A 72,089-nucleotide genomic window follows, 5' to 3' on the forward strand; every position below is an offset into this window, starting at 1 on the left:
TTAACGAGGTTGAATCCTCGGGAAAAATAAGAAATTTATATATTATCGTTTGGGAGAAAACATATAAACCCTAAGAGAGAAAGAAGAATTTTTGGTGTGTTTTTCTAGGTTCCCTACTAGGCTATTTATATACACATAGATAGGGATTAGGGTTCCATAACTTTGCTAATAAGTTCCTAGTTTTTAGGATCAAGAAAGCTAATTAAGAGTTACCTTAACTCTTAATCCTAATCTAACTTGGTGACCGACTAAAAATTGGGATAAAACCAACTTCCTCCACCGACTTCGTTTTGGCGTGAGTTATCCAAAAAACTCAAAATCACCTCACCGACCTATATCCAACAATTCTCCACCTCGGATCATGCATTTATGCATGAGGCCTCCAGCAGGTTCCTAAGAACCTCTACCCCAAAGGGTATCACCATGGGGAAATTAGGGGGAGACCCAAAAAAAAAATATTCTCATTCTCAGGCCCATAATTAATTTTGGATACTGTGACACCCATAATTATTTCCGTGACACCCATACTTATATATGAAATTATTAAAAACTTATGCACGACGGATTATGCATCTGCATGACTGAGTTATGCATCAGGGGTATAATTGACAACTCAACTTGGACATAACATATCTAAAAATCCGCACCTTAGAAATTTACAAATTTTATATGGTTGGAAATCTTTTAAAGAGAGCTGCGCAACGAGTACAAACAACAATATCAAATTTTTGTTTTTCATGAAAAAATCGGAGGTGATCATCGTTTCAGGAATTTTTTTCGAAAACTTGATACATAACCATTATGCAGCCACCAAAAAGGATGCATAACGCATTATGCAGACGCATAACGAATTATGCAACCATTTTCTCGACTGCATAACAAAGTTATGCATCTATAACAAGTCATGTACCCATTTTCGCACCCTTCTTGAGTATAAAAAATTGATGCATAATGCAGTATATATCCATATTTACGGATGCATATCATGTTATGCATCTATTTTCTCGATGCATAAAAGATTGTGCGACAATTTTCTCGATGCATAATACATTATGCAGTCATATTTTCGGATGCATAACAGGTTATGCATCCATTTTCACGACTGCATAACATGTTATGTAGATATTATTGTAGGTGCATGACAAGTTATGCAACCTTATTTTTTGTTGGTTTCAATACTAACAAAAATGTTGTTGTATAACGTGTTATGCAATCATTTTTCGGACTGCATAACACGTTATGCAACAAATTTTGTAGATGTATAATAGGTTATGCAACCATTTTTTCAGCTGCATGATAGATTATGTAGTCACTTTTGTATCTGCAAAACAAATCATGCAATCATTTCTTTAGACACACAACAAAATTTTGAACATATTCACTCCAAACTTCACTTGAAAATCGTAATATTCATATTCCACAACCTAATTCTAGTTGCGATGCTATTCTCTGTTTTTGTGGTATTCGTCTTCATAAAATTACTTCACTATCTTGTCCTTCTGCATTCAATCTTTCTTCGACCACAACAACGAATTCATCAGCTTGTCATCATAATGCTACTAGTACTACTTATGCTATTCCTACTTCTGCTGTTAATAATTTAGAACATAATTTTCTAAATTCTTCTTATGCTGGTTGTACTAGATGTCTCGGTGCTCTTCAAAAGGTATTTACTCGTTTCTGATTTTTCAATCATTTTTTTGTCTAATAATTTTTATAACGTTGAATTACTTTAGCGAAATCGATTGAACTGTTGAAGAACAAGATAATGGGTGACGCTATAAATTGTTTTTAAAAATATAACAGTGGATTTGGTACAAGAATTATTGAGGAAAGTCTACTGTTGAATTGTTTTAAAAAAATCTTCAATGGGTTTGAAGAGGAAAGTCTACTGATCGTAGATTTGTAACCCAAAATCATCTTTTATCAAGATTTTGAAACAGATCGGACTTGTATTGAAGAACAAGCCTTTGTTTTGAATTAGATTTTTCTGAAATTATTGTTCTAAATCTAGTAGATCTGAAAATGAAGAACAAGATAAGAGAGATAGGAAGAAGAAATTCGTTTGCCAGTTGAAGTTGATGGCAGCTGATTTCAGTGCTTGAAAAAATAACAAAACAAAATTTCATAAATTATGGGTGTGAGAATAATTTTTCCCCAAAAATGGGTGCGCGCCTTCAGTTTTCTGTTCGTGGGTTTCTCAGTGGAAAAATCTGGGAGAATGGGTCTCCTTGTAGTTTTCACTATCACCAAACCAGAAAAATGTGGATCAATTTCGAGCAATGACGAAACTTGACCCCAGATACTACTTTCGTTAACATATCAGCTGGATTGTCTTTGGTATCGATCTTCACAAGTAGAATGTTTTCTTCTTCCAGAATTTCTCTAACAAAGTGAAATCGAACATCTATATGTTTGGTTCTGGCATGATGCACTTGATTCTTAGCCAAGTAAATTGCACTAAGACTATCACAATGCACAGACAGTTGTTCCTTCACAACACCCAAGTCATCTAGAAAATCTTGTAACCATATAGCCTCCTTAAATGCTTCAGTCACTGCCATATACTCTGCTTCAGTAGTTGAGAGAGCCATAGTAGACTGCAAAACCGATCTCCAACTAACCGGTGCTCCATCCATGGTAAATACATACCCTGTAGTTGAACGCCTCTTGTCCAAATCACCAGCATAGTCAGAATCCACATAACCAACACACAGCTGATTGTTCCCATCTTCCTTCACAAACTCCAAGTCAACATCAACAGTACCATAAAGATACCTCAAAATCCATTTCACAGCTTGCCAATGTCCTTTACCAGGATTATGCATATAACGGCTGATCATACTTACTGCATGTGAAATATCCGTCCCTGTACATACCATCGCATACATCAAGCTACCAACAGCATGAGCATATGGGACTTGGGCCATATACTCACTCTCTTCTTCAGTAGTGGGAGACATATCAGAACTCAACTTAAAATGAGGACCAAGGGGAGTACTTATAGATTTAGTTCCTTCGCAGATACCAAATTTCTGTAACACTTTCTTCAAGTATGCCTTTTGAGACAAACAAACTTTACCCTTCTCTCTGTCACGTTGAATCTCCATGCCAAGAATCTTCTTAGCTTCTCCCAGATCTTTCATCTCGAACTCAGTTGACAATTTTTGCTTCAAATGATCAATCTCTTTCTTGTTATTCGATGCTATCAGCATATCATCGACATACAAGAGCAAATATATGAAAGACCCATCACGTAGCTTCTTGAAGTATACACAATGGTCATAGTGACTTCTTGTGTATGTGTGGCCAATCATAAACTGATCAAATCGCTTATCCCACTGTCTTGGAGACTGTTTCAGCCCATACAACGATTTCTTCAGCTTGCATACACAATCTTCTCTTCCAACAACTTTGAACCCACTCGGCTGAGTCATATAAATCTCCTCTTTTAGATCACCATGTAAGAACGCCGTCTTCACATCTAGCTGAACTAGGTCTAAATCATACTGTGCTACCAAGGCCAACAAAATTCGGATTGATGAGTGTTTCACAACTGGAGAGAACACCTCATTGTAGTCAATCCCTTCCTTTTGGGCATAACCTTTTGCAACTAACCTTGCCTTGTAGCATACTTGATTCATCTAAGATCCTTCTTTCTTAGCATATACCCATTTGCACCCAATGGCCTTCTTACCGTTCGGAAGCTTCGTAAGAATCCATGTGCCATTTTTGTAAAGAGACTCCATCTCTTTCTGCATAGCAGCTTCCCATTCTTGATGCTCTACACTGTGTATAGCTTCAAAATAGGTATTAGGAATACCTTCTTTAACAACTGGTAATGCATAAGCTATAAAATCATTCATCCAACCAGGTTTCCTGATTGATCTTCTCGGTTTGCTGGTTGCTATGGTCTCAGTGACCGTAGCTTCTGTATCTTCCACTGCTTCATGTTCCTCTTCATAAAAATCGTCACTATCATTTGGAACTTCAGTAGTTACCTCCCTTGTAGACGTCACGCCTTCGGAAGTAGTCGTAACAGATACATACTTAGCTAGAATTAGTGGATTTGCATCAATCTCCACCTGCTGCAAAGGCTCACTAGTATTGGTGCTTCTGTTCTCCACCTGCTGAGAACCCCAAGACTTTACCATAGACGCTTCATCAAATGTAACATCTCTACTCATGACTATCTCCTTCTCTACTGGATTCCAAATTTTGAACCCTTTCACTCCTTTATTCACACCCATAAAGATCTCTTTAACAGCACGGCTATCAAGCTTGTTTCCACTAACATGATACCAAGCAGGGCAACCAAAGATATGAATTGAGTCATAGTCATAAGCTGGTTTACCATACCACTTCTCCATCGGAGTTTTACCTTCTAATGCAACTGATGGCAACCTATTAATGAGGAAGCACACATATGTAACTGCCTCAGCCCAAAACGCTTTACCTAATCCAGCATTATATAACATACATCGTACCTTCTCCAGCAAAGTACGATTCATGCGTTTAGCTACCCCATTTTGTTGCGGTGTCTTCTTAACTGTGAAATGCCTCTGTATTCCCTCATCCTGACATACTTGCAAGAATGATCACTTTTGTACTCTCCACCATTGTCCGAACGTAGTACCTTGATCTTTCTGCCAGTTTGAGTCTCAGTTGCCTTTTTCCACCTCACAAAGACTTCTAGGAATTCATCCTTATGCCTCATGGTGTACACCCATACTCGCCTAGAATAGTCATCAATGAAAGACACGAACCAATGTTTCCCTCCCAATGATTCATTCTTGGAGGGACCCCAAACATCTGAGTGAACATAATCAAGAACTCCACTTGTGTTGTGGATTGCTGTGCCAAAGCTTGTTCTTGTTTTCTTGTCTTTCACACAATGTTCACAAAACTCTAATTTGCAGGCAATAGCACCTTTCAATAAATCTTGACAAATTAAAAAGTGTAACGACTTATCACCTGGATGTGCAAGTCGCATATGCCATAACTTCGTGGTCTCCATCGCTGCAGTCTCGATGTGTTCAGAAATTGACACATCTCCTGTTACTGTACTCCCAGTTAAGTAGTACAAGTTATGATGCCTTGTGCCCTTCATGATTACCAACAATCCAGAGATTATCTTTAGAATGCCATTTTCAGCGACTAACTTGTAGCCCTTAGCTTCCAAAGTTCGAGCGAAATCAGATTCTTCTTCACAGCAGGTACGAACCTTACTTCCTTCAGTTCCCGAACCATACCATCATGCATCTTGATTCGAACACTACCAATCCCGATCACCCTGCAGGTATGATTATTCCCCATACGTACTTCTCCATCAAACTTCTCGAAGCTTGAGAACCAGTCCCGATGAGGACATATGTGATAAGTAGCACCAGAATCTAGTACCCATGTACCGTCAGTTACGATACAAGCTGATGGTGTCACAGTCAGTGAGAAATCCGAAGCTACATCAGAATCATCACTTGCCGTAGCAATGTTCACCTCGGTCTTGTTGTTATCTCCTTCTCTATCTTTACGCTTGGTACAATCCTTAGCCCAATGGCCAAAGTCATGACCCCATGCACATTCATCCTTCTGCAGACGCGCTCTTGACTTTGAACGCCCTTTCACTTTGCCACGATCACCATTCTTATTTCTCTTGTCTGTTGAACGACCTCTTGCAAGAAGCAAGTCACTGTTAGATTCACTTGACAGGTATTCACGGTCCATCTTCCTGTACTCCTCACTGCGCAATGCTGTAGTGACCTCAGTGTATGTCATCTTATCCTTGCCATGCATTAAAGCCTTAATCACGGGTTCATACCTTTCAGGAAGAGAGTTTATCAGACACAAAGCTTGTTCCTCGTCGTTGATCTTCTCATCATAGTTAACTAACTCAGCAAGAAGTTTATTATATGAATCCAGGTGCTCTGTTAGAGTTGCACCTTTCTTCATGTTATAGCGATACAAATTTCTCTTAAGATGTATCCTATTAGCCACGTTCTTCACAAGGTACTCCTTCTCTATCTTTTCCCAGAGATCCTTAGCTGAAGTCTCGTGCTGATAATTAACTCTTACTGATGTTGCTAAACACCCACGAATCGAACCCAGACATAATTTATTCATCTTGTTCCACTGCTTGTCAGACATCTCCGCTGGCCGACCTTCTAGAACTTCGTCTAGGTCAAGATGAACAACAACATCCATTACGTCTGTTCTCCATAAACCAAAGTTATCGGTTCCGGTGAACTTTTCAACCTTCAATTGTGATCTATGAGAATGGAGTATTTCTTCTTTTGTTTCTTTATCTTTACTTGTGGACTCCGAATGTTCTCCTAAAGGATCTATCGGATCAACTGGATCTTTCCCGTCAACCATTATTCACAAACAACCAAATATAGATAAAAAACTAAACTTTGAGATCAGAATTACCTCATACAACTTCAGAAAAAAATACTCCCGCTGCAATATTATGAATACCGAAAATTCCAAGAACCTAACTCGAGCTCTTGATGCCAATTGTTGCGCTAAAACCCCGCGGAAGCGATTTGCACAGCTACACAATGGTACTCCAAATATTGCAAAGAACACAAAGTAAAAAAGAAAAGAGACGAGAATTTAACGAGGTTGAATCCTCGGGAAAAATAAGAGATTTATATATTATCGTTTGGGAGAAAACACATACACCCTAAGAGAGAAAGAAGAATTTTTGGTGTGTTTTTCTAGGTTCTCTACTAGGCTATTTATATACACATAGGTAGGGATTAGGGTTCCATAACTTAGCTAATAAGTTCCTAGTCTTTAGGATCAAGAAAGCTAATTAAGAGTTATTTTAACTCTTAATCCTAATCTAACTTGGTGACCAACTAAAAATTGGGATAAAACCAACTTCCTCCACCGACTTCGTTTTGGCGTGAGTTATCCAAAAAAACTCAAAATCACCTCACCGACCTATATCCAACAGTAACCACCAAAAATAAACTGACCTAGAAAACAGAAACCAGATCAAAGAGATATCACTTTACTTATCAAACTCAGTGAGTGCTGTGTGGGACTCCTGGCCAACCTTCCCAAGCATGTAAATCTTTTTGTTCATCTCAGTCCGGTGGTGGTATCCGTTTTGACCAGCCCTAGCAACTGTGTAGGAAACCCTAGCAGGATGCCAAGCACCAATACAAGCAACCTTACGCAAAGTCAACAAGCCAATTGAATTCCGATTAAATGGTTATCAATGTTAAAAAAATGCATATGATGTGCGTGAATGGCCACAATTAGGTATAGCAACACAAACCATTATCTCCAGTCAATCTTTCCCGAATTGGTAATGGGTGCAGTTGTTGATAATCAAATGACTGGAATGTGCAGCTTTAGACGAAATAAAATACCTGGGTATGAGCCAAGACACGAATCACATTACAATACTTCTTCAGTTTTTCCAATTGAGACTGGATATCTTTCTTCCCTTCGTCAGTTTCATATTTCTTGGAGTACTTGACAAATGCCTTCTTCTTGGACTTGGCAAAATTCTTGTAAAATCGCCTCTTCACTTCCTCGTTAAGATGCTGAGCCCAAACAGTCCCAAGTGAACGCAAGCCACGAAGTGTTTTAATATATCCAACAACTCCAACTCCAACTACGTACAACCATAGGTGGTGTTTCTATGATTGTCACTGCTTCACAGGTCTCCTTCTTATGCAGTTCTGTAAAAATAAAACAACTAGGTAAATACAACTGGAATCAACTTAATTATGAAACACTGAGTTGTTATTATAAAATGAAAAAAAAAAAGAAAAAAAAAACTCACTTGATCCAGGTTTTTCATCCCAGCCTTGTGTCCTAGAAATGCAGTCAATCTAACTGTGGGAAGGACTTCACTACACAAACATCATCAAGTGTGAACTATTGCAAGAACAAATGCATCAAAGCATTAACAAGCATGGAAACTAAATGAAATTGCAAGGTTGACAAGCTACTCTATTCAATTTAAAGAACGCCCTGAACAAAATAAAGTTAGGGAAAACCTTTTCCTCTGTGGCGCGAAGCCCTTTTCCTAGGAAGAAATCCCAACGAACCATGTCTTGGGTGCTCAAACTTTCGGTGAGACATCTGCAGAGCATGTTTATATTAACACAAGGATCTTGTTTCTTAAACTATACGCAAATGTACTTAACCAAGAAATAAGAAATATCATCATCATAGCAAATTGCAAACAATAAAGAATAGATAAAAATTAGAACACTCAAGTAATTGCAAAACATAATGCAAAGGCAGATGAAACCAATATTACGCCTCATATATCATCAATCACAAATCGCATTGTTCTTTTTGATCCATACATTGTCCAGCAAGAATTGAAAAACAGTTCAAATCAAATATAGTTCAGTTGACATACAAGTAGTTGCAAAGGCAGATGAAACCAACATTACGCCTCATATATCACCAATCATAAATCGCATTATTCTTTTTGATCCAAACTACTGCAACATGGTTTTACATTGTCCAGAAAGAATTGATTAACAGTTCAAATCAAATATAGTTCAGTTAAGATACTTCACTTACCAGCTTCAATTTAAGGTTACAAACTAACATGTATACGCTGGTTTACATGGATTACATGTTGTGGAGATTTATAGAGAAATATATATTGGCATCCTCAAGATACATATTATAATGCAAAGAGGTGAAGCTGATCCACACTAGGCTCCGAACAGACACATCAAGTTGTTTTATATCCATTGCTCAGATTGACACACGGTGATTATTTATACAGAAAGGTATTTTCAGTCTTTGAGATTACTTTCCCTGGAAGCAAAAAATATTTCGTTATTTCGTTCTAAATGCCAAAGCCATCATGTAAAATTTACCATAAACCGTCGAAGAAAAACAAACAAACAAAAAATCACTGGAGAGATTTTGATGCAGTTCTAGAAATCAGAACACTAAGCTAGGGAGAATAGAACAAAGATAATTGAATAGAACATAGGATTGATAACAATATAACGCTAGATAATTGAGTCTAGGTTAAAAAAACCATTACTCTTCTATAATCCGCAGATTAAAGCTTACAAAAAAATAACATAATCAAAGTCTGTCTTCTAAAGAAAACCTAATAACTTATTTATACTAAAAAGATAACCCCTATGAAAAGAAACCTAAGATTAAGTACGGAAACAACTAAAAACGTCCCTATTTTGTAGGACATTCCTAGATTAAAACATTCCTCAAGAAGCATAAAATGCTCCTGCATCAATCACCCCATGTTGAAAGAAATCTCAGCTCCGATGAGATGAGATGCTATATGAATTCTGCATATATCTTTGTTGTCACTTCGACCTTCCCACGATCGAAAACAAAGCTAGTTACATCATTAAGGAGCACTACAGCTTCTTCTCCTTGAAGTTTCTTATGCCTTAGATGATCAGTAGCAATATCCATATACTGCACTTTATTCGCGCTTTCCCGCGATCAAACACGAAACCTAAATCTTCATTTCTGACTCCCGTCTTGAGTATGTCAGTCATAAGCATTGATTCCGTCACTGCGTCTTGATACTCAACACAAACTAACCTCTTATACGGGCTAGCCGTTGAATCACCACAAGCAAGAAACAAATTCCTCCTTGGCTTTCCTTGTAAATCCTCAGGCCATCGATTAGCATTTGCTACTCTTGTATAATTCCCATTAATCTTACAACTGGTAGCTCTTATTTCTTGACCCATACTCCTTAAATTATCAGCAGAAGCCTCTCTGTCGTTACTGGCATGAGTATCCCAAGAAAGTGACACAAAATCAGGCACTTGTGGAAGAAAATCATATGTAATGTCAGACAGTTTTCGGTTATTTGGAATGTTTAAGAAACCAAACGAGGTCTGTTCTGTTTTTCCACCATTAAAGAATGCCATAGTTCTTCCTCCTTGAAACTTGTTAGGCCTTACAGATGTATGCAACAAATTACTTTTGTCCACAGTTGCCTTTAGAACAGATAAATGACACAACTTGTAAGTTCTGTTGGTCAGTACACGTTCCTTCACATCTATTACCTTAAGAATAATATCCACCAATGAATTCTTTAAGGTTGCAACCAAATAATCTTAGCCAAACGTTAACCAAAATCTCTAAGAAGAGAGAAACAAGCCATAACCACCATTTGCAATATATCAAGGTTACATCTTTCAGTCCATAAAAATCACTATAGACAGGATATGGTAAAACAAAGCGCTTAATGGTTGTAATGGAATCAGTTACCTGAACCAGCTTTTTAGCTTTGTTTGTGTCTAATTGTTCCTCCATATCGAAAGATTTTTGATTGACATCTGGTGGTGAGCTACTTAGGACTGTGATAGGCACTCCCAAGCTGGTTTGGTTCTCCTTGATTAACATCAGCCTTTCCATCTTTTTACTGCAATCCAGTTTCAAGCATGTACCAAAAATCATCACAAGCAGACTTTTTGAGAGGATTGTTAAATACTGATTAACAATCTTAATAACCCAATTCTGATTAGTAGGCTCCCCCCTTAGATTTACAACTGCAAGATACCATGGATGCGTGCAGTAACTAAGTCCTGATTCTAAATCAAAAACATCACATATCTCCGTTAACTGACTTGTCATCAAACCCCAACAATCCAACATCTCATGGCAGTTCTCACTGTTAACACATTTAACTGAAGGAGACGCATTCTTAAATGCTTCGACTACGTCCAGTATCAAATTTCTGCCAGTAACTGTTGTAAAATTTCTGCCAACGTAAGCGTCTCTTCCCTTGCCAATTATCTGGTCCAAAGATAGTGGTACTGGTTTGACGCCATGTTGCAGATAATACTCGTATGCAACCTCACATAGTTTATTAGTAACGGTGCATCTGAGAATCTCACTTCACGGCTCCAACTCATCACGAGTCTTTGCACACTCTCTTGAGTAACACAAGTTGCTTGCAAGGGAATCTTCAGTCACTGAATCCCTCTCACTGTTAGAGAGAATTCGACCTCGAATTCTACTTTTATAGTTTTCTGCCCAAGCTACCTTATAACATAGTTTTGGAACTTACTATGTTTGGTACATCTTCCATCATCATACTCCTCCCCTTGTTAGAGAAAATTCGCCCACGAATTTTGCTGATATAGTTTTCTCCGCAAACTTCTTTGCTGCTAACCTTTCCCTTGTGATAGTCTGATTTCAATTCAAGATCCTCAACAGTACGTAAAGTTTGTACTGTATATAAAGCTTGAGAACTCAAACTAAAATCATTCACTGTATGTGTAGCTTGATTCTCATAAACTGAGTGAGTTTGGTTAGCAGGAATACTTGCAATTTGCGTATGTTCCTGCGTAAGATGATCAATATAACCTGATTGAAAGAAAACTTCAGCTTCCGCTTCCAGGTAACTGTCTTCCATTATAGAAGGATCAATACCAACAGAAGTAAACAAAACTGTGTCTTCAACTTCTGGACAACAGTCGTACACTGGTGGTAAGTCCCAATCAATAACGACTTCATCTTCACTCTTAGGTCCATCGTATTTCGTCTCTTCACTGACAAGTTCATCATAATGCAGCTCTTCAATGATAAAGTCATCATATTTCAGCTTTTGACTCACGAGTTCATCATATATCGGCCCCCTTGACGTGTCCTCATCACTATTAGCCTCAATGAAGCGAGTTTCTTTCTTGTGAACTCTGTTTGTAATCCGAGCAGCAGTTGCTGATGTGCCGGTTTTCTTTGTGCTCTTACAAAGGTCACGTTGGCGCGACTGGAACTTCTTATGCATCATCACTATGTAATCTGATGGCAGAAATTATTTGCGTAACTTCTGTTTCATGTGATCCCAGGTGTTGATTTTTGCTTTGCCTTGCCTCATACGCTGTTCTTGTAGCCTTTTCCACCACTTTAGTGCTGCACCCTTGAACTTTAACTTGACAAACTTCACTTTACGAGCTTCGGTCATAGGCTGCCATTCGAAATATTTCTCTATGCTGGCCTCCCAATCTAGAAAATCTTCAGCATGCATCTTTTCAGACATATCATCCACTTCAACTTTCACCCGTCTGGTGTTCAAGCCAAAGGTTTTGATTAGTCTGTTTTCTAACCTTCCATGATGTGATTCATGAACAACACGGTTATGAAAACGATTTTCATTAAACGCGTGTTCATCATCCTCTGATCCTCCTTCCGGTGAATACAAAGGGGTATGTTTTGAGAATACTGGATTCTCATGAACAACATAACGACGATCATCGACCTTTGTGTGTTCATCTTCTTCAGAAACTCCTTCCGGTGAATCTAATGGCTTGCGTCGGCTCTCCGGTATTTCCATTCGAGCTTTCGCACGTCCCTGTCGCAACAACTTCTGTCGCAACATGTCCTCAATCAAGGTTCTTGACTCAGTAGAATCTATGTATCTAATACCTCTACCACCACCTCTATCTCTACCTACCATTGTAGAAACTAGGGTTTGCTGGTGTGTTTTGTTTCTAGCGCCAACTGATGCAGTTCTAGAAATCAGAACACTAAGCTAGCGAGAATAGAACAAAGATATTGAATAGAACATAGGATTGATAACAATAGAACGCTAGAAAATCGAGTCTAGGTTAAAAAAACCATTACTCTTCTATAATCCGCAGATTAAAGCTTAACAAAATATCATAATCAAAGTCTGTCTTCTAAAGAAAACCTAATAACTTATTTATACTAAAAAGATAACCCCTACGAAAAGAAACCTAAGATTAAGTACGGAAACAACTAAAAACGTCCCTATTTCGTAGGACATTCCTAGATTAAAACATTCCTCAAGAAGCATAAAATGCTCCTGCATCAGATTTAGTTTAGCTGAACAACACTAAGTTTCACTAAATTCAACACAAGTAATTCATACTGCATCTTCCTTCACTAATACTGTTTCCACTATTATTTACTTCTCTGGTAGTTTTTGTATTAGTGAAATGCCACCACAACTCTGGTAATTTACCATAATAAAATAGACAACGTTCATGAATCATTACTGATAGCATTGTGCAAAGAAAGTTCATGTAACCATTTTGCATGTTGTTCAACTAGTCATTTGCAACATCTATATGTTGTTAGCCCCTTGACTACATCTACCAGCCAAACTAGTATTACATCAGAAGAATTAATGAGGTAACATCTAAGGATGAATAGACCACAGAAAAAAATCATATATCTTAACACTACAACGAAGAAAGTACCTTCAGGCGTGCTCGCTGCTGCATTTGAGAGTGAAGAGGCCACAGATTAATGCCAAGAAGGCGCAAAAGGGAAGAAATGTGACGTAAAGCTGCTATTGACGTGCAGAAAACAATAGTCCGGCCTTGCCCATGAACACTCAAAAGATAATATAGATAGGCATCTTTATCTTCTTCCCTGCATCTGCACAAACAATTTGAACTAGCCCAATTAATTAACAATAAATGACGTTACAAGGTAGAGAAAGCCAAAGTGCATCAAGGTCATATGAAAGATGCTCCAAAATATTGCTAAAAGAGGAGGACATACTCAATAAAAGATTCTTCTAATTTAACCGCCACAACTGCAGCATTTGTGGTTTCTGCACAAACAAATATAACAGTAAGAAAATCAACTAAAAAGCAAAAAAAAAATAATATGCATGGTGTAGGAGGTACAAGCTTCTACAGTATATTAGCTTGGAAGAACTATGGGTCATATCATATGTATAATAATCATAATACAGATATTAATGAATAAAGAGCTATTATTTTGCTCCATGAAGTTTCTATACATGCCTTCATCATTTAGTTAGATAAGTCAGGAATGTTTTAAAAAGTGCGACGACGTACATTGTGTTGTGCCATGTGTCTGTGTATCATGAGCCATGAATAATGACAATAACCAGAGAAAGATGTCTAACAGAATGGCGAGAATTTTCCCTGGGGTCTGTTATTTTTTTCAAAAGAGCTTTGAATATCTGCACCAAGATGCACCAAATCACTGTTTTCTCAAGCACTTAAGACTATAAATATACCTTATTGAGTACCATCTTGAATTCCAAGAGCTCATTATAAGTTTGTCGTAGTTTCTCACTGTTGGCATTCATTTCAATAAGTTCTATTTCATGCTCAGAAAGTCGCATCTAAAACTAAAACAAAATACATTAATCATGGGTACTTTAAACATTTCAACTGTTTTTTTGATATCATCACCAGTTTAATAGATCCTTCATCTATATAATTCAGGGTAAGAGCATTCTTTCGTTTGTTGTTTGTAATGGAGGGTGACATTTGATGTTTATAGGCTTAAATTTGAGTTATTCTTGTTTGGTGGTGGGTGACATTTGTTGTTTATAAGCTTAAATTTCAGTTTGTGTAATTTGTGATGGTGCTTGGCATTTATTGAATTTGCTTTGTGCATTTGAGTTCCTTAACTGGTTCCGTTTATTCATCAGTCCGAGAATTGAGCGGTCCCATGGAGTAATTGGTATGTGTAAAGCCTTAATACTGGCGGTGGTGGTGATGGTTAGTACTGGTGATGGTGTAGTTGCATGTGTGGGGATAGAGGGTTGTGGTGGTGGTAATGGTTAGTACTGCCTTACTGTTGGTGGTTGTGGGTGGTGGTGGTGTGGTAACATGTATTAGCGGGTTGTATGCGCGTTTGCTTCTCTTGTTACATGTGGCTCCGAGCTTGAAACAGAACATGTATTAGCGGGTTGTATGTGCATTTGCTTCTCTTTTTACATAGATGCGTCTTACTTCTAGCTTATATAAACTGGTTCTTTGATCTAGGCATGCAACCTGATATTATCTGTGGGTGCTCATTACGTAATACACGTACACTTACCAGTGGATTATGCTATACACGTAATAAGTGCTAAAGTTTGCAGGACTCGAGGTATCCTACCAAACCTATATCCAACTTGCTTGATCATGATTAGGCGGTTACGTGATAGGAAATATGGCAGCAACTGGGAGCTCGATGGAAATTTTGGTGCCATGTGCCAACGATGTGGGTTTTATCTCAAATGTTCTAATTGAGGTAAGTTGGAACTCCTCCAAAGGCATAACACAAACTAGAATTGCAAATCCATAAACTGAGTATTTATTCCTCCATCCCTGTCCCAATACTATTTATTGTTATGCTCTATTTGGTTTAGGTTAGATACTTCGGTTTCCTTCTTCATGTACGTCGATCGATGAATTTCTATACTAAGTTTGGTTTGTTGCAGAATTTCGATGATGGTAGATGGTAGGAATTAAATGCTGCGGAGCAATAAAGGTCGTTCTGGAGCAGAAGCAATCAAATACATTTCCAGTGTAGATGGTGCACCGTTTACGTCCAAGTTGTGTACAATTATGGTAGTCTGAGAACATCACCTTTTGATTGTTTTTGCGAAGTTTTTTATTTTGTTGTATGAGACTTATTATTCTAAATGTTTGAATCATTTTTGTGAACAACTTGATTTCATGAATGAGAATGTATTTTGGGAAAAAATACTGTGTGAATGAATGTTCAGAAGGTTAAAGGGAAAGGCATCCTGCCAAAGAAACCGAGAAGGTTTATTACCAATTTTTCAAATTTTAGCAACGCTTTAAAGGCGTTACTATTGGGTCACTGCTACCGTTGAAATTTGCCTCTAGGGACGGTTAGAAAAGTATTTGGGATGGATTGTAAAACCGTCCCTACAGCAAGCAGCTGTCCCTAGAAGTATTAGTGACGGCAAGTGCGAAACGTCCCTAAAAGTCAGAATCGTTCCTAGTAGCATTAGTGACGGTGGATCTAGGGACGGTAAGAACACCGTCCCTAATACCTTTTTGGGACGGCTTTAGGCCTTTTGGGACGTTTTCTGACCGTCCCAGGAGGCCTTCTGTTTTGTAGTGATTCCACAAAATCCTAAATTCTCATAAAAGAAAATTTTGAAACTACCTAGATGAAGGATCTGCTAACCTGATGATGTAATATGATTAAACAACAGAAAACATCCATGAGGAATCCATACTTTTATACATTAACATAAGCAGGTCTTCGAAAGCAAAGCTGATAAGTATGAACGCTTGACCTGATCCTTTTGAGACCGTGCTTCACGCCGCCTACGTTTTACAGCTTCATATTGTTCAACTAGATTGATTTGATCTTTTAACTCCTTGTCAAAATCCTTCTTTGGAATCTGTTTCCAAAGATTTGAGGTTGGCGATCTAGCCAAGTAATCAGCAGGGCTGTTTTTAAAGTAGGAAGTCAGTTCGATGCCCATCTTATTCTGAAAAGTATACAAAATCAGATCCCTCAATAATGTCTTGACATCTTGCGTAAAATGTTCTTTCTTACGTGGTTTTTCACTAGTTACACTGGAAAAATGAACAACATATGGTTTGTTGGAGAAAATGCATATGTCAAGTTCTCCATCATGATGAGATTTCTTGCTAATTAAAGACTTGACGAGTTTGGCACCTTTCAACAGCCCTTCCAAGTGAGTTTGAAGCTGGGGTACTTTTCTACTTTTGCTTTTCCCAACATATCCAAACGTGCGGAATCGATAAGGATCTTTCACAAGAATCCCATACCTTGGTAATCTATTCTTCCTAAAATATGCATCAACATAAACTTCGTACCTGATGCGTTTCCTTATTGGAGGCGGCGGACGTAATCCTGATGATGATGAAAAGGGTGCCGTCTCCAACAAATTTAACAACATACATACCTCCTTCCTATCTTGCTCCCACTCCTCCATTGGTAATTGTAAAACTTCTTCTCGAAGATCTTCAATTGCATACGACCACGGAGTATCAGCAGCAACAACTTCATATCCATCTTCAGATTTCTCATCATCACCATAAACTTCTTCACTATTACAAGATTCCTCATCCGTCTCCCCAAAGGGACAAAGAGATGAGAAAGATTTAGCAATTGCCCAAGAAAATTGGGACAAATCCAAATCTTTACTGGCTAAAACATCACATCCTTCTCCTCTTCTATCATCATATTCTTCTTTCTTAGGCTTTTTCTTTTTTTGATCAGCAAAGTAGAAATTTCCATTGATCAAAAAATGGAGTACAAAAGAATTGTACCACCCAAAGCAAGTACAGGGAGAAAAGGAAAAGAAAGAACAAGAGAGGAGATGAAACAAGAAAGATACAGAGAAATCAAACTAAAATAGCTGCACCTAAGGAAATTGAAAGTATGTCGATTTCCAATTCTCAATAACAGTTTCAAAAGAAACCTGCTGAAACTCAGTAAAACATAATGCCCATGTGAAAAACCAGTGTTTTGCTTTAGAAATAACCCCTGGAAGCTCAATTCTCTTCTCCGAGAAGACTCTGGCGTTTCTTTCCAACCAAATTGACCAGGTTACCATAGCAGGTATCATAGCCCACAACCTTTTCTGCGACTTCGTCAAATCTTTGGCATGCCAGGTGCACAACAGAGTCTTCATCGAGAGAGGGAGGACAAAAGAAAATTGAAGTTCACTCCTAAAATGGTTCCACAACCCTTGAGCAAAAACACAGTGAATAAATAAATGATCCATAGTTTCGATTTCACCACAAAACACACAATCACTACCAATTTGCATACCTCTGCGCCTAAGAAAATCCTTCGTTGGAATTTTATTTTGAAGAACACACCAAATTAAAAAAGCAACTTTAGGAGGATATGGCAGTCCCCAAATATGCTTGAAGATCCGGCTATCAAGACATGATATCAAATCTTGATGAACAAACTCATAGAAAGACTTGACAGAAAATTTCTTGTCTTTGTTGAGTTTCCAACTGATTTCATCTTCATCAGACCAAATAAAATTCACCACATTAAGTTTGGCCTTTATAGTCTCCAGTTGAGCTCTCGAAACAGTATCAAGTCTGTTTGGAATTTCAAGATTCCAATTAGCCGGAACAGCAGACCCATTACTAACCACAACAATAAACTTACCTTTGGAGCGAGCTTTGTTGTAGATATTAAGGAATTCAGTCTTCATATCTCTGTCAAACAACCAACAATCTTCCCAAAATCTAACTTTGGACCCTTTGTTGACTTTGAAAGTAATATTCTCTTTTAAAATTGAAGATCTAGCCATAACACCCTTCCATATTGAGACCCCATAGGAACCTTTAGGCTGATTAGAAATAAAAGGCTGCACACTAATGCCATACTTCTCGTTTATAATCTTCCTCCAAAGCATTTCATCCTCTAAAGAAAATCTCCATAACCATTTCACTAATAGAGCATCATTCATATGCCTTAAACTCTTAATACCAAGGCCCCCATTGCTTTTTTTCTTAGTCAATTGAGACCACTTCACTAAACGCGTTTTCTTCTTGCTGTGCTGCCCATCCCACAGAAAATATCTCATTATTTTCTCAATCTTATTAGCCACAGAAACAGGAATTTCAAATAAAGACATGAAGTATATAGGTAAACTAGTCAACACACTTTTGATTAAAGTAATTTTACCTGCCCTAGAAACACTCGATCTATTCCAGTAAGTTAAACGTTGAGTGCATTTATCTATGACTCGATTCCATTTTCTTGTACCTTTATACCTATCACCAAGAGGTAACCCCAGATAACAAGTAGGAAGAGAATCACTAAGACAACCCAAAATAGAAGCAAAGTGACTCATATCATCATTCAAAGCCACACCATACAACTTGATTTTTGCAAAGTTGATTTTAAGACCAGATAACAACTCAAAACCTATCAAAACCATTCTCAAATGTTTTAGCTGATCATCATTGGCATTTAGAAAAAATAAAGAATCGGTTGCGAACTGGAGATGCGTAATAGAAGTCCAATTTTCTTAGACATTAAAACCGTTAATATAACCTTCCTCTTTAGCTTTTAGCATCATTAAGGAAAGAACTTCAGCGACAATAAGAAATAAGAAGGGAGAGAGAGGATCACCTTGACGAATTCCTTTTTTACTAGTGAAGTATCCCTCGGCACTTCCATTGATAAGGACCGAGAACCGAACTCTCTAAACACATATCATAATCTACTTTATCCACTTCTCACCGAAGCCCATCCGCATCATAGCTTATCTCAAAAAATCCCAGCTCACATTGTCGAAAGCTTTTTCGAAATCGACTTTACATAAAAGACCAACTTTCCCAGATTTTATTCTCGAATCGATTAATTCATTGGCGATCAGAACCCCATCTAAAACTTGTCGCTGTTTGAGAAATGCAGATTGTTATTGAGAGATTATCTTAGGCAAAGCTTGTTTTAAACGATCTGCCAAAACCTTAGCAATAATCTTATAAGCCCCATTAACCAAACTTATAGGTCTCAAATCAGAAATTTCTTCAACCGTATCCTTTTTAGGTATTAAAGTTATAAAGTATTCTTGAATCTCCAATCCAAAACACCTGACTCTTGCAATTCATGTATAACTTTCATAAAGTCAAACTTAATAATCTCCCAAACCTTCAGGTAAAACAGAACTTGAAAACCATCTGTCCCTGAGGCTTTAGTTTTCCCCAGGGCTTTAATAGCATTATATACTTCATTCTCGGAAATTGACTGCTCCAGGAATTGCTTCATATCTTCATCGATCTTGATAAATTTCAGGTCACCCATAACTGGTCTGCCAAGAGGTTTATCTTGAAATATCTTCTTAAAGTGATTGACAATTCCTTTTTTGATTTCCTTATCCTCTTGAGTCATTCTACCATCTACTTTGATTTTATTGATGTGGTTTCTTCTTCTGTCGGAGGCAATCTTGTGAAACAACTTAGTGTTCTTATCATTATTTTGAAGAAAATCCACTCTACTTCTAGCCCTCCATTTTTCAGCCACCAAACCAATAATACTACAATAATTTTGCTGAACCAAGACTCTCTTGTCACATTGTTCTTCAGTCAAACCACCATTAGTTTCCTCCTCCATATCCAAATGCATAAACTCTTCTTCCAAATCTTCTAGTTTTCTGTCCACATCCCCAAACTCTATCTTGCTCCAAGTCTTGAGTTTAAACTTTAAAATTTGAATCTTCTTAGCGAAAATAAAGCCTGCTGAACCTGAAAAAGTAAAAGAATTCCACCATAATTGTAATAACTTAAGGAAATCAGGGTAATCAAGCCATAAATCTCACACCGGAAAGGGCATGGTCCTCCTTTAACACCTTCACGAATTGGAGCCACCGGGCAATGGTCGGAACAAGGTATTGGGAGAGCAATTTGAATCACTGCCGGAAACTTCTCTTCCCAATCACTAGAAACGACAATTCTGTCGATTCTGCTTCTAATGTTATTTACTTGATTTTTGTTGTTCCAGGTAAAGGAATCCCCATTAAGTGGTAAATCCACCAAATCATACTTAACAATGAATCTATTGAAGCGTCTCATGCCAGTAGAAATTTCAGTTTCTGAAGTTCTCTCATGCATAAACCTAATTTTATTAAAATCCCCTCCTAACACCCATGGCAATTGCCATAAACTTCTGATCTCTTCTAATTCTCTCCACAAATCTTTTCGATCTAATGGATTTGCAGGACCATAAACCCCAGTGAACATCCAAGTGAAATCGGAGTTAATGAATTTGCATCTCAAGCTAATTGAATGAATACCAATTACCACCTCCTCCACAACTAATTTATCCTCATCCCAAAAACATAAAATACCCCCTGATCTCCCTTCTGAAGGAGCATCAACCCATTTAACACTTCTCTTATCCCAAATTTGTTTAGCTAAAACCTTATTACACTCTTGAATTTTTGTTTCTTTAAGAACTAGAATTGTTGTTTTCCACTGTTTCACCTTCTTCCTAATGACATCTCTTCTATTGATGTTGTTAATACCCCTATATTCCAGTTAACAATGGTGTAATCCATAAAAAAAAAATACTTAAACCCAAGTACAGAACCCCAACAAAAATTACCTTAAAGAGAGGCAGTTGCCCCCTTCTCATATCTGCTTAAATTCCTTGTAATTGTCTCCATCACCATATCATCTATCTCTTCAATTGACCCAACGAAATTAATCCCCAGGCTCGGACCTGCTGCTATAAATTGAAGAACTAGAGATTCGAATTGCGCTCTAATAACTGTTTATATTAATAATTTCACCTCACCCCATTTTTTTCCTTGAAAATTATTGATATTCCTCATAATCAGTTTGTCGGAGCCTGATAAAGAAGTATTCGAAGAAGAATTGATATTTTCCTCTCCCTCAAAATTAACCAAATCAAGATTTTTATTAACCCTTTCGTGAGTGTTGCCTTCCTCCAAATCTATAGCTTGAATAGCAGGGATAGAGACAGCTTTTTCTAGAAAGTCCGACACACCTGCTTCTGAATGAAAGAGTTAAGATATGAGTTTTGGTGAATGACTTCCACACCTGAACTGTGGAGTCGATGTATTATTTATACAATATCTCAAAGATGATGTTACAACAGTTTTTACCTATTCAAAAGTAATGAATGCTATTCTTAAGCTAACTGAAATACCCTAAGACTTATCTGATACTACCCAGTCTTTACTAGACTTATAGTATTCAACCTGGTCAGTTGAGACTTGTCAGCCGGTGAGACTCGTATGATTAACATTCCCCCTCAAGTTGTGTTACGAATGTGCAACTTGCTACGGAATATCTGAAATCTTGGTGTTGGTAGACCCTTGGTAAAAATGTCAGCTATTTGATCCCGTGAACTGATGAACTGCACCTTCAAGTGATTGCTAGCCACCCTTTCCCTTACAAAATGGTAATCTATCTCGATATGCTTCGTGCGAGAATGAAAAACTGGATTAGCTGTAAGGTATGTTGCGCCCAAGTTATCACACCACAGCACTGGGGCAGAGATAGTAATTCCAAGTTCATGAAGCAATGACTCAATCCAAATAATCTCAGAGGTTGCAATGGCAATGCCTCGATATTCTGCCTCAGTGCTAGATTTGCTGACTGTCTTCTGTTTTCTAGCACTCCACGATATCAGATAACCACCGAAGTATATACCATAACCACTAGTGGATCTACGATCATCTAGGCAACCAGACCAATCAGCATCTGAGTAACCATGCAAAGAAAAGTCTCATGCAGGATGTATATGAAGGCCATAATCCACTGTGTTCTTTAGATATCGAAGAATACGTTTCACTTGTTCCCAATGTTCAACATAAGGATTGTGCATATACTGGCACACCCTATTAACAGCTACATAAATGTCTGGCCTCGTGAGATGGAGGTATTGAAGAGCACCAACGATGCTGTGATATAAGGTACAGTCTGCAAATATTTCACTACCTGTCTGCCTTAACTTCAAGCTGGAAGACATTGGACTCGACACTGGTTTTACACCATCTAGTCTAGTGCGTTTGAGAAGATCTGCTATATACTTGCGCTGAGTGAGAATTAGACCACCAGTTTGCCTTATAACTTCTATACCCAGAAATAAATGAAGGTCCCCCATGTCTTTTATCGCAAACTCTCTACCCATTTCTTGAATGAGTCGAGCTACCTGTGAAGAGTCTGACCCTGTGACAATTATGTCATCCACATAAATCAACACATAAGTAACTGATTGTTTGGTTTTGTAGACAAACAAGGATGTGTCTGCAACTGAACCTTTGAAGCCAAGTGTGATTAGATAGTTACTGAGCCTTGAAAACCATGCACGCGGAGCCTGCTTTAGCCCATATAACGACTTATGCAGTTTACACACATGAGTTGGATGATTAGCATCTACATACCCTGCCGGTTGCTTCATATAGACTTCCTCTTCCAGAGTTCCATGGAGGAAAGCGTTTTCAACATCTAGTTGCTTCAATGGCCAGTTGTTTATAACTGGACTAAAGGTTTCTCCATAATCAACCCCTTCCTGTTGATTAAAACCTTTCTCCACCAATCGGGCCTTACGTTTATCAATGGTTCCGTCATAGTTTTGTTTTACTCGATAAACCCACTTGGAGCCAACAACATTCATGCCTGGTTGAAAAGGAACTATCGAATATGTGTCATTTCTGATGAGAGCATTTATTTGATTATCCATAGTTGCACGCCATTCTGGAAGTTTGCATGCTTCTGAGTAACATGTTGGTTCCATGAATTCTGAATCATTGAGGGGATGTTTAGTTGCAGACAAACACATTTTTTGAACAGGCTTGTTAATTCCAGATTTTGCCCTTGTTTGCATAGGATGACTAGAGGATACTACATGAGAAGTATTTACTTCAGAGCTGTCTTGAAGTGGCATACTTGTGACGGAATCAGCAGCAGAGATAGTTTGAGTATTCAGTTGTGATGTAGATGTTGTTGGAGAGGCCTGGGATGGTTCCAATCTTGCCATATCATTGCCTATGCTCGGTAGCAGTTCTGTAGATGGAGATACAACATTCTGTTGTGTAGGGAGATAATGTCGACGCCTAAAAGGAGGAGAGTGTAGAAATGAAGTATCTGAAGGCACATTACCTGGACTGTGCAATGGTACACACTGCTGGTTTGGACTGAATGGAAACGACTGTTCTTCAAACCTTACATGGCGTGTGATATAAATCCTACCAGTCTCTCTATGTAAGCAGATATAACCCTTATGAGAACTACTGTATCCTATAAAGACACATGGGAGTGATCTAGGTTCTAGCTTGTTTGAGTTATAAGATCTGAGGCAAGGATAAGCAAGACAACCAAAAACCTTTAAAAACTTGTAATCTGGTTCTTTATGAAAAGGAGTTCTAGAGGAGTTTTGACTTCACTGGATGATTTAGGCAGACGATTAATTAAGTAACAGGCAGTGACAAACGCATCAGCCCAAAATGATGAGGGCATATGTGCTTGAAATAAAAGTGCTAGGCTAGATTCAGTGACATGGCGAATACGTCTCTCTGCTATTCCATTTTGTGGTGATGTATGAGGACAAGAGAATCGGTGTTGAATACCATATTCATTCAAATACTTTGTGAACTTCTTATACTCTAAGGCATTGTCAGACTGAAAAGTCTTAATCCTATGATCTCTAAGATTTTCAATTTGTTTTCTAAAATTTATAAAAATGGACAGAGCATCAGAACGTTGTACTAAAGAAAACACCCAAGTGAAATGATAATAAACATCCATTAGGAGCATGTAATATCGAAAACCAGACATAGATAGTTTAGGGGAGACCCAGATATCAGAAACAACCAATGACAGTGGTTTATCATAAGATGTAGTGCTGAGAGAAAAGGGAAGTTTTCTGCTCTTACTAACATGACAAGAGTTGCAAAAATTAAACATTTTATTCGAAACTGGAAGTGAAAACCTATTGCAAATGCTAGACACGGTACGTAGCATCGGATGACCCAGACGTTGATGCCATGTCGGCATTGAAGATGCAACATTAGCTTGAGAAGACCCTTGTTTGCTGATTTGTGTAAGGCCTTCAAGAATGTACAGTCCATTCCTATTCAGTCCGCGCAGCAGCAGCTTTCCCGTTGTCTTGTCCTTTACAAAGAAATGAGATGTGTGAAACTCAAAGAAAACACCATTATCTTTGCAGAATTGAAAAACTGATAACAAGTTTGTCTTTATATTGGGTACATGAAAAATGTTATTCAAACAGAATAATCTTGAGTTATGTGTGAAAGATGCATTACCAGTATGTGTGATGTTTAGTGAATTACCATTACCCACATACACTTGTTCTGTGCCTGTATATTCATGAGGGATTGTTAAGTTGTTCATATCTGCTGTTAGATGATTGGTAGCACCAGAATCAGTTACCCATTGGTTGCCATATGATGCTTCAGGAAATGCAATACACGCAGCTTGTGGTTTTGGTTGATTGGTGCTTGGTTTGTAACGGAACCAGCATTTGTCACCAAGGTGACCTTTCTTCTTGCAGATTTGACACTTCTCAGCAGTGTTGTTGCTTTGCAGAGGAGACTGGAAACGATGTTGTGACTGATTTTGTTGATAATGAAAAGGTCGTTGATTTTGATTGTGGTTGTTGTTTTGGGGAGTTTTTCGTCATGATGTAGATGAAGCTGCAATATGTGCAATGGGTTGTTGTATTTCCTCGAGCTGACGTGTGATGCGCATATCAAAGTTGAGAAGATGTGAGTAAAACAGATCCATGCTCAGGTTCTCCATTGTGCTTAAGGTGGAGACAATCGAATCATATGCTTGGTTCAACCCATTACTGATGGATTGCTTCTTTTCATCATCACTGACTGTATATCCGGATGCTGCAAGCTGTGCAAATAGTTCTTTAGCCTCATTTAAAAAGACTCTTAAAGATTTGTTACCTTTGCTTAAGTTGTGTAGCTTCTTTTTGAGATTCATCTGGTGAAACTTTGTCTTTGGAGCATATTCTTCCTCCAATGCATCCCATACCTCCTTAGATGTATTAAGATCACGTACAACCCCAAGACACTCTGGAGTAAGAGTTGAGTTCAGCCATCCAACCAAAAGAGAGTCTTGTTCTTCATATGCAATGAACTCTGGATTTTCAGCATCAGAATCTGGTAGTGTTCTAGGAGGTATAGCTTTTGTACCATCAATAAAGCTAGTTAATCCATGGCCCTTCAGAATTGGTTTAAACTGTGTTTTCCACAGTGGGTAGTTGGTTTCTGTTAGCTTAAGAGTTACCAGATGATGGATCTGTACGTGTCTTAGCTGAGTTGTTGTCGACATATTTGGTGAGTTTTGTTTGTTTTGAAGTGTTTTGGAAGCGTAGCTTGGATCAAGGCTGATACCAAGTTAAGATATGAGTTTTGGTGAATGACTTCCACACCTGAACTGTGGAGTCGATGTATTATTTATACAAGATCTCAAAGATGATGTTACAACAGTTTTTACCTATTCAAAAGTAATGAATGCTATTCTTAAGCTAACTGAAAGACTCTAAGACTTATCTGATACTATGCAGTCTTTCCTAGACTTACAGTATTCAACCTGGTCAGTTGAGACTTGTGAGCCGGTGAGACTCGTATGGTTAACAGAAAGAGAATCAGATTAGCATAATTGGGTAGAGTAGAATTTACCTCCATACTCGGACCTGGTCGAGATGGAATTGTCCCCAGAATACCCGCACCCGCTCCATTATTCAAACCCACTGGGCCTCCGGAATTATACTGCTCCAAAATAGGACCCGATCCACTATTACTTAGTACTATCTTCTCTGCTATTTCCACCCCACTACCAACAGAATTTGAATTTGAATTAACCTCTTTCAAAATAACAACAGAATTTGAATTTGAATTTGAATTTGAGATATCAGCGCTCGAAACAGAAGTAGTCAGGGGCAAGTTGTTGACCCTATCTTTATTCAACGTTGTCCTGATCGAAATTTCTGCACTCTGAGTAGCTTGATGACAGCTCATTCTGATTTCTTTCGCACCTGTCTCCCCTGCCTCGACAGACTTTTCAGTAACAAAATTTGGAATTATTGTTTCTACCACCTTTTCCGGTACCTGAATCCTAATTTTCCCTGCCCTGTATTCACCAGGTTCATCAGCCAATGGAGACACCATGATGGAGAAGGAGTAATCTTCAACTGAACAAGTTTTGTAAACCGTATTGGAGTTGAAATTACGGACTTTAAACAAATCTTTCCAATCTTTAGTATCCTTATGTACTTCAATCAACCCACCAAACATATTACCAATATCCGAAATTAAACTTGAGCTCCAAAAATTGAATGGGACTCCTCTAACCTCCACCCAGGAAGCTTGATCCTGCACTTCTACGTAATTAGGAGAAGGGATAGCGTTAATTGCTGACCACCATGGACACAACCGAATGTTGGATCCTTCAAAAGACCAATATCCACGAGCTATCATCATTTCCTTTCTGCTCGTAGAAGAAGAAAAAAATAAAGCCTTACATTTTTCGAAGGGAAGAATATCAAAATCAAATCTTTTAGCAATTTCTAACCCAATCTTGTCCCATGAATTTACATCATGCGAAGATTCTATGACAATAGCTAAATCCCAAAGCCCTTTTTCTTTGAAACCAATTGAATCTTGATAAATAATATTGCCACCAGCCTTTGGAGTGAAAGCACCGGGAATATCTTCTTTCCCACCACCGAGAAGATTTTCTAGCACCAAAGCTATTTTCTTCCATTTGAATCCATCAAAGTCAGCTGGGAAGAATGAAACTTTTGTTTTGAAGTTATCTCCAGGAACCGATAGTTTCAAGAACTCCCCAAATTTGTTGTTATCTCTTGTAACCATTAACCAATCTCGACCCTTTCCGTGAGACCACGAAGCTCTCCCCATGAAATTTGTAGTGGATTCACGAGAAAGAATAGAATGTAGCCACTTAGCACCGCCTTTTGAGATGATTGCCGATGAATTTTCTTTGAGATTTCTAGAAAAGTCCTTAATTTCAATCCCTGAAAAATTCCTCCTGTTCCATAAGCTAGCACAAAGGATTTGTGTTCACAATCAACTTGAAGCTCCTTTTTATGATTTAAGATACCAAACCCTTTTCTTTCAACTGTCTGCCACCCATCACTATTCTCTAATTTAGAATCTTCATCTCCGTTGCTAGTAGAAATGTCCTGAATGTTATTGCCACAAACAATCTGATTTCCTTGCTTGAGAATCTCAACCCAAGCTGTCTTAAATTGCTCCGCCGTACCTGCACCACCACCACTGCTCTGCTCCGCCTCATGTTGATGACGAAAAGGACCACACGCCGCTCCAGACATTCTCTCTCTCTCTCCAGACATTCTCTCTCTATAGGTTGTTGGTCGACTCTTTCTTAGGCTTTTTAAATTGGGACAAATCAGAATCCAAATCCAATTTTTCAAATTTACTGGCTAAAACATCACCTCCTCCAATTCCATCATCATATTCTTCTACCTCAAGATTATCAAAAGGAATTGAGACAAGCCGCTTACCATTGTTGTGACCACTCTGAGATGTTCCTGGTCTCCTTTGTCTCTTTTCTCTTTTATGAGTTAAGATTTCCCAGTGCCTTTCTTCAGCTTCCGCCATTAACCAAACCCTAGACGATGAGTCGACTCCGTTTCAGTCGCCCGATCTACGGACGCTCTCTTTCCTCAATCTCACTGATGAACACACGGAATGAGAATGAATGGCCAAGTTAACTACTAATGGACGAGTTTAGTGTAATGGGCTGGTTTAGTGTCTGATGTCCGTTAAGGCCTTATTAACGTCCTTTCTTTTTTTTGTATGACAAATGGTTTGCTTTTTTTTTTTCTAAGTCGAATAACATATTAACGAAGAAAAATATGTACATAGAAAATTTACAAAGAAAGAGGCCACGGAGACCCCAAAAACTACTCTTACTATCCCATCCAAAATTATGCTAAAAGGTCATTTGATGTCGACTCGGAAAATTTCGTATTTGATCATTCGATCACTTGAAAATTTCTTATAAGCTAATGGTTTATGTGAGACATCCAATTTTATCTTCTATGAAACATGAAATCGGTCTGTAGGTGGAACTTTATATTGTGATTTATCGGTCGACTTTTAAGGCTCTATTGGATTACTGTGATTTCCCATCTAATGAGTGTGCTTCCCTCCCTTTAACTCAGGTTGTTTCTCCAAAACAAATCAATATCAACAATTAACTCGGCAGATAAATGATATAGTTTCTCCGATCGCAATTCACTCGAAACTCGCTAGGACTTCTGTTTATATATCCGGACTGATATGTTCTGAACAAATGAACGAATACAGTATTTGATGCTAAATATGTTATTATCCAGTTACTTTGGTGTTTTTCCAAACACAAAATTGGTTAAAAAGACCAAAATCAACAATTTCTGGGTGAAATGGACAGTTAGATTTTGATACTGTTTAAATGAACAAAAATGTTAAAATAGACAGGATGTAATCAGTTTCATCGTGCCCATTTTCAAATATTTTTTCTTATTTTTAATTTACACAGGATGTATCCAGTTTCATTCTTGCTATTTTTTAAATTTAAGCTAGGATGAAACCAGTTTCATCCTTACTATTTTTTTTTTTGCCATTTTACCCAAATTATTTTTTACTCGTCCATTTGAACTGTGATTTAAAAATATTTGGAAGAATAACCCATTTCGTCCATTTGAATAATGATTGTCATCATTGGTATCTTTTCCTCATCATTGGAGATCGTTTTATATCAACAAGTTTTAAGAATAAAAGGAAATTTGTTAGCTTACCGTATATCAAGGTAGTATATAGAACTTTTGTTCCACTTGATATTAGGGGTGGACATATCCTATCCTTACCCGCCAATCCTACCCTACCCGAAAATTTTTTAACTGTATCCTACCCTATCCACTATTTGGCGGGTAGGGTGACGGGTAAACATTATTTCATCCGCCAGTTAGCGAGTAGGGTGACGGATATAATCCGATATTATCCTACCCTACCCGCTAACCCGCCTCATATATGTAAAAGACCAAATAATCCCTGTCCTTTTTTTGTCTCGTGCCCATTGATCTGTTATTTTAAAACAAACAAGGGGTAAAATGTTAACTCCGTGTCTTTTGTCAAATCGATCTAAATCATCTAATACAGAAAATTATTTCTCGTTTTCTTCCACATCGTTTTCTCCTTAAACCATTTCTTTAATAGAATCTTAGATTCTCAGATAAATCTTTGAAGTACCAGAAAGGAAAAAAAAAACGGTTATACCCGCCAGACAATATTTCTTTTAATGTAAAAAAAATAGCCAAGAAACACCGTAATGCTAGCACTAACATTCTTACAATCATAACAACCTAACCGTTGCGGTTGTACACATAGCTAGATAGCGGATACTTCCTTTTTTCCACAGCCATTTATGATCTTGTACATACACACAGTGAATAACCAAATTAAATCAAAACAACATCAACAAAATAAAATGCAAAATAAAATACAATACAATGTCATTCATCATTACGCAAGCTCCACTTTCAGTTTCTCCAACTGACCACTGTTCCCATCCATCAAAAACCAAACACAAACCAGATTAAAACTCTATCCAGAAAAACTTACATCCTTATTGAAGCATTATATCAAACACCTTACCAGCAATAATCTTCTCCATAGTTTCACATCTTTAGCATTAAGTTCAGGCACCTTAATCTCTACATCATCTGGCTCTTTATCGTTTCCAGGTTCAATAACCTTCGAAATTCGCAAAAGAAAAAAAAAAAACGGTTATACCCGCTACCCTACCCTACCCGACCCGCCAGAGAATGGGTTGGATAGGATCTTACCGGCACTACACCAAATCTAGGTTTTTGTAACAATGACTTTCCTAACTAGTTTTATTTTGCTAGCTCAAATGATCCAATATGATTCTAGTAACCGTTATAAGGAGTTAGCAAACTAAGAAATAGTTACCATAATTAGGAATTAATTCATAAAAACTAAATAACTATTCAAAGTGTGAGATCATTAGTTATACATCCCTAACACATTTTTCACTAAATTACTATTACAACTATTCCTACCCCATATTAGATGTCTACTAAAATCAACCCCATCTTTATAACTATTTATCATTTTTATTACTAACTGATAGACGCATTTATGTGTCTAATTTATCTCAATTATATATATTGTTAGTGCTCGATATTGTACTTATTTGGATATTTTATTTATTTGTAGGTGTTTTTAGAAGAATAAAGTTTTGCGGCGAAATTGGCTGAAAATGCGGCGTTTGGACCTTCGTTGATAAAGTACCGGAAGCGCCCCAGAAGTGTACCGGAAGTACCCCAGAAATACCCCGGAGGAACCCCGAAAAAAGTGGGGAAAATGCCCCAGAGGACACTTGCTATACGGACCCTTGATTTTGGATAAGGGGTAACCTAATTACTAAGGGGTGACCCATTTCCAGGCATCTGCTAAAGGGAGACCAGCCACAGATAAGGGGAGGTCAACTTCTCAAATTCAAAAGAAAATTTTGGCGGGAAAATTTTTTTTCACCAGACAGATTTAGGGTTGGATTTTCGGACGAGTTTTAATGAGATTCAATCACTGATTCTCATGGGATGGACGTGATATAGATATAAAATTCTAGTATGGATGATTTCATGGGCTTAATTGGGCTAGAATGGCCGGGAGAAGTGAATCAAAGTTCAACAGGATACGTACTCTTTCGGTTTATTTTCAAAGATTTTGTGAAGAATTTTGGGAGAGTTTTACGCTGGATAAAGATGTACCTAGTCTTGTTCAAGTCTTAAGAGAATTTTGGAGCGTAATAACTGGCCATAGGACGCGTACAAAGCAACAGAAAAGAGATTATTCTCTCAACTGCTCGAGAAGAAAAAAAGAGAAATACTCTCGGATTTAGTCGAGATTTATGGATCTGTTGGGCTATATAAGTGTTGGTTTACATCAAAGAAAGGTTAGAAACCCTTAGGAGAGAATTAGGAGAGAGTTCAGAGCCGAAACGAGGAAGATACCATTGATTGTTGCTGTTGCTGCTGCTGTTCGAGGAGGAAGAAGACGAGGAAGAACAGACCTGCTAAGGCAGTCGTTCTTTATCAGTCTTAAAACCAGAAACGAGTGTCGCTGTTTACAGCACACGATTTGTATCGTTCTTTCCAGCAGCTTACACCCTTTGTAAGAACACCCTGTGTCGCTATTTACAGCACTTTAATTCTATCGTTTCTTCTCAGCACTTACACCATTTGTAACAGTGACGCTGTAACACTTATGCAGCGTTGCTAATTTCAATTATCAATTATTTTCATCAATAAAAGCACTTATTTAGCCATGAATACATCTTGTGAGTGTGTTTTCGGGATGAGGAGCTAAACCCATTATCCAAGGCGACGGAGGAAGCCATTGTTCCACATTAATTGGTATAATTCTAATTTTAATATTTATTTGCAATATTTTTACATGATTATTTGCATGGAATTTATATTGGATAATTGATTTTTATTGAATAATTGTGATTCGTTTTGATGGAGCATGCTTAGTTTAAGACTTTTGATGTTTCATGCTTGGTGTTTACATTTATTACTTCAAAAATCTACAAAAGGCATAAAATTAGAATCACTCTAAAAAAAAAAATTGCATGAATATTAATTATTAGAATTTATCAAATAATGGGTCAATGGTGGAATCCAAGTCTTGGTGTGTTTTTCTCTATAACTTTGAACAACTCTTTTTATTTGCTTGTTTAATTTAAATCTAAAAATTGTTTTCTTCACAAGTCTGAAAAGACCCAGTTTTTACCACTACTACAATCACTATTTGAAAACCATCAAATTTTTGGCGCCGCCGACGCGGATTTGTGTTTAGGTAGCATTTTTTTTAGATTTTTTTTTTTTATTTATTATTTTTGTTCTTCTTTACGTTTTTGGATTTTTTTGTTTCCTTGCAGATTTTTGAAGTTGGAGCGAAAGTAAATTTTGCCAAAGCTTGTGGTGATTTACTTAAAGTTTGGGAGTGAAAAGCAAAGCTAAAGGAGCGAAAGAAGAAGATTTTCTTTATTTTGTAAAAGAGAGAAAAAAAAAAGAGAGATTTTTTTTATTAGTTTTTTGTAGGCTTTCTTTTTTTGTTTTTTTTTTTTTATGGACTTTGGACATTTTGGGACATTTTATTTTTTTATTTTTAAACCCTACGGAAGGGTACCCTTAAATATAAACTGTTTGCAGGGAAGGACGACGATTACGATATCGTCTCGGCCCCTCGGGTTCGCACACGGCATAGGAGTCGTGGCCCGAGTCGACTTCAGCGGTTCTTCGCCCGTCTGGTACGGGAGGTAAAATTCTAAACACCCGCGAATCTCCTGCAAGCGGGTTACTGGACTCCTTAAGGTGAATAATGCTGAGGACTTGAATATGGACTGTTTTTAAATTCCTAGTAAAGGGCAAGGCTGGCCTAAAGATAAGGGTTCGGATTTCATCACCGCTCCCTTCTTGCCCGCCTTAGGAAAACGAAACCTAAAGCGAACCTAAGCCTAAAATTTGGACTAGAAAGAGACCTATAGGGTATCGAGCTTAACAGGACAATCATTCGAAAAATATTGGTTACTCTTTTAAGCACACCTCGAAGTTCTTGACGGTTTGCGAGTTGAATGCGTGACTGCGCCGCATTGGATCGGTGAGGTTTTGGGTATCAAAGCTCCACTGAGCTTCCCTCGCCTCGATTCAACTTGCTTAACTCGGATTGATTCCAGAGGGGTTTGCTCAAATTGTAACGAATTCCCTTTCGAAGGATTAGAAGCTGGTCTAGAAACAATCTAAGTGGAGCCATCATGCTTGTTGTTTGCTAGAAATCTTTAGGTTTGCTGTGGTAAAGTCGAGTCAGCCTGCTGTGTGTTTGCTAGAACCTTCCTGTTAGGATTTTTATTTCTTTTTGAATTCTTTTTAGTGTATGCCCGATTTTGTTAATAGGGCTTGGAAAAGAGATACTCTAGGTCGATTGATTAGCGAAAAACCTAGTAGTTCTTCTGATTTAAGCAGGGAGCTCGAAGACTCTTCTTTGGAGAGCCCTGTTTTTGGAAACTTCAGTTTTGAGAATCTTCTCTGAGGATAGTACCCCTAGTACTCCGTTGTGCCAACGATGGCAACTTGAAAGATTACATGTTCCCAACTAGGACCAACCGAGCTTCATGCATTAAATTGCCAGCCACTACGGCTAATTTCGAGATAAAACCTAGTATTCTTCAAATGATCCCTATATTCTTAGGAAAAGATGATGAGAACCCTTATTTTCATATTAGGGACTTTGAGGAAATCTGTGGGACAATTAGGATAAAGGACCTTACCGATGAAGTCTTGAAACTTAAGATGTTTCCCTTTTCTTTGAGAGACAAAGCCAAGACCTGGCTGAACAACTTACCGTCTGAATCCATAGAAACATGGCAGGAACTTATCGCTGCCTTCTATATGAAATTCTACCCTAAGCATAAAACTGCAGCTGTTAGGCAGAAAATTAGTGCTAGTGTGCAACAAGAGGGAGAGTCTCTTTATAGGTTTTTAGAGCGATTCAATGATCTCCTATCTCAGTGTCCTCACCATGGATTTGATAATATGAAACTTGTACAGATTATTTATGATGGTTTAGACTATTCCACCAAAGCCATGGTTGAGTCTATGTGCGCTGGAGAGTTCACTAGTAAAAATGCTGATGATGCTTTTACCTTCTTAGGAGCTATCGCTGAAAAATCCCAACAGTGGGAATCTTGTGTTGAACCCCCTAAAAGACTCTTGGTCAATAGAAGTAGCACCAATATGGTAGATACGAGTTTTGCGTCAGATGCTAAGTTTGCTGCTTTATCTAGAAGGTTAGAAGCTTTGGAAATGGGCCAGACTAAAAATAGGTCCCTTGTTGAACCTAATAGAGCCTCTCAAGTCTCTAGTTGTGGAATAAAGCCCGATAATTCATTTTGGGAAGGTCAGGTTAGTGAAGAGCAAGCCCATGCTGTCTATAACAATGCTAGGTTTGAGAACCGTCAGAAGTTTGACCCATACTCAGAAACCTACAACCCTGGTTGGAGAAACCATCCTAATTTCTCTTGGTCTAAGGGCCAGAGTCAAGGCCAGTCTAGTAATTCTCAGCCTCCCCCAGGTTTTGGTTTTAAGAACTCTTCAGGTCAAACCCAGTTTCAGAACACTTCCGAGAAAAAGATCTCTACCTTAGAGGAAGCTATCACTATGTTAGTAAGTAACCATGACATGCTATCAAAGAACCACATGAGCTTTCAACAAGAAACTAGGCAAGAGTTGAAGAATAATTCCCAGAGTCTTGCCAAATTAGAACTTCAAGTAGGACAAATAGCTAAGTTTATAAGTGAGAGAGAAAATGGAAGGTTCCCTAGTCATACTGATCCTAACCCCAAAGGAGAGAAATCGTACAATCATGTGAATGCTGTCACAACCCTAAGAAGTGGAAAGAAAGTTGACAACAAGGTCGCCATGCCTGATAGTGAACATGCTGTAGTTCACCCTGCTGAGCCAGAAAATGAGGAGACTGATAGAGTCTCCAAAGAGACCAATGAGGGTCCTGTTGAGCCTCACTTTGTTCCCAGAGCCCCGTTTCCCCAGCTGCTAGTTCCGACTAAGAGGGAGTCCAACTTTAATGATATATTGGAGGTTTTTAAGCAGGTTAATATCAACCTTCCATTATTAGACGCAATTAGGCAGATTCCCTCTTATGCCAAGTTCCTTAAGGACTTGTGTACGCGAAAGCGTAAGCTCAGTGTCCAGAAGAAAGCCTTCATAGCTAGTCATGTGAGTTCTATTATTCAGAATACCACTACTCCTAAGTATAATACCCAGGGTCCCCTACCATTTCTTGTACAATAGGTAAGTACCGTGTTGAGAAAGCGTTGCTTGACTTAGGAGCCAGTGTGAACTTACTGCCATACCATGTGTACCTTAAGCTAGGACTTGGTGAGATGAAACCTACCCAGATAACACTCCAGTTAGCTGATAGGTCCGTTAAAATCCCTCGTGGTGTGATCGAGGATGTTCTTATTGAGGTCGACAAGTTTATTTATCCAGTGGATTTCGTGGTCCTAGATACCCAACCTGTCCCCGACCCAGAGAACCAAATACCTGTGATTTTAGGTCGCCCATTCTTAGCTACGTCTAATGCGATCATAAACTGTCGAAATGGTATCATGAATCTTTCTTTTGGTAATATGACTATTGAGCTGAATATTTTTAATGTAAACAAGCTACATTCTGAGCTAGATAGCACATGTATTGAAGAGGTGAACATGATAGGAACCTTAGTTCAGGAGTCATTACCAAACATCGTATCGGAAAATACATTGGAGAGTTGTTTATCCCATTTTAGCCTGGATTTCGACGATAATAGTAACATTGAACAAGTTAATGCTCTGTTGGATTCTGTTCCTATGTTAGATATTGATATATGGAAAAATAGGTTCGAACCATTACTAGTTTCCGAGTCTATCTTAACACCTTATTTAAAAGAGCCTCCTGAGTTGGAGTCTAATTATACATTTTTAGGCCCACCCGAGTCTTTCCCTGTGATTATAGCTTCCGATTTGGATAGTGATCAGGAAATTAGGCCAGAGACCGTGCTTCAAGAAAATAAGGAAGCCTTAGAGTGGACCATAAAAGATATGAAGCAAGCTGAGGATGAACCACCTGATTATGACTTAGAGAAAGCAATTGACCTTTTTCAAGAACCCGATGGTCTAGAAATTAGGAACATTGTGACTAGTCATTGTAGAGGCACCCAAAATTCTAAGTTTGGGGGTAGAGAACTAGAAGAATCTCTTGAGTATTTTAAGGACTGGGAAGATCCGGAAATTCAAGCAATAATGAGAGGTTTGTGTGAGAGTAGTGAAAACCCTAAGTTTGGGGCTAGTAATGATTCTTGTGATCGTAAATTATCCCCATTAGAAGTTCCTATCTTGGGACTCGAGCCTAGTGAGGTATTCCATGAGTCTATTCAGACTCCACAACCCGATCCTCCTGATAATGTCCAGGAAAAAATCCATATATTAGAGACCCGTTTTTCGGATAAAGCTGTTTGCCGAGACACTCATATGAAGCCCAAGTGGTCACCCGAGATAAATCCAGTTGTCTTGCGAGAAACTTTAGATCAGGTTGTGCTCTATCTGCTCATTTTTCTAATCTTGAGCATTTGTCTCCTATTCGTGGCAGTTCTATTTGGTCTTATGGACCCACAATTGTTTCGACTATTGGTATACGACTTTGGAAGGTGAAAATTCTTTTTGAGGTATTTGATGTCTAGCTAATGACTATAAAGTTAGCGTTTCCTGCGAGGCTCCCGCGTTCATGTGATACGGTAATATCCTTCCTTATTTCTTTTCCCTCCAGTGGTAATAGTTTCTCCTTGTTCATGCTTTTAATTTCATCTTTAGAACATTGAGGACAATGTAAGATTTAAGTTTGGGGGTGGGGAAGAAACACTTTTTGTCACCTTTTTGCAATAAATAAACTCCAGAGCCTAGAAATTTATGCCTATTGAGGATTGCACTAACTAATCTAAGTGGATGGAAGCATTTTGATTGTAGGAGTTTGAGGAACCAATCTGATTAGATGGAAACATCTAAAGAGTCTATTCATAAAAGCACAGAGCTCAGGTGTTAGAAATAACATGATAGTTTCACCATATCTCGTTGAGTCCTTTTCACTTCTATTTTTATTTTATTTTGTTTTTAAACTATGTTTCTCTAAGTGATACGTGGGGCCCACGATTCAAGTTGTTACCAATGCTAGGGTGAATTAGAGTGATTGAGATACCATGAAAAAAAAAAGTTGAAAAAGAAAAAGAGAAAAAAAAAAAAAAAAAAAAAGTTGAAAAAAAGAAAAAAAAAAAGAGAAATTGAGACCAGACCATTTGACCAAAAGGAATAAATTCAATAAAGTCGACCACTGGTACCCTTGTATATGCCAGTTGTGTTGACCTAGAGTTAGGTTATCGACCACTGGTACCCTTGTATATGTCAGTGTGTTGATATTAGTCAGACTAGTATCTCAATCCATTAGGATAGGTTCATTTTGGCGGAGGCCTTCAGACAGATATGGGAAACGTCGTTCACTTAGTAAACATCAAAACCATCTATGTTTTCTATATCCATCTTCTTGATCTATCCATGTGATTAGTTTTGACTCCGAATATGATGTCCATAGTGCAACTATCTGAGTAGAGCTCTGTCACTTTATATGAATTTTAGTATGCTTGAGTGCAAACTCGTGTACAACAATTGGAATTTCGCATCAGGGTACTTCTTCCTGTAGTCAATAAGTATGCCAACCAAGGAGATTCTTTAGTGCCTTCCAAGGTTCTGCGTAGATAGCTAAGGTCTGGAGTACAGGTTTTGTGGGTATATCTCTGGTAAGCCCTCCCGAGACTATAACTCGGCCACTAGGGCCACCTAGGGGTTTAAAGGGTTATTGCATACGCTAAATGCAATCGACGATGCCTGCGACAGTGAGTTAGAATTTTATTTTGTAGTTTTGATTTGCTCGGGACTAGCAAATAATAAGTTTGGGTGTATTTGATAGACGCATTTATGTGTCTAATTTATCTCAATTATATATATTGTTAGTGCTCGATATTGTACTTATTTGGATATTTTATTTATTTGTAGGTGTTTTTAGAAGAATAAAGTTTTGCGGCGAAATTGGCTGAAAATGCGGCGTTTGGACCTTCGTTGATAAAGTACCGGAAGCGCCCCAGAAGTGTACCGGAAGTACCCCAGAAATACCCCGGAGGAACCCCGAAAAAAGTGCGGAAAATGCCCCAGAGGACACTTGCTATACGGACCCTTGATTTTGGATAAGGGGTAACCTAATTACTAAGGGGTGACCCATTTCCAGGCATCTGCTAAAGGGAGACCATCCACAGATAAGGGGAGGTCAACTTCTCAAATTCAAAAGAAAATTTTGGCGGGAAATTTTTTTTTCACCAGACAGATTTAGGGTTGGATTTTCGGACGAGTTTTAATGAGATTCAATCACTGATTCTCATGGGCTGGACGTGATATAGATATACAATTCTAGTATGGATGATTTCATGGGCTTAATTGGTCTAGAATGGCCGGGAGAAGTGAATCAAAGTTCAACATGATACGTACTCTTTCGGTTTATTTTCAAAGATTTTGGGAAGAATTTTGGGAGAGTTTTACGCTGGATAAAGATGTACCTAGTCTTGTTCAAGTCTTAAGAGAATTTTGGAGCGTAATAACTGGCCATAGGACGCGTACAAAGCAACAGAAAAGAGATTATTCTCTCAACTGCTCGAGAAGAAAAAAAGAGAAATACTCTCGGATTTAGTCGAGATTTATGGATCTGTTGGGCTATATAAGTGTTGGTTTACATCAAAGAAAGGTTAGAAACCCTTAGGAGAGAATTAGGAGAGAGTTCAGAGCCGAAACGAGGAAGATACCATTGATTGTTGCTGCTGCTGCTGCTGTTCGAGGAGGAAGAAGAAGAGGAAGAACAGACCTGCTAAGGCAGTCGTTCTTTATCAGTCTTAAAACCAGAAACGAGTGTCGCTGTTTACAGCACACGATTTGTATCGTTCTTTCCAGCAGCTTACACCCTTTGTAAGAACACCCTGTGTCGCTATTTACAGCACTTTAATTCTATCGTTTCTTCTCAGCACTTACACCATTTGTAACAGTGACGCTGTAACACTTCTGCAGCGTTGCTAATTTCAATTATCAATCATTTTCATCAATAAAAGCACTTATTTAGCCATGAATACATCTTGTGAGTGTGTTTTCGGGATGAGGAGCTAAACCCATTAGCCAAGGCGACGGAGGAAGCCATTGTTCCACATTAATTGGTATAATTCTAATTTTAATATTTATTTGCAATATTTTTACATGATTATTTGCATGGAATTTATATTGGATAATTGATTTTTATTGAATAATTGTGATTCGTTTTGATGGAGCATGCTTAGTTTAAGACTTTTGATGTTTCATGCTTGGTGTTTACATTTATTACTTCAAAAATCTACAAAAGGCATAAAATTAGAATCACTCTAAAAAAAAAAATTGCATGAATATTAATTATTAGAATTTATCAAATAATGGGTCAATGGTGGAATACAAGTCTTGGTGTGTTTTTCTCTATAACTTTGAACAACTCTTTTTATTTGCTTGTTTAATTTAAATCTAAAAATTGTTTTCTTCACAAGTCTGATACGAATCCGTTTTACCACTTCAACTACAATCACTTTTGATAAACCATCACTAACACACATGTACATAGCTAACACAATGGTTTATTTTGAAATTTAGAAAATGCAAAATACAATTTTAAGATTTTATAAGTCTTTCATTTGGAACCAACTAATGGGGATAGAACCATGGAATAACTTAAACCCGGAACAAATATTCTGGGAACCAAAAATTTCAGTCCATATATTTCCTACCACTATCGACGCAACCAAAGTAACCAAACTAAAATCGAGCTCAACATAGACTTGACAAATTTTCCATCTCCTTCTATACCTCAGATCGAAACCAATCGGAAGAGAAAAACCCAAGCAAACTCAAATGATCCTTTTTTGAATCAAACTCCAATCAAAGAAAACCCAATCTCATTCTTATGATTTCTCTATATACTCATCAATTTCAGGGAATTTGAAGAGATATAATAACGATGAAGGTGATTGAAATTCGTTGGTTATCGTTTCTGGTATGATTTCCCTTCTTTTTATTATTCGATTACATACTACAGTTCTTCAATTGTGAACTTACGGTTTAAACAATGAGGGTTTTAAAAACAGTGGGTTTAATTGAGAGTTTTTAATTGTGATTGTTGCCAATCGCTATCGCTATTTTTACGGTTCGTCTTTAATTTGTATTTGAATTCGTGGGTATTCATTAAATTTTGTTGTAAATTGTTCTTGGTATCTAATTCGATGAAGAAAACTTAGGTTTTGGTGAATTCGCAACATTTTGGTTTGTATTTATTTGCTAATTTGATGAAATTCTATTGAATTAGAGTAGTCCATAGTGGCTAGGTAATGTGGATTTGTGAAGCATATCGAATACCAACAACCCTTTTCTTGTGAGTAAGTTTTTCAGAGAGAGTTAGGTTTGTACAAGAATTCAGAAATCTGGTCATTGTTCTTGTTCATTGTTAGTTTGGGTTTGTAAACTTCCATTGTTAGTTTGGGTTTGCAGACTCTGTCATGATGCAGAATAGGGTTTCTGGTAGTGATTTAGTTTGTTGTATGATGCGCGCAGATGTTGCCCAAGTCTTTTGATGAATCAGTTTGGATAAAATTTCTTGTGACTGAGGGATATATTGCTTGTAGTATGATTAAGTAGTCTCTCTGCTACTTAACCTCTCTCACTCCCTCTCTAAAACCAGACTTGAAACATTAGAACGTGATGAGCTGAGTATTTTTTTGGATTAATCAATTCATGTTGGTGAAGCCATTGATCGGTGGCCTCCTAGATTTTATTAAATCAGGTGCGGAAGCACAGGTTGACTAAACCTGGCTGTAGTCCCCCCTTTTTTCTTTCAAAACCTCACCAAGTTAGGGTTTTACCCTTATACAAAACATAAAAGTTCAGTTTAGTCCACCAGGATGATCGTTTTAGTTCACCAAACATAAAAGTTTACCAGCAGTTTTGTCCACGAGAAGAACAGAGAAAAAAAATATGAAGAGTTAGCTACTTAGTTGAATTCAATGCGATTATTATTCACAAAATCAACTACATATGGATTTTTCTTCTATGCTCCGCAATACAGATAACTAATTAGCTCTTACTCGTGATATTGAATTAGGTTTTGCAGAATGATGTGAATTGTTTTCTATAGCTTTGGAACTTTTGATTATTCTTAGCTTTTATTATCAATAAATCTAGGGGGTTTGTTAAAATTGCTGCTAAACACTTGAGATTATCACTGCGAAACAATTTAATTTTGAATTCAGACTTGTGTGCAACGACATATGATGCACGTTCCTCTTGTGGATGATGAATTGCATCACTGTGGTGCCATGGAGATCTATCTACCAACCGCGGTTTCTCATTTTACCATCATCGTTGTAAGAGTAGGATTCGTAATCTTTTTACATTGCAGTAATACTTTTTCTTAGACAATGTTTAAATACTCCTTTGTCTCTTCTTTCTTGCTGTAGTATCGTCTCATCTTTCCTGTGGTAAAATTGTTCGTCTCATCTTTTGTGCGTTCGCGGCAATTTTAGGCATAAGTATATCAAATGACTATCTTACTGTAAAACACAACATTTCAGTTCTTTTTTGTGCGTTTGGTGAGATTTTAGGTTCAAGCATATCAAATGACTATCAAGATTTGTCTAACTTGATAAAGTATGCTAAAAAAACGCGCAGAGATTTTAGGTTCGAGCAGAGATGGTATGGATTCAGATGACCCGAACGCGCCTTGCAAACTTGGTTCTCATTTCATCATACTTGAAAAGATCAATGGTGAGGAGGATAAGCTCTATAAAGAAATCAAGGTAGTCGTATTCACCTTTTCTGCTCAAAACTCCCACTTGTATAGTATGCTTTTATTATTATCAGTTTATATGTGATGACTGACTACTACACCTGTGTCCCCTAGCTATGTAAACTTGTCTATCCTACATTGTTGTTGAGCAAATACAGTTGAATCCTTTCTAGACTCACAAACTTCTTGAACTGATCTCATCTGAAACAAGGTTCACTAGGGTGTTGGCCGTTATTCTGGGTGACTGTGTAATCTATAACAGATCTGTTGAGAGTAGTAAGGATACTTTATGGTAGTTGATGTCATCAGCCAGAAGATTGGTCTTTACTGCATACTTCCTGAGATTCGAGGAGATACAGAACAAGGTATGTCTTGGTTGAGAAGATTTATCTTCAATTTTATTTTTCCCATTACGCTCTTCAGTAAAGATTCTTTAGCCCTATCCTTTTACTATACCTACTGTCTCATTCTAGCAACTTATTGTTGTGTGCAAGGGATATTTTCGATGTTGGTTAAGAGATATTAGAGATTTTGACCATATGGATCAAACTCAGATTTGAAGCTGCAAAGGCATATAAAGATTAGTGATTAGGTTGGTTAAGAGAATGCAGTTTACCTTTGGATGATCATCCGTTTAACGTTTTCGCCATTATCTAATTAGTGTTATTCACTTGTTGCAAAACCATAGATGGTATCCCCTGTCTCATTTTTAAGTGTCAGCTTATAATTTCGAGTATTGTGATCTGTAACTGTAAGCATAATCCTCTTGATTTGTTTAAATTAGTTTCCCTGTCATCCATGTAATGTGCGTTCCTCATGCTATACCGTGGGCTCATGGTTCTAAATAGTGCTCTAATTAGTTCTATTCACGTATTGCAAGTTTGAAGTAAAAATATCTAAAGATTTGCACATGGAAAAAGTCGTTCATATTAAGTAAACTCTAATGAAGCTTCCTTTTATGTCTTGGTGCAGGAACTGGTGATTCCGTTAGGAGCATGAAATTTTGTTGCGCACGAACTAAAGTAAAGAACACTTCCTAAGAAACGGAAAGATCGGGTTACGGATGTATGGTCATGGAGTGGCAATAGCAATTCTGGCGTTCTACTTTACATTCCTTCCTATATCAATACCACCATCCCTTGCTTTGGTTTCACAATTGTTAATTTTTTTGTTTAAGTTGTTGGCAGTTGTTCTTTTTGTTTTAGTTATTGTTTGTCAATTTTGTTTTGTTTGTTTAGTTAAATTCTTTTGTCAGTGCTGACAGATTTGCAACATTCTAGTTAAATTTCAGGAGTGTGACAAATTCGGATTCGTGTCTCAGAAACTGATTAGTGACTCGAAATCTTCCGATTTTGTGGACTTACTTTTATTTTCTCAATTTCGTTTTACAAATGGATTCCCGAAAAGAAATTAGATGAAATTAGATTGACCTTGTTATTCGAAACCTACTGTTTGGTTTGGACAAGTGTATCTCAATTTGATAACGTTTTGGAGACACAAGTTTATGTTGTCGTTGAACGAAATATTGGGAATTTCGAAAAAATCGGATTTGTGTCTCAGAAATTGATTAGTGACTTGAAATCATTTGATTTTGTGTAGTTAATTCCATTTCCTCAATCTCATTTTAAAAATGGATTCCCGAACATTCATTTAGATTGACCTTGTTATTTGAAACCTACTATTTGGTTTAGACAAGTATCTCAATTTGATAACGTTCTAAAGACACAAGTTTGTGTTGTTATCCAACGAAATAACTGGCGTTGAAGTATGAAAACTAGCGCCGAAGTATGAAACTAGCCTCGTAAATGGTGTGATTTCAACATCTCGGGTTCAATGATTACTCGATTTGGACCCGAGCTTCTCATTCTGGTAAAATGAAGACGAAATATTTCAGATTTGAACATTTCGGGTTCAAAGATTACCCGATTTGGACCTGAGCTTCTTATTCTGGTGAACTGGAGACAAAATATATCATATTTGAACACCTCGGGTTCAAAGATTACTCGATTTGGACCTGAGCATCTTATTATGGTGAACCGAAGACCAAATATATCATATTTTAACATCTCGGGTTCGAAGATTACTCGATTTGGACCTGAGCTTCTCCTTCTGGTGAACTGAAGACAAAATATAAGCTTTGTGGTTTATAGTTTTTATGCCGTTATGCCATATATGATTTTCGAATCAACACTGAGATTCATATTTATCGATTCCGATGATGTATCATGCTAATTTTTAAGTCAGAACCCTCCCGAAACTTCCTAGTTTACCACATTTGAAGTTCTAATCGACCATGATCTTCATATTTATCGATTTTTATGATGTATCATGATAAGTTTGAAGTCAGAACCCTCTCGGAGCTTTGTGGTTCATAGTTTGTATAACGTTATACCATATTTAAAATTCAACACTGATCTTCATATTTATCGATTTCGATGATGTATCATGCTAAGATTGAAGTCAGAACCCTCATGGAGATTCTTGGTTCATAGTTTGTATGCCGTTATACCACATTTGAAGTTCGAATCGACATTGAGCTTCATATATTATCGATTTTGATGATATATCATGCTAAGATTGAAGTCAGAACCCTCTCGGAGCTTTGTGGTCCATAGTTTATATGTCGTTATACCATATTTGAAGTTCGAATCAACATTGAGCTTCATATTTACCGATTTCGATGATGTATCATGCTAATTTTGAAGTCATAACCCTCCCGGAACTTCCTGGTTCATAGTTTGTATGACGTTATACCACATTCGAAGTTCGAATCGACACTGAGCTTCATATTTATCGATTTCAATGATGTATCATACTAAGTTTGAAGTCGAAACCCTACCAGAGAAATACTCCAAGTATCCAAGTGCCCAAGTCGAAGACAAGTGGAAGAAGTCCAACAAAAATGAGCAAAAGTTCTCAAAAGCAATAGACGGGACAAATACTAAGATTAACTCATTCAAATTCATGATTTTTTATTACCAGATTGAAGAGAATTCAAAAAGAATAAGATCATTCCGAGTTCGGACGAAGAAGTTGCCGGAAAATCAGAGTTACGCAGAAAACACAAATTTATCCAACAAAAACACAATTGCCTTGATCCGTATGAAAATGCCAAACGAAATCCGCACCATCCACATATCCGTATGAAAACCCCACACGAAATTTGCACCATCCATAGGTTTCCATAATCTGTATGACCAAATAACTATCACTTTCCTCTACGACTCTCTCTTCCTCTCTTCCACTTTCTCCTCCGCCTCCCTAACAATTGCCGCCACCTTCACGACTCAGTGACCACCACCAATGAATCAATCTCTCTCACACACTCTGTACTATAGATTAATTAATTGCTTAGCGACGGCAAATGGAGAATGATTTGGGCGTTGTTAAGACTTAAAGCACAAAGATTAAGCCGGATCTAGGGTTTGTATAATCTTCTCTTAAATTAAATCTGTACAAATTAACCTTTTTTTTTCATTATTATTTCATAGTTTTGAACGATTGGAGTGTGTTTTATGCGGATTTTAACATTTAATTTCATATTTCTAAAGATGGGTTTTCATACCAGGTTTTGTCGACGTCAAGGAATTGGGATTTTCTGGTAACTTTTTTTTTCCATTAGTTCTCGTGGTTAATTAACTAGGGTTTTTGGTGGTGACTTAGTTTATTGAATAGTGCAGATATTGTACGAGTCTTTTGCTGAATCATTTGGAGGAAAATGGCTTGGGGCTAAGGAATATGTTGCTTGTAGGATTAAGGAGTCTTTCTGCTACTTAACCTTTCTCACTCTCTGTATAGAAGGTGATGAGCAGAGTAGGCTTTCAGATGAATCAATTTCTGTAGATAAAGCCATTAATTGTTGTTGGCCTCATAATTTTGTCAAATATCTGTTTAAACTCATAAAATATGTATTTGTTGAGCTTCGTTTGTGATTTAGTAATCAATGTCACATGGATTTGATGTTGTTTCCTGTATTTCCCTGTATTACTATCATGTGCAGGACATTACTTTTGTCTATTGGTGGGCCCGGGAAAGCGTATAAAATTGAAGCGAAATGAAACGGGCCTACAGTAATACCGCAAGTGCACGGTCGTCAGTTGTAGATCGTGCAAGTACGGGTCGATCCACAGAGACTGGGTGTGTTTGGAGTTTCTAGCTATTTTGGGCTCTAAAATTGCTATTGTTGGGCTTTGGGTATCAATGGATTTTGGTAACCAGTGGGTTATGATTGTGCTTTGGGCCTTTGAATACTCTTGGAATGAATTGGGGTGTTGTCTTAATGAAATGAACTGAGCTTGAGCTCAGTTGGTTTTGTAGTGCACTAGGCTTTGGTTTTGAATTTGGGCTTGGGCTTAGTGTAGTGAACTGAGCCCTGGATCTCTAAACTTGATTCTGGACCTTTGCATGTGCGTTGGGCTTTGAGTTCACAGTGAACTGGGCCTGTCTTTAACCTTAAGAGTTTACAGTGGGCTTAAAGAAGAAGAGAAGTGACAGAGCTGAGAGCAAAGTGGGAATTAACAAGAGAGCAGTGAACAAGAATGGTAAAGAAAGACAGTGAGCAAACAGAAAGTGACAGTGAGGAAGTAACAAAGTGAAACAATGTATGTACAAGGCCAACATGAGAGGATATTTACAGGGCAGTGACAAGAGAGGACTGGTACTGTGGACAGCACAGGCAAAGGAAGAGAGGCACAACAGCAGCAGTAGGGTAATGCAGGCTGGGAAGGGAAGCAAAACAGGGCAGAACAAGGCAAAACAGGGCAATATATCAGAGGGAAAGTGGACAATGGCAATGAAAATAGTGTCATTATATACAATGTGGCAATATATACAATGATAAAACAACAGTGATCTACATGTGCATATTAACAATGGCATGGTAGTGGCAATGTGGTAGTGATAAATCAAGACAGTTGCAAACCAAGGCCTAAGCCAAGGGCAATGGCAGGGGAGCAAAACTACATATACAAAACAGAGAAACAACACAACTAGGTTATGAATCCACCTTGTGACCTAGCCAGATAGTGTAATTCTATGTTAAATCCCTGTCCCTAATGGAGCTAGGTGAAGGTTCAAGCCTGCCTATGTTCCAGGGTATACATAAATGGAATGGAAGGAGAAGAAGCTTGCTCAACTGTTTACTCCTAGCATTGACTGTCTTTTGACAGCACAATCAATCACAAGCACAGTTGAGCACTAAATTCCTCCATTACTCAATCAACTCAATTTACATGAATTATAACCTAGCATTCCACCACTAACAGTGACTTAAGGCATCATCTCAGCCTAGCTATACACATACACATGTGAGCTCACGTAACAACAATAAAAACAAAACAATTACTAAACAGAGCATTGAACTGAACATAAACAAACACAGAAGACATAAAACAAAAACATGAACTGAATTGAAACTAAATAAGAGCAACTGAACTGAAACTAAACAAGAGTAATGGAATAAACATAAAGATAGTTGCAAATTAAACACTAACCCTTGAGACACTGGCTATTCCAGTGCTCTTGGGTGACACACTAGCTAATCCAGGCATATCCAATACAACACCCCAAAGCCTCTATTTATACCCAATTCCCCCAATTTAGGGTTTTACACAATTCCCTCAAAAATTCCCAAAACCGTTGAAATTAGGGTTTGGTATTCTCACCTAATTCGCTGAAATCAATCCCAATTAACGTCGACCCATGCCTTGTAATCTCTTCCTGCTCCATTCCCATGCGCCAACTGCTACTCTAGACTCACCTATTTGACTGATTTCTCACCTAGGGTTTCAGAAAAAAGAATGGTGAGAAATCAGTGAAATAGAGGGCTAGAGAGAGGGGTATTAGGTGGTTTAGGTAATATAGGTGGTTGTGATGATGGTATGGTGGTTGCATGGTGGTTGTAGCAGGTGAAGAAGCTGGTGGTGATGATGGTGGTGCGGCAGGTGAAGGTGGTGGAGTTGCAGAGAGGGATGAGGTCGATGGAAAGAAGGGGAGGGGCTGTTTGTTTGGGTAGTATAGGGTTTGGTGTTAGAGTGTTGATCGGGGATATCAAGTTGGATGATCTTCGAAGCTAGGCCGTGGGATGTGGAGTTGATAGAACAATCTGACGGCGAGATGGAGTGGAGCTTGTAGCTACCGTTGGATGCATAGATACAACGAAACCGACGGCGCAAGATGGAGTTAGGTACTCTGGTGTTAAGCGGAAGTATTGAGATTTGATGCATAGTCAAAGAAGCGACCGTAGGATTCAAATGCAATCTAATCTGAAGGCTTAGAATTTAGGCACTATGATGTTTGACAAGAACTTCAGATTTTGATGAACGATGAAGAAGCGACCATTGGATGATGAGATGGATCCGATCTCACGGCTGAGAATGGAGGCGGGTATGGATATAGAAAATGGGTTTGGGTAAGGGTTTTGGGCCTTGGGTATGCCAAGCCCATATCTTCTTTAAGAACAATTCTTCCTTCTTGAGCCCATTCCTAGCTTTTTGGACGTGCGCTCCATTCTTTGCGGCTTCCTTGCGTAATTCTTCCTGGCTTTTCACCACTTTTCTGCTCCGCAAGTCATCCGACTTTATTTATTACCTAAAAATGCAAAATTAATTAAGAAAAATATTTATTCTTGAAAACAATGAAAATACAGAATATGGGATAAAATGTAGAATTAATGCACAAAAGATGAGTTAAATGCCAAGAAAAATATATAGAAAAATGCGCTTTTTAGCACTCATCATCTATCTTCTTGGATGTTGCAACTGTATTTGCCTATGGAACTCTATTCAAGTGTATTTCAGTGAAACATATGGTTGCAGGTCTGCATATGATGCTCTCTTTCCTATTTTAAAGTTCATTTTATATTTTGTTTATTCACTAACAAAGTATTTGTTTGATTTTGGCAGGAAATTATGGAGTTGCTTTCGCAGTTTTAGAACTTAAAGAGGTAAATACCTTGCCATTCAAAAATGCGTGACTCAGTAGATTAATTATTGATTATTTATACTTATGCATAATGTATGCATATGCTAAAAAGGAAGGTTTGGTAGCCGAGGCTGCTCGAGGACTTGCTTGGATGGATGGAAATGTAGAAAAGATGGAAAAGTAAACCCTTTAGCAGTTGAGAAAAATGTGAGTATGCTTGGCCTTATACGCAAGTACTGCAACCATAGTCATGGCAGCAAGCATGATATCTTAATGCACATATGTTATATGTTCTGTGATGCTACTCTAGATGTGTTGATGATAATTTATCTATTTTTGTTGGATACTGAGAGGTTTGAGGCAGTACGCCCTGTCCTAAGAGAGATGGCTCTTGCTGGTCTTGTTCACCTGGATGCAAAGCAAGAAGCAAGTTACCCAACATATATTTACTTTGTTGCTCAAAGTTGTAGGAAAGAGTGAGTTAAATTATCTCGCTTAGATTACTTACTTTCAATAGGGTACAAACTTCACTATCTAGATATCTGCATAATGTGCTTGGGTTCTGATCATTTTTGTTACATAGGTGCTCCTGAATTATCTAAAGAAGCTGCTGGTGTTTGCTTATGGTCATTGAGTCAAAACACAGATATTTACAAATAATGGTAAGGAATTCTTGTTGCTCCTGCAGTCTGTATCAATTTGCTAACTGATCATTCTACTTTTAACAGTGAGTTGGTTTTAGTTTATCCGAGATATTGGGCTCTCTAAAACATGTGCGACTGCAGGACAAGGTGTACTTAAAAAGCTGGCGAATAAATGATTGCAGCACTCTACTAAATATTTTGATCCTTTAAGGGAGTCTGTTAAGATTTTAAGGCAGGAGGTAAGATACATTATTTTAATTCGAATCAACTACTCAGTCTACGCAGAATATCATATTTAAAAGATTTATCTTGTTTATATTGACAAGTCAGGAATTCTTGATATCGCAAACCTTCTTGTCTTTGATGCAGAAATACACCATCCCACGGCTTGCAAATTGCTATGCTAATTCCTGGTTCTATCAGATATCTAAGGTACCCGATTTCAGTTTGTATATTAATTTGAGTACTTATGCCCCTGCAAATTAGTCTTAGCTGCATGTTTGATTACCAAGCTGTTTGTTGCTACTATTTTCAGGAAAAACTTCCTGTGCATAAAAGATTTAATGTTTGAACGCAGGGATCACATGGAGACTCAAATGTTGCAGACCCACCATCCGAGCGGTCATATGTAGTGTACTTTTGATTTATTAATGCATGATGTAACCTTTAGATAGAATTACACTGATAGAAGTAGGTTGTTCATTATATTTTCCTAGTGTATCAACCTTCTAATTTAGTGAATGGTTGCATAAATTCACTGGATATGAATATGAATATATGGATGTATTGTAATTTCACAAACAAGAATGATTATAAATTTGCAGTTTCATAGTTCGAATTTGAGAATATACTGCCTGACAATTTCAGGTGATCGGAACCTGGCTTTCTCAGGTGACCGGAACTGGGCATTTACAGGTGAAATCCCTGCACGGAATCACCTGAAAGGGCCTCTTTTTTTTAATAAAATATAACAGTTTCCTAATGGAGTAAACGTGTTACTGAATTTTGGAAAATTAAACACTTGTCATCTCTTTAGTGGTCATTTTAATAGTAATAGAAAGAGTTAGTAATGGTAATAACACAAAATTTACATTACAAAGTAAATATGAAGTGTAAAATGGAAATAGTTAGGGTAAATATTGTAATGGAAACAATGTGTTAGCCAATTTAATTTTCCTAATGGATTAAAAGAGTTAGATAGAATACTAACACATTATATAACTGCTTATCCATAACCATTTTTCTTAGTCAGGGAAATTAGCTTTTATTTTTTCCTAAAACTTTATTTTTATTACAAAAACTTGGATTTGGTGTAGTGCGGCTTAATGGCGGGTAGGGTGGCGGATAAAATTTTTCTTAACCGCCAATAAACAGGTAGGGTGGCGGATATAGGCCATGTCCTACCCACCCTACCCGTGCAGCCCTACTTAATATATCGACTATCATTACCATGACAGGGAACCATGATAAATAAGTTTAAATTAATTAGTTTGATATATAGCTATTTGGGAATTTTAATCGATTCTTTTCTTTTCTTTAAGCTGGGTAATAGAGTATGCATGGATAGATGAGTATTGATTAAGGTGATCTATTTTTGTCCTTTTATGGTTATATGGTTTCCTTGTAGATTTTTTTATTCTGTATTTATATATTGGCCGCAGTACAACTGCTACTGCAAAAAGTATGGTTTTACCATTCTTTCCGCTACCAACGTTTCTATTGAAAAATAGAGCACCAGATGTAGATCTTGCTTCTATTCCATACTAAGACGACTTGTTTAACCCACGGATCTGTGGGGCAATGATAGCACATCTGATTCCATGTCAAAAGGTTACCTGTTCGATTCACGTCAGGTCCAATCGCCGATCCTACAAATAATTGAAGTTTTATTTTCTGTTTTGGTTGAGAAGCGCAATGCTAACTTTGTTACCTAGGTAGTTTGTATATGTTTTTGTAGATCCTCACAACATCGAGGGAGAATCTAAATTGGCTGTAGAGAGGTTACTTGCTTCTTTGGCTGCAGAAATTTCAGGGAGACCTAAGCAATAATACCAGCCATAATATTGCTGGCTTAAGTTTCATGGTAGAGAAAGAACACATGAAGAGATATTAAATCTTGGAAGCATGCCAAACAAGCTTGAGTAGTATTAATGAGAGAAATTCAATGGGGGAAAGGTTTTTCCGCGCAACAGTTAAGAGCTAAGAGTACGTTGCAGGTTGAAAATCAAATTGCTCACTACATTCGGCGAGTGTAATCAGGTTCCTAAGAAGGAGTGCGTATGTTCTAAATTTGGTTTTTTGTTGTTCGATTTATTGATAATTCTTTATGATTAAATCTTTATTTATTGAATGATAGGATGAGAGGCACGGTTATTAGAGCAGCACTTGACTCTAAAGATGCAGGATTAAGTGTTTGTAAACCTTCTGCTTCTTCCTATATATAACTCATTACCCAGTTAATTGATAGAATTGGAGATTACAAATTTTCGGTCTCAAGAAATGGGCACTGCCCAAACCCTGTTGGAAGATGTTAAGGAAAGAATTAGGTAAAACTTCAATACTTAAGCCTTTAAGGTTGAGGAACCACAGAAGTTTCGATTCTCCAATATCTTTAGGTAATGCTTCTAAATTTTGCACAAATTGAACTTTAATTATCACTATGGAATATTTGGAGCTTCCCATACAGTCAGGTAGCTATTTTATCTTCGTACGTGAGACGTCAATACACCTAACATATTCATAAGCTTTAATACCTCTAGGGAACGCCTGAAACTCTGTGCACTGAGAGAGGTCCAGAGTCTGTAAGGCTAATGATAGAATCAGGTAATGCTATCTCATCATTGTATAAGAGATATTAATATGCCCAAATCTCTCAAAGACAGCCTTGGCCTAATTAAACTCTGTGCACTGAGAGAGGTCCATAGTATGTAAGGCTAATGATAGAATCAGGTAGTGCTATCTCATCATTGTAAGAGATATTAAGATCCCCAAATCTCTCAAAGATAGCCTTGGCCTAATTTCTATATCATAGATAGTTAGTGTGACAATTTTTTCTATTTAGATTTCAGTCTGTTTAAGTTTTGCTGAACTAGCTCACATTGGCGGTGCTTAGTAATTTATGCAGTTTTCTTCATTTATCCAGCATAAAATGTTGCTGACAATTAGAAAGCCATTTTTTTTCTCGACTTTGTATCAAACACCGATTGTTAATGTTCCGAGTTCCATTACAATCTTCTTCTTTTTTTTAATCTGTAACAACTATTCTAGCGGAAAATAAAAACTTAGTGTTTTTAAAGGGAAGAGAGTCAAGGCAGAGGTCGCATCAAACAATTATCAAATTAGATGAAAATAATTCGGGCTATTTCCATCAATATGCGAGCTCTAGAAGGCTCTCAAGTAGAATTCTTTGTTTGAAGGAGAGTGATGGGCATATTTTTGAGAGAGAGTGAAAATCTAAAATCAAATATTCTGTTATTTCTTGTACACTAGACCGCTCCAGGTTTCGCCTAGTGTAGGAAGCAGTGAAAGATCTTGGTCAGCAGAAAGCAGTAGCACTGGGACGTGATGCATACCCACTAATATTCCTCAGAAGTTCTTCGATTTGTTAAACCGAACGTCTTTTTTTCTTTCTTTTATAGTACTTTTGCACTTCTAATTATTTTTCTCTGGCTATTAAGAATAAGAATCAAGTGGGAACAGTCCCAGGACTATAGGCCAATCATCATCCTTTTGAGTGTCTATAAGTTTATAGCTAAAGTTTTAAATCATCCTTTTGAGTGTCTATATGTTTATAGCTAAAGTTTTCAGACCCCAATGCATCTCGGTCAAGCTTCAAACATGTGATCCTCAATAAAAAAAGGTATTACTAAGTTGCTTTGGATCCTCTATTTCCTGTCAAAAGTTTTCCCGCAGCTGACCAATTATATTAATTCGACAGGAGTATTGGAGTTTAAAGACGGAGACAATCTAAAAGCTTAAGAACATACACTAAGAGGTTGGCGATGCAAAAATCAGTGAAACAATTACCGAAGCGTGCAATTAGAAGGGAATTACACTTGATTCCCTCTGCTTATTATAGACTATTAATCGAGACTATTTGCATTTGCTATAAACCATCTACCACTGATATAATCAGTGAGCAACAGTATTTACACACACGCAAAACAATATTTCTTTGGAAAAAGAAGATGAGACAAGGGAAATAAAAGAATTCAAGATAAGAGATAATTAAAGAGATTACTGAAACGATTTGGCCACAAATTAAGACAACAACAGCTGTCATAAATCAAGATTACACCAACTGTTGTAATTCCAGGAATTGGAAAAAAGAAGAAGACAAGATTGGTGTTTTACTTGGTTCGTAGAACTAAAAGGAATAATAATTTTAGCAGTGCCACCTATGTCACCGGATAAGTTATAGATGTGTTCAAAGATGTAGTAAAGATGCTACCTTATCCAGTTTTTTATGAATCTTTACCTTGGATGTCTGATGGTCAAGGGTCAACATAATTATTGCATAGTTTGCGCTGGAAAATTGAGGGTCCAGCTTACGATATTTTCCATTATTTTTTTATACCAAGTTGTAGAAATGGCACAATATGGAGTGATTTTGGATTCAAGGAAGTTGCACACTAGCACAATGATCTTCTTTCATGTGTATTTCTTGTTGTAGATGGGGCAAAACGAGTTGCTGGTTTTACGAAATTGAGGAGACGACCGCACGGAGGAAACTCCTTGAACCGAGCGAACTGTCAAACCTCACACAGATGCACTGCAAGAAGGGAGTGCTTTGAATTCGAGAGATCAATCTGTAGGACTCCGGCCTAAACCAAGACAATAGCCGTTCCAGAGTCAATTCGGTCACAAAAGAGGATGGGTCGATTTGTAGGAGGGAAGCTGATAAATGTGTGAGATCAATGATGATCGAATATTGTCGGTGTGTTGTGTATTCTGCGTGAAGAAATAAGATAAGCTCTGAGAGTAATTGCTCAGACGTCGAGATGTTAATCTCTTGTTGTCTGTTTGACGAAAGATTGTCCTGTTCTTTAATCATGATTCAGAGACTTATTTATATTGCTAGAATTGTAAACACCTTGATCCCATGAAATGTGATAGTTGCTGGAGTCAAAGAGTGGGAAAGTGGAAATCGTGTTAAAACCAATTGTTCATCATGCGGAGACTTGGTTGATTTTCCATCCACTACTTTGATAACTCCTTCAACTGATTGCACGACTTGCTCACATTCTCGTCGTGCGTATGAACACACGTGTCGTAGACCTCCAGACCAAAACCCTAGTTAATATCCCCCCATGTAACACGATTGATGTCTCGTGTGATTGTGGATTCTGCAAGGCAGACGTGTATTTAGTTAGTCAGTTGCTGACTTCATGGGGCGATGAGTCCTTGTATTGTTGAGTCGAACGTGATTTGAAAATGTTCTGAGACTCATGAATTGAACATGTCTGTTGAGACAGAGATATAATTCTCAAGTAAATGTTGATAGTTAAGGTGAGAAAATATTGCTCATTCGATTAATTGTTGAATATTGATAGTTGATCCAATATTCCTTGGTTTGAGCAAATATTGCTCATCTGAGCAAATATTGCTCGTTTTATGAATTATTGGTAGCATGACCAAATAAAGTATTAAATCAGAATACTGGCAACTGAACCGAGTATAATTAATAAAATGTTGATCATGGGATCAACGTAAAATTATTAGCGTTTGAATCTGGAATTATGAACCTTGGACTCGAAACCCTAATGTTATCAATTGATGATTCATTGAAAATAAACCACGGAGTGAAGGAGGGACCGGCTACATGGGATGATGGGTCGACCATGTAGCGCCCAGATGCTCAAGTGAGCAAAATACCAAAGTCTCTTGAAGACCAGTTGGTGAAAGGATGATTAAATGCTGGTTTAATCATTTATTAAAAATAATGCTCGTCTGAGCCTTAGGTGATAAAACCTAATTAATTATAAAGAGTTTGAAACCGGCTCGTGGTGGTCATGGGATTGACTGACGATCATTTTATGAAGTTCCAAATTGTTTGGAAGAGTTTGAACCTATTATAAACAAATTAGGTCAAATGATGAAGATATGTGGGACCGGCCTCTTGTAAGCCAAAGAGCGAACCTTGGTCGGTCAAGTTAGTATGCTCGCGTCACCAAAGTGTTCGTGTCTCAGTCCTGAGAATTTTGATATTTTTTGATGTGCGTTTGCGCAATCATTTGGGAAAATATGAAAAAATCAGGGATTTTTGCTGAAATTGAGGAAACTTCATGAGATGAAGGAAAAATAATAATAAAATGAAGGAATCATGAAGTGTGGGACCGGCTATGGACAAGGCACGACAGACCAATGATCCCATTCCCATAGCATTTTCCTAATTTTATTATATTTTTTCATGATTTTATGGAAATATCATAAAATCAAGGAGTTTGCTGAAACTAGGGAGTTTTTGTTGAAATCAAGGAGTTTCCTTGAAGTGAAGGAGTTTCCATGAGATGAAGGAAACAAATAATCTATATTATAAAAAGAAGTGCTGTGTGTGTAGCCTGATAAATCCGACCATCGATTTCGTCATCCCACGGCGTGGATCGATTCGTTATATGTTCTATATAGACGTCCGTCGGATTGTTGGGTTTCCTGATTTGACTATGCTTCCATAATAAGATGTCTTGACCATTATATATCGGGAAAAAAATACCACGTTAACTACGTTTCCTAATAAAAATATGGGAGAGGGATATATTCAAATTTCCTTATCTGACAACGTTTTGAGAGATACTTACGTTTCACCAACAAGGGAAAACAAAAAACAAAAAAGGAAACCAATGCAAAAAAAATCGCAATTTGTTTTTTCAAAAAAAATGTGTACAGCCGTAGGACATTAGCACAGTATCACAGTATCTATATATGTAGTAGGTATCAAGTTAAACTAACTAAGTTATGGTAAGGTAAAGTAAGAAATTGGAGAAAGTTGTTGGGCAGGAAGCTTCACCCGGGTGCAACCTGGTGCTTCATTCTCTTCCTTTCGCAGAAAATTAAGACAAAGCAAAAAGAAAATGTTACCAAATAGACACGAACTCAAAAACATGAATAACACCCCATGAAATCATCTCTTGCAAATTAAATACCCAATGACATAATTTAATTTGCAATTTAAAGAAAGTACGAGGAGCAAGCATAAAACCTTGCCCAAAAACATAAAAAATGAACAGCCTAAAAGTTTGACTCGGTCAATGAGACCTTTGAGGATGCAAATGTACAAATTGCTGAATGGAGACAAAGTTGTACAACAAAATGGACAAACAAACTCGGTGTAGTTTACTAATATTCTATGTACAATTTTAGAACCATGTATAGAGATATTAGATTCACGCATATTACAAATTAGCCTTGGGACAGATCCAAACATCGACTTTGGCCATTCTGCCGCTTGGACCGTTAGTTCGCGAAATGTACATCCGTCCGTTGTATATATGACGGGGATTTTATTATTTTGGACGTTCGGGATTGATGCCACGATATAAGAATATATGACTTTGAAGTAATAATAAGGCTGTTATAAAAAGAAGTGATGTATGTCTTGGGTAATTGACGACCCTTGATTTCGGCAATCCGACGGCTGAGAAAGATAGTTGGCGAGATTCCTATCCATCCGTCCGTTTTAGACATATAATTTTGAGAGATATTTACGTCCGTCGGTTCGTGAGATGATCTTCTTTTAATATTTTGTTTTAGACGGCGTGGATTATGCCCCGGCCCGGTGCAAAACGAGACTCAACATTTCCTTATGTGACTCGAATCAAGATTTCCTAATGCGTGTCGGTTTCCTTGAAAGTTTCCATGCACTAACTATAAATATCCTTTATGATTTTACCAAAAAAATAAATAAATATTAATTTGAAGACTCTATAGATTTTACCTAATCACGGCTAATTTTAATGCAGATATCATATTTGCCTTTAAAGTTTCCATGCCCCGGCCCCATCCGGCTACTATGATCCGCCTAATTGAACACGCTATTGTGACCCGACTAACTAACACTGTATAATATGACACGACCAACTAAATACCAGGACCGTTGTGGTATTGACCAGACTAACTAAATATACTCCCGACTATTATAGATGGACTAAAATATGGGAAGACACTGGCCGACCGACCAAACAATAAAAAGAACTTTAAAGGTTGAGCCCCGGCCGTAGGCCGGGGTGATACCTAGTATTAATAATAATAAAATAAGGGCGTATAGGGCCGGCTTGGGCATGGTCGTCCGGCTAGGGCCCGATCCCGTGAGCTTTCCCTAATTTTATGTATTATTTTCATGATTTGAAGGAATTTACATAATTTGAAGGAAACATCATGAAATCAAGGAATATCATGGGATGAAGGAAACATAAAAAATAATAAAAATAGAATAAGGGGCGTGTGGGACTGGCTAGGGCATGACCGGCCGGCTAGGGCCCGGTCCCACAAGTTTCCCTAATTTTATATTATTTTTCATGGCTTGAAGGAAATATGATGAAATTAAGGAGTTTTCATGAGATGAGAGAAATAATAACAAAATAATGAGGAATCATGATGTGTGAGAGCGGCCATGACTAGGGCATAGCCGGCCGGCTAGTAGAAACGGTCCCACGACACCTTTCTCAGTTTTATATTATTTCCTTGATGCGAAGGAAACACCATGAAACTGAGTAGTTTCCTTAAAACGAAGGATATTTGTTCAAATGAAGGGATTTTCATGAGATCAAGAAAGATAATAAAAATATGATAAAATATAGAATTGGGCGTGGGACTGATCATGGCGTGACTGGCGAAATTGTTAAATTACAAATTCAGTTCCTATGGGATTCTTCGATTCTTAGGTTCATGTAATGGTCTAGTTTTGCATATGGGGTCGGAGTACTGAGCATGAGATCTCCATTTGTTTTTGTAACCCAGCAACTAAAGAGTACAAGAGAATAATATCCAAATCAGTACCTAGTTATGATTCCATCCATATTAATGCTTTTGGTTATGATTGCAAGGCTGATGATTATAAGTTAATATTCCTAGATGAGCATGTTGAATTAACCGAGTTACTCGTGTATACGTTAAGATCAAATACATGGAAAATTAGTCGACCCGTGCCTTATACATTTCATAAAGAGAGACAAACTGGTGTGCTTGTTAAAGGAGCCTTTCACTGGTTAGGCCAAGCTCGTAACAAAAATTCATCCAAGTTAATAGTCGTTTTTGATTTCTGCAACGAGAAATTCGATGAATTGCAACTTCCAGAAAAACTCTTAGAGAAGAAGATTACCATTGGAGTTTTGGAAGGATGCCTTTGTGCAGCTGTTACGGTTTCTGAGGTTTCTTTTCAAGTTTGGGTTATGCAAGATTATGCAGTTCAAGAATCTTGGGCTCCACTTTATACATTTGATCACATTGAATATATGTATGACTATGATGCTTTGAAGCTCATGCCATCTTTCAGGAACGGTCATATTCTAGTAATGACTGGCATTTCATTTTTATATATACGACCCAAAGCATCCAACGGGTAGAAAACCCAAGAACTTAAGTAGTTTTGGTCTCGGTAATTCAAAAGGTTATGTGGAACGTGTTGGTACTGCAACAATAAAATACTGAAAGAATGATGTTAGAAACAAATTTATGAAAAATCTTAAATAAACACTTAATGGAAAAAAACAAACAGAGGACAAAATCACGTGTTCAACACGCTGTCCTTAACACGATAGTTCACCGGTACGCCTCAAAATGAGTGATGCCTATATCCCGTGGTGAAGTCGTATTTAGGATAAAACTGCCCTTTGCAAATACTATAAACATTATAATACTTGCCCACTCTTATGAAATCAACATCAATGGCACATAATATAAAAACCACACAGAGGGAGAAAGATGAAAAGAAGAAGGATAGTAGCTTCTTCTGAACACATTTTGGAATGAAGAACTCTAGTCCCTTTTATATGTAGAAATGAGAGAGGTGAAATCAATGCACATTAATGTGCGAAATTATGTTGCATGATATCGACATAAATCAGTCATAAAATAGTCAAAAAACGGTAAGAAATAATGTCGTCATTTATGCACATAAAACGTTATGAAATATTTTTGGTAAGAAAAAAATAAATTTTCCCATGTCACACGTCCAAATTTGAAAATAAATTCTCCCATGTCACACGTCCAAATAAATATTTTTTGGGTGAAGCATGCGACATCATTGGTTTGGGTGATGTGATCTTGAAAGTCAACGGTTCAACATGGAAATTGAAGGATGTACGACACGTTCCAAATTTGAAGAAGAACTTGGTGTCTGTGGGCCAAGTTTGTGATGATGACTGTGAAATTGTGTTAACGAAACACAATTGGAAAGTGAAGAAAGGGGCTATGGTGTTAGCTCGTGGAGTTAGATTCGGTACTCTATACCGGACTTCAGATGGAACTACTTTAGCAGTGGCCAGTAGTGGTGAAGATACTAACTTATGGCATAGAAGATTAGGACACATGAGTGAGAAGAACATGAATATTCTATGTTCGGGAGGATATCTACCTAAGGTGAAATCTGCTGATATGAGTTTTTGTGGAGATTGTGTTCTTGGAAAGCAAAAATGGGTTAGCTTCAGCAGAGGAGGAACAGATTTGAGAAGTGCGAAACTTGATTTCGTTCACACAGATGTATGGGGACCAATTGATGTTGCATCTCACAACGGATTCCAATATTATGTCACCTTTATTGATGGTCACTCAAGAAAGGTGTGGCTTTACTTCATGAAGAATAAGTTTGAGGTGTATGAAGTGTTTAAGAAGTGGAAAGCTTTGGTTGAAACAGAAACTGGTCTGAAGTTGAAGTGGTTAAGGTCATACAACGGTGGTGAGTATGACAAAACAGAATTCTTACAGTTATGTGCTACAAATGGAATTTGTTTGGAGAGGACAGTTCCAAGGACGCCACAGGAGAATGGAGTAGCAGAACGTATGAATTGGACGTTGAATGCACGTGCAAGGTGCATGAGGTTGCAGTCTGGTTTTCCCGAGACCTTCTGGGCACATGCAACTGAGACGGCTGCTTATCTAATTAACATGACACCTAGTAGTCCATTAGATATGAAAATACCGGAGGAGGTTTGGACTGGCAAAAAGGTAAATCTTTCTTATTTGAAAGTTTTTGGTTGTGTTGGTTATGTTCATCTTAGTACCGGTGAGAGGTCTAAGATAGGTGCTCAAGCAAAAAAGTGTATATTCCTTGGTTATGGAATTGACGCTTTTGGGTATAAACTTTGGGACTATGAGGGTCACAAAGTTATTAGAAGTAGAGATGTCACTTTTAATGAAAATGAGTTGTACAAGGACAGGAATACAACACAAGTTGAAGATGTCAGGTCAAGCAGCGTCGATAAGGAGTTGTATATCGATATTGATGATATTTCTGGAAAAAGTGTGGTACAAGAAGAGCACGATGTTGCTGTTGGCGGAGAAGTACAAGAAGGGACTTCTGCTGCAGTGGGAGTTACTCCTACAGTTCCACAAGAAGTACGAAGATCGTCAAGAACTCTGAAACCGAACCCAAGGTATGCTCTGAATTATCTATTACTTACGGATGGAGGTGAACCTGAAGATATTAAAGAAGCACTAAGGCTGATGATTCAGGAAAGTGGCAACTTGCTATGGAAGATGAGATGAATTCACTTGAGGAGAATGACACTTGGGTGTTAGTAAAATTACCAAGAGGTAAGAAGGCGTTGCATAACAAGTGGGTTTATCGGATGAAATCTGAAGCAAATGGAGAAATTCGCTACAAGGAGAGGTTGGTTGTGAAAGGTTTCCAGCAGAAACCTGGTGTTGATTACAACGAGATATTTTCTCCAGTTATGAAGATGACTACTATACGAGTAGTGTTAAGTCTAGTGGCTTCTGAAGATCTCTACCTTGAACAGTTGGATGTAAAAACAGCTTTTCTTCATGGTGACCTAGATGAAGAAATTTACATGAAGCAGCCAGAAGGATTCATAGTAAAAGGCAAGGAAGAGATGGTGTGCAAGCTAAAGAAGAGTTTGTATGGTTTAAAACAAGCCCCGAGACAGTGGTACAAGAAGTTTGATAACTTCATGCATAGAAGTGGTTACTCACGGTGTAATGCAAATCATTGTTGTTACTTCAAAAGGAATGGTTATGACTACATCATATTACTACTGTATGTGGATGATATGTTGGTTGCCGGAACATCTCTACAAGAAGTTGAGAATTTTAAGAAACAATTAGCAAGTGAGTTTTCTATGAAAGATCTTGGTGAAGCAAAGAAGATTCTTGGTATGAGGATCATAAGGGACAAAGCTAAGGGTACTCTTATGCTTAGTCAGGCTGAATATATTGAACGGGTGTTGAAAAGGTTCAATATGGAGAATGCTAAACCGGTTATCTCTCCACTTGGAAGTCAAATTCGTCTTTCAAGTATGCAATGTGCAAAGACAAATGAAGAAAAGGAGTACATGACTAACGTACCATATTCTTCATCTATTGGGAGTCTAATGTATGCTATGGTGTGCACGAGACCGGATATTGCACATGCAGTGGGAGTAGTGAGTATATATGCAAGCAATCGGGGAAAACAACATTGGGAAGCTGTGAAGTGGATTCTCAGATATTTGAGAGGTGACACAAACGTACCATTGTGTTATGGAAGAGGTGGTTTTATCTTGAGGGGTTATGTGGATGCAGACTTCGCAGGTGATGTAGATAAAAAGCGAAGTATGACCGGGTATGTTTATACTTTGGGGTCAGCTGTAGTGAGTTGGAACTCACGGTTACAGAAGTTGGTAACATTGTCTACTACGGAAGCGGAGTACGTAGCAGTGACAGAAGCGAGCAAGGAGATGATTTGGTTACAAGGCTTATTAGCTGAGTTGGGCAAGGAACAACGAGATAGTGTTCTGTTTAGCGACAGTCAAAGCGCTATACATTTAGCCAAGAACTCATCCCATCATCCTAGGACGAAGCATATAGATATTCGTAATCATTTCATTCGGGATCTCTTAGAAGAAGGAGAGTTGAAGCTCGAGAAGATTATTGGTTCGAAGAATCCGGAGGATATGTTTACCAAGGGAGTTACATCAGACAAGCTAAAGCTCTGCAAGGTTTTAGTTGGTTTCTCAGAATGAGGATCTGGGAAGGGAGCCGCACTGACATGAAGATGTTTTAGCGCCGTCAATCCAAAGTTGAAGAAAAGGAGAATTGAAGACAATCAATGAGTCTTCAAAGTGGGAGATTGTTAGTTATTGAAGACTAATTAATTATTTCCTAAAGTTAGCCGTGGTTATTTAGGGAAGGGGTTTCCTAAACCGGTTAGGATTCTTGGTGTCCAAATTTGTAACCTATATAAATAGGTAATTAGGCCTTGTAGAATTATAGTGTGTAGAAAACGATTAATAGATCGGTGAGAGATTTCTTGTATAGCTTTTAGGGCTAAAGCTAGGGTTTCGTTGTGAGAGCATATTGGTGAGGAACAAGAGACAAGGTTATCGTCTCGGGTAATTGTTGTGGTGTAACCAAGAGTTTGCTGGGATTCACACGACGTTGTAATCGTTTTTCTTCATAGTGGATTTGAGTTGGTGCGGCTCAAAGTGGACGTAGACAATATATTCAAGTTGTATGTATTGGTCGAACCACTATAAATCTTGTTTCTTGTGAGTTGATTTATCTTTCTCGTATTTTATAGTTGCTTGTGCTTGGTTTACTTATTATTCATCATAATATCTCAAAATCCATTATTCCGCGGTTGTCAATGATTATTCTCTAAGAAAATCCTGACATCACTCCCTTCGATATCATTTTCTCTTCAAGTTTCTTCGAATTAATTTTCCATGATGTGTAGTTGAGGAATCCTTGGTTCTTGGTTTCAATCTTGTAAACAATGTTGTCAAACTGTGATTACGAACAATAACTTTTATTATCATAATAATTCACATAAAAAATGATTTTAATTAACAAAATTGTGGAAATATTTATGTATAGTACATACCTTTCCATCTCCTTCGTGTCCGATAGTTTTTTAGTGTTGAGGAGTAGAGATTTTTTAAAGGTGTTATCTCAAAAATCATAGAACGACAATAATGCAGTACGGGATATAATACTCTGATTAGACAAAATCGTCCCATAAATCTAAAGATTCTCGAACAACGTGCATGCCATCCTCGAAACGACTTACGAATTGTTGTGCTCGCTGTCATTTTGGATTTTGGTTCCAGAATCCAAACAACCAAATCAAAACGAAGTTGATAGAGTATAATCACTGACATATACGTGAGAGCCTGAAGAAGGTGTCAGTTGGCCGCTCGGCCGAGTTTAAAATTGCTGAACTTGACCACTGCTGAAAAAGGTTGCATTTCATTCACAATAGAGAAAATAACTAGTGAACTGCAGTGATCTACAAGCAAATCTCAATGAAAGCAAACAAAACTTTTGATTAAGAACTCATTATTAATTTTGGCTTAACCACTCGGCCAAAGCGACTTGTTGGTCACTAATTTTTAACTTTGTTTCTGTATACAGAAACTAAGGACAAGGCAGGTGAAGCTTGTATTTAACTCTTGTCAGGGTTGGTAACTTAGGGATTTTAATTTCCAGCTTTGGAGTGGTTGGTAAAAAGAGAGAAAAAGCAACAATGATAGCTTGACCGCCAACTATTCCCCCACAACATCCCGAAAGACACAGACAAAACAGGGACCCCACATGACACTATACGATCTTGATGTTAAGAATGCACCTAAAACCGTTAGATTTCCTCGCGGGAGACGGCGTCCGAAGCAGGATTGAAAAATTGGATGGACCGAAACAACACTATGGGCTAAATATTAAATTTCTAGGGGGACTATTATTTTCTTTTCCAAAAATTACACATGAAAAAAATTAGTTTTTGAGTGATTTTTTAGGATTTGGGGGTGGCTGGAGCACCCCTAAGAGCAACCACAGTCACGACTAAATTTGGGTACTAAACCCAAATTTGGTCCCAGAAAGTGCCGTGGTGGTGAGGAGTAAAGCCATATTTAGTCCAGAGAATTAGGGTTTGTGACCAAATGTGGTCGCCAACCCAGACTAAAATGATCAATAGTGGGACGGGGTTATTACGAGCGTATGAATCGAGACGGAAGTATAGTGGGCGCTCCACACCGGGCGTATGTATAAAGAACGTATGATATTGGGACGGATGTATACAGAGCGTTTGAATTAGGCGTATTTATAAACACCGCCGGGCCATACGGAGATAAAAGATACGCCCCATAGCAGGCGTAATTAGAATGTACGTCCCAATGGGGCGCAGTTATTAAAAACGCCTGGTTTGGGCGCATGTATTACGTGCGCCTGTGTGAGGCGCATGTATTATGAGCGTCTGTGTGATGCGCATGTATTATGAGCGTCTGGAATGGGCGCACGTATTGTGAGCGTTTGTTAACACCTCTTCATGTCGTTACTTTATCTGAAATTGCTGCAATTGTTTCTCTCATCGCTTCTTTTATCTATCTTTTAGGGTTTTTTGGTATTGATTTCGTTCAATCTGTCTCTACTCGAGAAGATGAGAACGAAAATGAACATCATCAATTCCTTATTGAAGAAGATGATAGGAAACGTCCAGGGCCGTGTCCTGCTTCTCTTGATGATTGTACCACTGCTCCTTCTTTACCACCATTGATTACACCTTCATCCGAAAAAGACGAAAAAGTCATTAAATCCGTGGTTTCAGGGAGTTTACCATCGTATTCGTTGGAATCTAAGCTAGGGGATTGTAAAAGAGCAGCTTCGATTCGAAGAGAAGCATTGCAAAGAATGACAGGAAGATCTCTAGATGGATTACCGTTGGAAGGATTTGATTATGAATCAATTTTAGGGCAATGTTGTGAAATGCCAGTTGGATATGTTCAGATACCTGTTGGTATTGCTGGTCCGTTGTTACTTGATGGGAGAGAATATTCAGTACCAATGGCTACTACTGAAGGTTGTTTGATTGCTAGTACAAACCGTGGGTGTAAAGCGATTTACGTTTCTGGGGGTGCTACTAGTGTTCTGTTACAAACTTGACTGGTTCTGCCATTGCATCTACGCCTGAACTAGACGCACAATCCATCTACGCCTGAACTAGACGCACTTTCTATGTCCGCCCAACACAGACGCACCTTCCATATCCTCCCTACCCAGACACACCTTCTATGTCTGCCCGAGTCATACGCACTTTCTATCTCCGTATGTATCAGACGCACATAACTTCTCCGTCCCGGTAGACGCACTTCCCATCGCCGTCCCATGTTAGGCGTGAACTATACCTACGCCTCAATCAGGCGCACGTAATAACTCCGTTTCATTCAGACGCATATTTTAAAGAACGCTCGGTCAAGAAACGTGAGTATAAGTTCCGTCTGTACCAAGCGTTCGTATAAGTTACGCTTCACCAAATTTTGGTCGTCCCCCATTGCGCTTGAACACCCAGAATACCAAATTTTTTTGGCTTTTAGTCTGGCTTTTGGTATTTGGTCCGTCTCATGACTGTGGTTGCTCTAACCCACCCCTCAATACCGTCCCTGACGAGAGATATTGAGAGAGAAAACCGCATAATCTCTAGCATCACCGGAGAAAAAGCACATAATTTAAAACTTTCAAAAAAATTAAAAGAAAAAAACTATGATTTTCTCATCATATCTCTTGGACACATGACCAAGTTAAGAACCAAATAGGCAAGCACTTGCATTACTTTAATTTTAGATCAGGGAAGCAATAAAGTCCAAACATTCAATAATATCAGGTACTCAACTAGTGATTCTAGTCTTCATGACCTAACTTTTTCTGTTTGTTTCGTTATGCACCAGATATTATTGTTTTCATTTGAGTAATTTCAGGGACTACAAATAGATTTTACGGAAAATGGGTCATTTGTCCAAATATTTTTAAATCACGGTTTAAATGGACGAGTAAAAAATAGTTTGGGTGAAATGGCAAAAAAAAAAAATAGTAAGGATGAAACTGGTTTCATCCTAGCTTAAATTTAAAAAATAGCAAGAATGAAACTGGATACATCCTGCGTAAATTAAAAATAAGAAAAAATATTTGAAAATTGGCACGATGAAATTGGTTACATCCTGTCTATTTTTATATTTTTGTCCATTTAAACAGTATCAAAATCTAACTGTCAATTTCACCCAGGAATTGTTGATTTTGGTCTTTTTAACCAATTTTGTGTAAATTTTAGTCAAAAGGCCGATAAACCTACCACATAGTTTTGTGTAGATTTCTGTCAATGAACATGCCAGATGAATCCTATCTTGCAAACAAATCAAGCTACGAGCATGTAAAAGCAGTTGAAAGGAGCGAGTTTAGTAAACGGCCTTCCTAGAATTCTTAGAAGGCTGCTCACTTAATCATCGAATTAACCTTCGGATCAGCTGGATACTCATTGAGTTAGTCTTCTGTCATGATGCCTTAGCTGCCTCATTATTTTGCTGGTGAACTGATGGACACCAGTGTTTATACAAAATCACTTCTGATCTGCTGATCATGGCTTCACATCATGGTTCACCAAGATCAGAAATATTTATGGAGGACTATGCCCGTAAATAAGCCTACAGGTCAAACGAGGATTAAGAACATGGCAACGAGCTCGATCTCAAGTAATCTACATAAGTTGGTATATATTTTGGCAAGACAAGCCCATTAAGGAGTACTCACTATAGATGTACAGTCGAGACTGTTTGCAATCGAAGTGATTACAGTCGATGCAAAAAAATATGTAAATTAGGTAATGGTGTTTTTGCTTATGATACTAGTAAAGTTCCTGGTTTAAAGAACTTTAAGCCAATTATGATATTCTCATTGTGCACCAGGATCCCTAAACACAATAAATAAGCGCACATCCATTAGCTCAGAAGCTTTAGTCTGAGTACATTGCAGAGAAAAAAAAGGGATAAAAGAAAAATAAAATGCACCAGCCGGGAATCGAACCCGGGTCTGTACCGTGGCAGGGTACTATTCTACCACTAGACCACTGGTGCCTGTTGAATTCCTATTGTTCCTAATCTTTTAAACTAGCTTATGCGCAGTTGACTCTGGGTCAACGCCATGGGCTCTTACAAATTGTGAAAATCAGATGGAATATTTAGACATAAATCCGGTGCTGCATATATTTGGGTTGAGAAAAAGGACACCGGCTATAGACATGTAATGTCTGCTTGACAGGAGATCGTGCACCCGTTGATCTCTTGAAATGATCTCCCCGCCTCGAATAAAGACATTTGTTGTATGCAGGGCAGTCATAGCATGGCATGGTGTAAGATGTTTCTAACAGCTAATGGATACCGGTGAAGTATATACAAGTCGGTATCATATTTTTCAAGTACAACCAGCTTCCCTAACTGAGAATCTTGGAATTTTTTATGGTACTTCAAAGAATGCTGAATTAATAGGTTATATTGACAGTGATCGGGATGGAGATACTGAAGAGAGGAAAAACACTTCAAGGTTTGCTTTTCATATGGGATCAAAGAAGCAACAAGTAGTTGCATTATCAATAACAAAAGCTGAATATATAACTACAACAGCTTGTCCTACTCAAGCTGTATGGTTAAAAAAAAATGTTGAGTTCATTAAATCATGAGAAGATAAATCCAACAAGGATTGTATGTGATAAAAACTCAACTATTGCGCTCACAAGGAATCCAGTATTTCATGGTAGAAGCAAGCACATTAATATAAAATATCATTACATTCGTGAGTTAGTTAAAAATGAAGAAGTTGTGGTAAATTTCTGTCCTAGTTCTGAGGAGGTTGCTGAGACATTTGAAGATTTACGTTAAAGACTTGGAATGATAAGTTTACATAGTTTTGGTTTGAGGGAGGATGTTGACAATCAAGTCTAACCAAGACTATGTTTAGAATCCGTACATTGATGCTTGGCAGTCAAGTTTTGAAGTTTCTAGAACTTATTCTGTTTAGGAAATACATGTGTTTCAAGTTGAGTTTGTTCTGGAAGTTTTCTTTGTTTAGGAGTTTAAGTTTGTTTAGGTATGTTTTTAGCTTTTCCTGTTTTAGAACTCTCGGTGTTATTGAGCAGTATAAATAGGCTGTAAAGCCTTGAAACAAAGTACACCCGAATTATTAATCGAATGAGTCTTTAAGAATTCTCTCTAGTTACGTTTCTTTCACAATTGTATATCAGATATCTATATTTGATGAGGCTCAATCTCACTATCTGTGTTACTCAACAAAGTTTGATCTCATTTGTGTCCTACCAGTGGGTGCTAAAGACTGGAGTAACAATGAAGTTAAAATCCAGTACAATATCTTTTCAAATCGATAAATGTAAGTCATAAGTTCTAATAATTGGTGTCATTGTGCATTTACCTTTGTGCTTTGTAGAGTTATTACGTGGTTTGGAACAAGAAACACGATATGGTACCTACCCTTCCATTTATTGTTTAATGGTACATATCCTTTCAGCCAGATGGACCAAAACCAATTCCATCTGACTATCTCTACGTTACTATTGATAGAGATAGAGTCATATGGACAACAAGCTTCGTTTGCCCTCAAGTCGTGAAGAAATAGAAAGTATTTGAATTTAAAATTTTCAAAATTGTAGAACTTGTAAACAGGATTAGCTTGTCAAAGAAAATCAAGAAGGGAGCATCTGTTACACTAGATAATTTTCATCAAAGAGAAAGAAATTATAGACTGAATTTCAAAATATTTACTTCTGTCTCTATTTTTTATATATAAAAAAAGAATCCATCCCTAGCTTTCCAAAAAGGGGAACATTTTCTCATATGGTGTTGCTACATGTTGCTGCTGAATTCCAAAATTTGAACTTTTATTTCTATTTACTTTTTTATACCCAAAAGGGGAGGGGGAACGGTTTGTCATATGGTGTGGTTGTCAGTTGTTGCTGCTGCTGTTGCCGCTGCTGCTGTTGCCGCTGCTGCACCAGTCGTACCCGCAAAATGCCTGATTTGATGCGCACAGTGATCAATTTTATTCAAGGGAGCATGCATCTATTATAGCATACACCTTTCCTACCAATTACTGATCCGACCTGAGAACATCCAGATGACAAAGGGCTTAAGCCTGAAGCAAATGTGTGGTATATTTTTTTAAAAAAATTCACATACAAATATTTTTGAATGAACATATCTTTTTTTTATGTAAGTATTCTTTTATGATTTGAAATTCAATATCTTAAATTCAGTATTTTAAAACTCAGTACGGCATTCATACTATGTTAATGTACGTACAATTTATTTTGCGCACTAGTATCTTAAATTAAGTGTTGGCATATGTATAAAACTATTATTTGGTGTTTGCACGTATATATTTTTTTTCCTTCAGACTATGTGTTTACCGATATTTTTAGGTATCATTATAATATCACTAAATGTAAGTATGTACATTTATCAACAAAAAATCTTTCCACTTTTTCCATTAATATATTTATCCATATTTAAGACAAAAATTATTTTAAGATGTTTATTTCTTTGTTTAGCTAAATAACCCTGTGCCCTTTGTACCCACTAATCAGCTTTCGACACGTATGTTTCCTTGTTTAGTTATAACTTGGTCAATACGTTATTTCCTTGTTTATCTCCGTTAATTACAGAAAGATTTTTAAAAAGTGAAGGACTTATTTGCACTGCACTTGCAACAATTGGATATCCATGGAAACAGTATGACTGGTTAGAAACGATCTGTTTTTGATGGACTGATTCGATGGTGATCAAGATACTCTCTGATTACATTTGTTATTAAGTTTATTAAGAAGAAATTAGGTATAAACTAGTTACTGTATACATTTTCTTTATGGTACTAGGTCATTTAGATGTATATCAGTTATATTATCGTGGAGTGTGCTTGTGATGTTGCATGGTGTAGATATGGAGATGAGGATAAAAAAAACAGACGATGCAAAACAAAGAATCAAAGATCAAATCTTTAGATATTATTATCCATTCCTTTTCTTTATTAATAAAGAGGAAGATGAGATATATACGGAATGAATATATAGAGTTTGGAATGGTTAAACAAGGTCAGACATGTGTCATTATGTGAATGGTCGGTACAGAGGGCACACATGTTTTTGGGCATAGAGGATCTGCACCCAAAATGTTTAACAATTTCATTAGTTTTTATCTTTCAAATAAACTATTTAAAGTTATAAAACTACCAAAATATTCAAACTTATAAAAAATCATATGCGAAATAAATTGTACTCAAACAAAAAAGAAAAATTGTGATCTACAAGAAACATTATATGTAAAAAGATTATAATTTCAAATATTCATATGCAAGAAACAAAATGTATACCACGACACATTGTGTTATTAATACATAAGCTACAATGTTATAACTAGTTAACACTAGTGCAAAAAAATCAAAATACATTAACATAGTATGAGTATGTATTAAGTTTTGTATTGCATGAATACTTTTAAGATATCGAAAAATAAATCAATATACTAAAAAGATGTATTCATTTGGAAATATTCGTATGTGAAAAAATAATACATACCATCAATTTCGCATATATAAATTAAAACTTAGGCAAGTCATTTTTCTTTAAAAGTTTGAAAGTAGGGGTGTAAATTTTGCCCGGCAGCCCGAGGCCCAGTACCGTCCGCCCTGTCCCATGACAGCCCATGGGTGACCGTGGCCCTTTACGAGCTGGCCCGACCTAGTCCATTTAAATAAGAGGGCGGGCACAGGCCACAATTCAAATTTTCTTGCCCGGCCCAATACCCTCCCTATTATCCCGTCAATGCTACCCGCCATGTTATCCCGCCAGTGTTATCCATTTACCTAGCCTAAGTGACTGTTCTCATTTGTTTTATCTTAGAATATACTTGGCACATATACTTAATACAATCAACCCTCATAGTTTTCATATGTATTTCTTAACGTTTATTCCATTGGAGTCTAATTTTGTTAACCATATAGAGAAAAATATTGAGCAAAATCTAAGGCAGTTTCCTTTTCTGATGATTCAATTCAGGAAAAATTATAGGAAGTTTGGTTTATCTTATTCCCATCTCAATTCTCGTATTTGATTATTAATTTTAAGTAAAACTTGTGTATTATTACTATTTTCTTTTTATTTTTAACAATATATATGTATAATATATATATTTGTTTGTAATATTCAAGGCCCTCCCGGCCCTACCCGCCCGAGCCCAAATTACAAAACAGGCTTGGATAGGTCATGGGTACTAACTGTAGATAAATAACCCTGCCCGCCCGGCCTTTGTAATTTCATGGATAAGAGATGTTCCGGCCTTCCCTATACCGTCCCATTTAATAAATAGGTCGGCTGCCCGGCCCGACCCAATTTACACCCTATTCGAAAGTAACAAAATCGGTAAAGATATTGCCGAATTAGGATTTTTCTGAATTTTAATTTAAAATTGGTATATTGCTTTGAAAATATGAGTAAAAATTGTGAAGTTCAAGCAGATTCTTAATAACCTTGTGCACATGAAACACACCAAATGATAACAATAGCACTGCTAGGAACCTAATTTTGCCTGAACTTAGTAATGATAGGCTTGAAGCTCGCGTTCCTGTTTCTACCCAAGAAAATCGGAAGACCTAAATACTTTTTATCCAGCTCCGTAGGTTTCATATTAAGATAAAATAAGATTTTGTTGTTTTCCTTGAATAAAATGTTTTTATTCAGAACACGCACTAGATTTTGAAAAGTATAAT

General features: G+C 37.6%; 2 protein-coding genes, 2 long non-coding RNA genes, 1 other non-coding gene and 1 pseudogene across 7 annotated transcripts; 3 read left to right on the forward strand and 3 right to left on the reverse strand.

The window, feature by feature from the left end:
* Positions 1 to 8,100, reverse strand: part of LOC113296421 — an 8,444-nt pseudogene extending 344 nt beyond the window's left edge.
* Positions 8,101 to 19,284: 11,184 nt separating this feature from the next.
* LOC113296422 lies at positions 19,285 to 21,026 on the reverse strand. The gene is made up of 3 exons (XM_026544729.1): positions 21,022 to 21,026; positions 20,075 to 20,751; positions 19,285 to 19,970 (listed from the first exon to the last, which is right to left on the reverse strand). Exons 1-3 carry the CDS (start codon positions 21,024 to 21,026, stop codon positions 19,285 to 19,287), a joined length of 1,368 nt encoding a protein of 455 aa, XP_026400514.1.
* Positions 21,027 to 39,761: 18,735 nt separating this feature from the next.
* LOC113300181 lies at positions 39,762 to 43,156 on the forward strand. 3 transcript variants are annotated; one of them, XR_003335526.1, is made up of 3 exons: positions 39,762 to 39,993; positions 41,243 to 42,143; positions 42,751 to 43,156. It is a non-coding gene; the product is annotated as an uncharacterized LOC113300181 (long non-coding RNA). The 3 variants fall into 3 exon arrangements; XR_003335525.1 differs by having other exon boundaries at positions 41,661 to 42,143; XR_003335528.1 differs by lacking the exon at positions 39,762 to 39,993 and having other exon boundaries at positions 40,000 to 41,356; positions 41,661 to 42,143.
* Positions 43,157 to 49,016: 5,860 nt separating this feature from the next.
* Positions 49,017 to 49,497, forward strand: LOC113293675. The gene is made up of 3 exons (XR_003332452.1): positions 49,017 to 49,175; positions 49,283 to 49,361; positions 49,485 to 49,497. It is a non-coding gene; the product is annotated as an uncharacterized LOC113293675 (long non-coding RNA).
* Positions 49,498 to 64,766: 15,269 nt separating this feature from the next.
* LOC113296423 (3-hydroxy-3-methylglutaryl-coenzyme A reductase-like) lies at positions 64,767 to 65,432 on the forward strand. Its single transcript, XM_026544730.1, has one exon. The coding sequence runs from the start codon at positions 64,767 to 64,769 to the stop codon at positions 65,430 to 65,432; it is 666 nt and encodes a 221-aa protein (XP_026400515.1).
* A 1,890-nt stretch (positions 65,433 to 67,322) lies between these two features.
* TRNAG-GCC lies at positions 67,323 to 67,393 on the reverse strand. Its single transcript has one exon. It is a non-coding gene; the product is annotated as a tRNA-Gly (tRNA).
* Positions 67,394 to 72,089: the final 4,696 nt, after the last annotated feature.

This window comes from Papaver somniferum, chromosome 7 (assembly GCF_003573695.1).
Source record: "Papaver somniferum cultivar HN1 chromosome 7, ASM357369v1, whole genome shotgun sequence".
NCBI lineage: Eukaryota > Viridiplantae > Streptophyta > Magnoliopsida > Ranunculales > Papaveraceae > Papaver > Papaver somniferum.

Bases quoted from the DNA above. Each gene is read 5' to 3' on its own strand.
- LOC113296422 (XM_026544729.1), bottom strand. The intron at 19,971-20,074 runs GTGTTAAAGGAG...TTACTTTTTCAG, and splicing joins GGTGGCTCCAATTCGTGAAG to GTTCAGCAGGCTTTATTTTC.
- LOC113296423 (XM_026544730.1), top strand. From the start codon at position 64,767: ATGAGCGTCTGGAATGGGCGCACGTATTGTGAGCGTTTGTTAACACCT.